This window comes from Coregonus clupeaformis, chromosome 35 (assembly GCF_020615455.1).
Source record: "Coregonus clupeaformis isolate EN_2021a chromosome 35, ASM2061545v1, whole genome shotgun sequence".
In the NCBI taxonomy this organism is placed as follows: domain Eukaryota; kingdom Metazoa; phylum Chordata; class Actinopteri; order Salmoniformes; family Salmonidae; genus Coregonus; species Coregonus clupeaformis.
This window is the reverse complement of record NC_059226.1, coordinates 24,356,144-24,414,707: the sequence shown is the minus strand read 5'-3', so window position 1 is coordinate 24,414,707 and position 58,564 is coordinate 24,356,144. Positions and strand designations below refer to the sequence as shown.

The 58,564-nt window shown below is 41.2% G+C and overlaps 5 protein-coding genes and 1 non-coding gene across 7 annotated transcripts; 4 read left to right on the top strand and 2 right to left on the bottom strand.

Annotated features, from left to right (window-relative positions):
• Window positions 1-580: 580 nt before the first annotated feature.
• LOC121551759 (interferon-induced very large GTPase 1-like) lies at window positions 581-2,688 on the top strand. The gene is given in 3 exon segments (XM_041864491.1): window positions 581-1,919; window positions 1,922-2,228; window positions 2,682-2,688. Coding segments are annotated over 3 exon segments (1,653 nt in total).
• Window positions 2,689-4,491: 1,803 nt separating this feature from the next.
• LOC121550929 (galectin-2-like) lies at window positions 4,492-11,637 on the bottom strand. The gene is made up of 6 exons (XM_041863380.1): window positions 11,461-11,637; window positions 11,175-11,272; window positions 5,870-5,965; window positions 5,445-5,524; window positions 5,042-5,213; window positions 4,492-4,757 (listed from the first exon to the last, which is right to left on the bottom strand). Exons 3-6 carry the CDS (start codon window positions 5,882-5,884, stop codon window positions 4,611-4,613), a joined length of 414 nt encoding a protein of 137 aa, XP_041719314.1. The 5' UTR covers window positions 5,885-5,965; window positions 11,175-11,272; window positions 11,461-11,637; the 3' UTR covers window positions 4,492-4,610.
• Window positions 8,352-18,806, top strand: LOC121550928 (PRKCA-binding protein-like). Of its 2 annotated transcripts, none has more exons than XM_041863379.1 (13): window positions 8,352-8,518; window positions 9,070-9,135; window positions 10,849-10,960; window positions 11,197-11,325; window positions 12,321-12,387; window positions 14,660-14,749; window positions 15,241-15,294; window positions 15,435-15,497; window positions 15,684-15,817; window positions 16,030-16,122; window positions 16,250-16,300; window positions 16,429-16,573; window positions 17,173-18,806. In XM_041863379.1, the coding sequence occupies exons 2-13, from the start codon at window positions 9,095-9,097 to the stop codon at window positions 17,445-17,447; spliced, it is 1,254 nt and encodes a 417-aa protein (XP_041719313.1). In that variant the 5' UTR covers window positions 8,352-8,518; window positions 9,070-9,094; the 3' UTR covers window positions 17,448-18,806. The 2 variants fall into 2 exon arrangements, with proteins under 2 accessions (XP_041719313.1, XP_041719312.1); XM_041863378.1 differs by having other exon boundaries at window positions 9,066-9,135.
• Window positions 18,807-28,067: 9,261 nt separating this feature from the next.
• Window positions 28,068-28,140, top strand: trnar-ccu. The gene has a single exon. It is a non-coding gene; the product is annotated as a tRNA-Arg (tRNA).
• A 3,004-nt stretch (window positions 28,141-31,144) lies between these two features.
• On the top strand, window positions 31,145-36,253 carry LOC121550927 (phospholipase B-like 1). Its single transcript, XM_041863377.2, has 11 exons — window positions 31,145-31,367; window positions 32,776-32,998; window positions 33,081-33,164; window positions 33,281-33,422; window positions 33,527-33,667; window positions 33,858-34,002; window positions 34,237-34,437; window positions 34,571-34,711; window positions 34,829-35,014; window positions 35,164-35,270; window positions 35,393-36,253. Exons 1-11 carry the CDS (start codon window positions 31,307-31,309, stop codon window positions 35,627-35,629), a joined length of 1,668 nt encoding a protein of 555 aa, XP_041719311.2. The 5' UTR covers window positions 31,145-31,306; the 3' UTR covers window positions 35,630-36,253.
• A 3,654-nt stretch (window positions 36,254-39,907) lies between these two features.
• On the bottom strand, window positions 39,908-53,543 carry LOC121550926 (heat-stable enterotoxin receptor). Its single transcript, XM_041863376.2, has 27 exons — window positions 52,778-53,543; window positions 52,491-52,603; window positions 50,785-50,852; window positions 50,297-50,515; window positions 49,970-50,088; window positions 49,682-49,778; window positions 49,480-49,585; window positions 49,117-49,273; window positions 48,400-48,485; window positions 48,166-48,283; window positions 47,295-47,376; window positions 46,805-46,907; window positions 46,476-46,538; window positions 45,177-45,248; window positions 44,495-44,599; window positions 44,155-44,241; window positions 43,728-43,860; window positions 43,457-43,594; window positions 43,082-43,170; window positions 42,901-42,992; window positions 42,071-42,229; window positions 41,601-41,793; window positions 41,245-41,419; window positions 40,968-41,066; window positions 40,710-40,804; window positions 40,541-40,617; window positions 39,908-40,433 (listed from the first exon to the last, which is right to left on the bottom strand). The coding sequence occupies exons 1-27, from the start codon at window positions 52,986-52,988 to the stop codon at window positions 40,229-40,231; spliced, it is 3,261 nt and encodes a 1,086-aa protein (XP_041719310.2). The 5' UTR covers window positions 52,989-53,543; the 3' UTR covers window positions 39,908-40,228.
• Between the last annotated feature and the right edge of the window lie 5,021 nt (window positions 53,544-58,564).

Sequence of the window (58,564 nt, the reverse complement as noted above, 5' to 3'; positions counted from 1 at the left end):
AAAGTACAAAATGGGTTTAAGAGACAGAAATCAGTCAGATGTGTCCGAGGACCTAAAAGGGATCATTAGAAATAATTTGTCAAGACCATGTCGCTCCTTCAAACTTGAGGACATGGCAGAGTACCCAGGGGTTAGGGTAGATGAGGATGATGAAGATTGCCAGGTAGGGAAGACTAATGCTCTGCAGATAAAGGATCTGCTTAAGAAAATGGAACTGTCCAATATCAAATAAACATTTCTTCCATGTCAAGGAAGGCTGTGGCATGACTGGTGTCAAAATAATAAAGACCTTTATCGTCTTCAAGGGAACCTAGAGATGGAAAGAAGTAAAATACAATGTGAAATGATGTAAATTCGACAGCATCAACAACAAGTTGCCTTTACTGAATTCATGCAGATGTTCATCACAAATCTACAATCTCTAGGAGAAAAAGAAAAATAATATTTCCTCAAGTGGGTAGTGATACTACTGGATGACCTGTCCTCGGATGAGCTCTCAGACCTTCATCACAAATATGATGAAAAGTGGTCCGAGGTCCTGGCTTTGAAAAAGAAGCATGATAAATCAGAGCAACTGAAAATGAGACAAATGGAGCTGGAAAAAATATCAGAAAAGCTGCAAGCAGCAACCTTTGGATTTGAGCACATCCTGAGGGAAATGGGACAGATCTATGAAGCCCATGCATCTCTGGCCAGGGAAAGTAAAGGAGAAAGTGAGGTGACCTTGTCTAACCTTCCAGAGCTCGTGGCAGAACATATGATATCGGGACACCCAATGGAACTAATGGATGGTGATGCAGCTCATGTGCCACTGATGTGGATTAATGGGGTTTTAGATGAAGTTATCAAGAAACTAGAAGATCAGAGAGTCTTTGTTTTGTCCATTTTGGGAATCCAGAGCACTGGGAAATCTACAATGCTGAATGCAATGTTTGGACTGCAATTCGCAGTGAGTGCTGGAAGGTGTACCAGAGGCGCTTTCATGCAGCTGGTGAAAGTGACCGAGGAGAATAAAGGTTACATTAGGTTTGACTACGTTCTCGTTGTTGACACTGAGGGACGTCGAGCTTTATAGTTGCCAGGAAAGGCAACAGTGCACCATGACAATGAACTTGCAACTTTTGTCATTGGCCTTGGAAACATGACTTTGATCAACATATTTGGAGAGAATCCTGCTGAGATGCAGGACATCATTCAGATAGCTGTTCAGGCCTTCGTGAGGATGAAGACAGTTAATCTGTCTCCAAGTTGTGTGTTTGTGCACCAGAATGTTGGAGACATCATGGCTGGAGAGAAAAACATGGAGGGAAAGAGGCGCTTACATGACAAACTAGACGAGATTACCCAGTTAGCTGCCAAAGAAGAGGACAGTAATGCAGAGTGTTTCAGCGATGTCATTGCATTTGACATACAAAGAGATGTGAAATACTTTTCCCAGCTGTGGGAGGGAAGCCCACCCATGGCCCCACCAAACTCATGCTACAGTGAGAATGTCCAGGAGCTAAAGAAAACGATCCTCTCTAAAACATCAAAGTCTTTTGGCATGACAGTATCACAGTTCAAAAGCAGTATCCAAGACCTTTTGAATGCACTGCTGAATGAAAACGTTGTGTTCAGCTTCAAAAACACACTTGAAATTGCAGTTTACAGAAAACTTGAGATTCAGTATGGAAAATGGATCTGGGCTCTCAGGAGTGCCATGCTAACCATTGAAAATCAACTACAAAATCGAATCGAAAATGGAAAACTTCACAAGGTTGAGAAACATTACCTTGTTGAAGAAATGAGAAAGACTCGTGAAGAAGTGGACAAATCAATGGAGATGTACTTTGATGAAGACAGAGATAAAGAAATGTTGATTCAGTGGCGAGGGAGATTTCAAACTAAAATTTGTCAGCTTCTTGATGAACTTGTGAAGGGAGCAAAAACAAGTTAGAGGAGGTTATTCAGCAGAGGGATGCACGCAAAACGCTGGATGACAAAAAGACACAGTATGAAAACAAGCTCTTCCAAAAGAGCAAAGAACTTGCCTCAAAACTGAAGGACAAGGCAAAGGATAAAGAAGAACTTGAGAATGAATGTAATACTCTTTGGGGAGTGTGGGTTGTTGAGTTGAAAGAAGATACACCTTCCATTAAGGACATAAACATATCAGATGATGTGACTTGTATCCTTGGAGAGATCGGTAATGAATTGTCTCTTGTACATGATCGGAAAAGTTGCAGAATGTACCCAAAGATTTGTACCTTGGGGAGTTATTTGAACTATGTAATTGAATCTAAGCACCAAGATCTTTATAACAAAGATCAACACTCAAAAGATGCTCAAAGGAAGCCAAACAATTACAAATTGCAGAAAAATTATGTGTGGGGTGCTATTAAGTTTTTTTTGGGGGTTGAAGTCTCAAGAGAACATGACAATTGACCACATTGGTCCAAGCAACATTCTAACATACACAGATCAGGAATTGATAAGAGCTTTCACCAATGATGTTGTCAAACATAGCCAGAAGATAATCGAGACAAAGCCCATAGAAAAGATGGGATACAATGACAGTTACATGCAAGAAATAGCAGCTCATGTCAAAGAAAGCGTGAAGGAATTTGAATCAAAGATAAGAAAATATGCATTCAAAAAGGAGTTTACAGTGGATCTTTCACTTCATGTGTGTGAGCTTGCAGGAAGTAAGTTAGCAGATTCCCATAGCAAATTCAGAAGCAACAATGATGCCCTTACTTACCTGGAGCAGAAGAGACCACAATACAACAACATTTTCAAGAGCTACTGCAGCTGTGCTTGGTGAGTTAATTTGCAACACACTGAAAGATTCGATTGGACAAGCGGCCTATGACCTGACGGTCATTGACTTGGCTGGAGAAATGCAATTAAGTCACCCACCATTCAGTGGAAATAGGTCTAACATGGAAAAACACATCCTGACATCACTGGTGGAGGAGGAGAACTTTGACAAGTTCATGACCTACGTTCACAACCCAAGGAAACACTTTGAGAGATTTATTAGAGAGGATGTAGAGAAATATATCCTCACAGAAAAAAGGGAATGATTGAAGGGAACATAAAAGGTAAAGAGCAGCGTGTGAGACATGCAGTGCATACATTTTTACATTTTAGTCATTTAGCAGACACTCTTATCCAGAGCGACTTACAGTTAGTGAGGGCATACATTTTTCATACATGAACAAAGACGGTCAAAAACAGGAATGGAGACACCAACATGTGGCTTAGAGAGCTTTCCGGTGCTCTGAAAGATGAGCTGAAATTTGCTGAAAAGCATTTCAGTGATTTCTGTGACATAATCAACTTTGACTTTCTTGAAGAAGTGGTAAGGGAAGGTCTTGCCAAAAGAATCATGGAGATCAACAGAAGCCTCAGCAATGTGTCACTTCTGCACATGAAGCAGTTCAGGGAGAGGCCAGATGAGATTCTGATCAAACACTTTTGTGATTGCTGCTGGGTACAGTGTCCCTTCTGTAAAGTAATCTGCACAAACACCATGGAGGGGCACAAACCTAAGGATCACAATGTTCCTTTTCATCGCCCTAAAGGAATCAATGGATGGCACAAGAGAGGCACAGTAGAATTTTGCATTGAGTTATGTACAACTTCAGTAACAAGTAATGGCCAGTTTTACCCATCCCATGAATCAGATAATAAATATATTTTGAAAGAATACAGAAAAGCTGGCCCAAGATTTGCTGATTGGAGCATCACGCCAGACCTCTCTGAACTTCCATACTGGAAGTGGTTTGTTTGTCGATTTCAAAAAGAGCTGGAAAGGTTTTATGACAAAAAATTTCAGGGCAGAGGTGAAATTCCAATTGAATGGAGGATGTTCACAAAACAGCAAGCTATTGAAAGCTTAAAGAAAATCTAAGGGGACCTCAAATAGTAAAAACATACAGACATGACGGCACAAGCATGATATTGTAAACATTAACATAGTCAGAAACTGAAAAACCTCTTGGCAGTGTGCCCTTGAGCAATGTACAATAATGCACCGCTTGTATTATTCTAATCAGCTAGGCCTGTTACACATCTTATTTTGATACAATCATTTAACTCAATCTGATAGACTAACAGGAAAAAGCCTAGTTATTGGCCTCATTTTGGGATCAAAAATGTATATGCAGATGTTTTGAGTGTGAACTATTTATCACATTTCCTGTCAAGTGATAAAGCCTTTGTACTATTTGTATTGTATTACCGTAAGCAAATACTCAACAAATGCTATGAAATTATGACTTAAACATATTGTTTGCTCTTTCTCACCAATATAATTAAATATTGACTCCAATATTTCACCTGGCCAAGATGTAGTAAAGGAATCAAAGTGATTGACAAATGGTACTATAAACTCATCCTCATTTTACCCTTGTGCTTACTGTACGTGCGATTGCGAATATTATTGCAACAAATATACCATACCATGTGGAAAAAAGATAAACAATGACAGACTGTGGTCAACCCAGATACATATTTAATATGTCCAACAGTTCGCTAATACATATATTAGAACAATGATTTGATAAATGTCATTGATCCTGTCCTAACCCATTGATCAAACTAATTCACCCCCCATATATTGGGGTCTAGTAGATTTTGAAAGAAGTAAGTTTGAGGTCTCCTTTGATACGAATGTAGGTAATGACGTCTAGGCCTTCACGATTGGGGAACTGGATCTCCTGTCCATCAGGCATCTCCACTTCAAACATGTCGTCCGTCAGCTTCAGCACAATCTTGCGAGGGAACGAACAGAAACAACATTTGTTTACATCATTAGTGTTGTAGCACATTCACCCTTACACCCACATGGCCAATTGCAACGAACAAGCTGGACTTGCACTGTGCAGTGTATTAGCGCTGGTTTCCTTAAAATTATACTAGCGGGAGATTACATGCACATAGGCCCTAATTGTTTCTGTTATATTGAACACCTGAAACACTATGCCGAAAAATTCTCCATTTGTCTAGTCAGGACCTAACCCCCCTCCCTCCATCTTTCCAACCTCCATTTTCACACCTTGAATGTAGAACCCCTTTGGAGTGGATTGTGGATCTCTCTCTTCTCATCACCCCAGCAGCCGGCAATCTTTGAGTTGCATACAAGCACAGTACCATCAGTGTCATCGTTGAAGCGTGGGTTAAAGTGCAGTGCCAGGTCGTCTTCATCACAGCCCAGGTCGATCTGGAACCTGGAAATGGGAAATAGGAAATCACATCATTCCAGAATCCCTAATACATGTCTGTCTAACATTAATTGATTTCACACATACAGTATACCAAAACTAAACCATTCTCTGGTCAGTCCTCTCCTCTTCTGAGCAATAATTAGTGAAACTGGTAGTAAAAAAAAAAAATGTGTGCACAAATTAATCTTATGGGTCCCTCTGTGTGATATAAACACAAAAAACAGTTAAATGTACCTCTCAGCCTCATCCATAATCCTTCCTTGCACTTTGAACTGGTCTCCAGCTCTCAGCTCCACATGCTTCAGCTCAAGTTCCTATTAAGAACCATATAATTAAATGGAGTGTTTTTTAACATAAGGTAAAAGGGATTTTGTCTTTTAATATTTCATGTTGGGTTATAAAATATTTAATGACTGGCTTTTCATAATCATTGGAATCATTATGTACAGTGCATGCATAGATTACTTTTTCAACAATGACCATGTTATCAAAACATAATCAAGACTCTAGGGCTTGACCGTTCAAACTAATTCACTCAGCAACACATATCTGAGTGCAGTAAGGATGTAGGCTTTGGGCTGATAAGATTTGGGCTGTGTAAGTAAGTAACTGTGTGGAATAAAAGTATCAGCACAAGCATGAAAGTTAATGAGACTTACCATTGGCATTGCCATGTTTTCACTGGTGGTGAAAGCGGCCCTGAATGTGGTTTGAGTTGCAAGACGGACTGGGATCGGACAAGATAACCTTATTTCCTGAGATACAGAGAGTAAAAGGTTAGTTGCAAGTTTGAACTATCCTTTTATGTGCGCAACCCTCCTCACACAGGTCACTCACTGATTAACATGTTAATATGAGACATGCTTAATGATTATTAACTAAATAAATAAATAATTATCTCACTCACACCCTGATATTAGGTTATGACAAGAAGCTTGGTGGCAGACTGGCAGTGAAGATAGTTGCTTACTAAACTGATGCTTTTACTCACACTGAAAGCCTGATCTTTGATCAAAGTCACTCTGATCAGTAATCAACTATGTAGTGCTGCACTGTATATTATAATGAGTGAGATAATCTCTTCGTCACACACTAAACTACAATAGGCTACTGTATCTACCTATAGGCTACTGTTTAAAGTAACTGACTGTCCAGTGAAAAATCTCACTTTTAAAAGCTCATGTTGTGTTAACTCATACACATATAATGTTATCAACTCATCCTTTACTCATATTTTGTGGCCAAAGCATAAATTTGAGAGAAAAAAACACACTTCAAACCCCACCTTAAACTTGTATCTCAAACAGACCGTTTCAAAAATGCTTGCTATTTCTTCATATAACGTGATGGGACGATTTTGGCCGAGACGTCTCATTGGCTCATTGGCTGAGCTGGCCATTAAGTTGTTTACTTGTCATTAATATTTTGAATGACCGGTATACGCCCACAGCATTCTGTTGTTGGGGTACGCCCACACCATTCAAACACAGAAAAGCTGCTTTTTAACATAACATAAAAAATGGAAGGAAAAAACTATTTCTCTACTATTGTAATTAATTATAGATAATATTTCATAGAAATCTGGAAACACTGGACATTTACTTTAAAGTGCATGATCTGCCCTTGACGAATACAACAATGAATAGATTTTATGAATCAACAGTATATTCAGATATATATACTCTGGGAAAGTGTGACGATTTCCATAGCCTATCGATCTTTTTAGTCTTTGAATGGTCTTCCAAGCGCAAAACACACAAAAGCGCTATTGAAAATCTTCATAAAAGGCATTGGGTAGAATAAGTAGATGAATCCACAAATACAATTATATACATATCTTAAATGACAGCGTTTTCATGAATTTGATTATATTATATTGAAATCCAGTCAAAAGCAGTATGGTCCTTGCAATCCGGAATCCTTTGGACGTCCCTACCCCATTGAAGTAGAAATGTTAAATGGTTAAGGTAAGGATTATGGTTAGGGTACGGGTTAAGAGTAAAAGGGCGGCAGGTAGCTTAGTGGGTAAGAGCGTTGTGCCAGTAACCGAAAGGTCGCTGGTTCTAATCCCCGAGCCGACTAGGTGAAAAATCTGTCGATGTGCCCTTGAGCAAGGCACTTAACCCTAATTGCTCCTGTAAGTCGCTCTGGATAAGAGCGTCTGCTAGATGACTAAAATGTAAAAAAGTTAGGGTGGGGACGTCCCAAGGATCCCAGATAGCACTGACCATCTCTATGGGGGAAAGGTTAAATAATCATTGACCGTTTCCGCTTGGCCATTGCAGTATGGTCCTCCACCCAGCCTTGCAGTGGGTGGAGAAAGTTAAGCCAGACAGAGTAGTTATTTGCTCTGATTCATGTGCAGTGTTAATGAGTCTCCAGACCTACTTTATGAGGTGCTACAAACCCATGGCAGGATTAAACAGATGGGTATTCAGATAAGATTTACTTGGGTCCCAGCCCATGTGAGGGTGGAGGGGAATGAGGCAGTAGATGAACAGGCTAAACAAGCACTTAGTAGTGGGGATGTTGATGTTGAAGTGTCAATGAGCAAGGCAGAGGCAAAAATAATGATATATACAGTGATGGTGCAGAGATGGCAGGAGCAGTGGAATAGAGATAATAAGGGAAGGCATTTATTTCAAGTACAGAGGAAAGTCGGGGAGGGGAGGACGGCAGGAAGGGACAGAAGAGAGGAGGCTATTTTTACAAGATTAAGGGTGGGACACAGCCAGTTGAATAAGACATTACATGTGATAGGAAAGCATCCATCAGGAAAGTGTGATTATTGTCAGGAAATAGAGACTGTGGAGCATGTATTGCTACAGCGTGGGCAGTACCAGAGGGAAAGAGAGAGGATGAGATCTAGTATGAGGGAGAGGGGGATACAGGAAATTAGTTTAAATAGTATATTGAGTAGAACGTCATTAGATATAGTCTCAAATATTTTGTTATATTTTTTTAAAGAAACGGGGTTGGCAGGTAGGATTTAGTTTCTCCCTGTCTCTGGCCCACACTCCAGTACAGTAGGTGGCGGTAATGCACCATAACGTTGGATGCCAGCCGCCGATAAACCACACTGAAGAAGAAGAAGAAGAAGAAGAAGAAGAAGTTTCCGCCAAATTCCCGGATGTGACGAGGACAGGTAAACAGAATCATATTTTTGACAGATGATTAACCAGTGAAGTGGTCCGAAGAAATACAAAATATTCTGAAATAAAATGTACATTTAAAGAAACATTCCCCAGAGGCATGAGATAAACGTTTGTGTGAAGATAACAACGCGCGTGTTATCAACTGTGTCAGAGGTAAATAGCTGGCCAATGGCCACCTTTCTTTTTTATCATGCACATTTGCAATGCACCTGCTGCTGACAGAGCTGCCAACGTTAGGTAGCCTAGCTAGCAAGTAAGCTAAGCATTATTTAGGGAGATAGCTTGCTACTAACGTTGCCAGTTTTGTTGATGTTGCTTTCATTACAAAAGTACATGTTGACATTTGTGACAACATAGTCTAGCTAGTCTTGAACCAGTACCTACTAGCTGGGCTTGAGGAGACAACGATCTCGTCATATTCGTAATCTACTCAAGCCCAGGTACTGGTTCAAGCTAGGCTCAGCTATCTACCAGTTGTGTTGGCTTCGTCATTAACTGACAGCAGCTAGCTAAGTCACATTTATTGCCAGCAAATAAAGGAACGTTTTCTAGTTATATATGTTGCCCCCACAATCTGTTACAGGTACTGTGTCAGCATTGGCAAATTTATCCTGTGATGGCATTTTGTGTGAGGTAACTAGTTAACTTTTTTAAAAATGTCTTTATAGATTAATCAATGCCATTCTTTTTTTCCTCTTAGCCAGATTATACAGGATAAACAGTCCTGGAATGTTCACAGACATGGACTATGAGTTAGAGGAGGACAAACTGTAAGTAAAAATTTTTAGGATTTGCATCCTTTTCTTGTTCTACACGTACAGTGCATTCTGAAAGTATTCAGACTCCTTCCCTTTTTCCAGATTTTGTTACGTTACAGCCTTATTCTAAAATTGATTAAATAAAATGTTTTCCTCAATCTACACACAATACCCAATAATGACAAAGCGAAAACAGGTTTTATAAATGTTTGCAAATTTATACAAAACAGAAATACCTTATTTACATAAGTATTCAGACCCTTTGCTATGAGACTCGAAATTGAGCTCCGGTGCATTCTGTTTCCATTATTCATCCTTGAGATGTTTCTACAACTTGATTGGAGTCCACCTGTGGTAAATTCAATTGATTGGACATTATTTGGAAAGGCACACACCTATCTATATAAGGTCCCACAATTGACAGTGCATGTCAGAGCAAAAACCAAGCCGTGAGGTCGAAGGAATTGTCCGTAGAGCTCAGAGACAGGATTCTGCAGCATTGAAGGCCCCCAAGAACACAGTGGCCTCCATCATTCTTAAATGGAAGAAGTTTGGAACCACCAAGACTCTTCCTAGAGCTGGCCACCTGGCCAAACTGAGCAATCCGGGGAGAAGGGCCTTGGTCAGGGAGGTGACCAAGAACCCGATGGTCACTCAGACAGAGCTCTAGAGTTCCTCTGTGGAGATGGGAGAACCTTCCAGAAGGACAACCATCTCTGCAGCACTACACCAATCAGGCTTTTATGGTGGCCTGACTGAAGCCCCTCCTCCTGTGAAAGGCACATGACAGCCCGCTTGGAGTTTGCCAAAAGGCACCTAAAGGACTCTCAGACCATGAGAAATAAGATTCTCTGGTCTGATGAAACCAAGATTGCTCTTTGGCCTGAATGCCAAGCATCACATCTGGAGGAAACCAGGCACCGTTCATCACCTGGCCAATACCATCCCTACGGTGAAGAATGGTGGTGGCAGCATCATGCTGTGGGGATGTTTTTCAGTAGCAGGGACTGGGAGACTAGTCAGGATCGAGGGAAAGATGAACGGAGCAAAGTACAGAGAGATCCTTGATGAAAACCTGCTCTAGAGCGCTCAGGACATCAGACTGGGGCGAAGGTTCACCTTCCAACAGGACATTAACCCTAAGCACACAGCCAAGACAACACAGGAGTGGCTTCGGGACAAGTCTCTGAATGTCCTTGAGTGGCCCAGCCAGAGCCCGGACTTGAACACAATCGAACATCTCTTGAGAAACCTGAAAATAGCTGTGCAGGGACGCTCCCCATCCAACCTGACAGAGCTTAAGAGGATCTGCAGAGAAGAATGGGAGAAACTCCCCAAATACAGGTGTGACAAGCTTGTAGCGTCATACCCAAGAAGACTCGAGGCTGTAATCGCTGCCAAAGGTGCAACAAAGTACTGAGCAAAGGTTCTGAATACTTATGTAAATGTGATATTTCCAGGGGGGTTTTATTATAAATGTGCTAAAATTTCTAAAAACCTGTTTTTGCTTTGTCATTATGGAGTATTGTGTTTAGATTGATGAGGGGAAAAAACAATTTAATCAATTTTAGAAGAAGGATGTGGAAAAAGTGAAGGGGTCTGAATACTTTCCAAATGCAGTGTACATCTCATCTAATTGGCTTTGACAGCGTTTGCTTTCCCAAATCATATTGTAAACACTAGACAGACAATGTATTAAAAGGATCTCTGATTATTCTTCAACAGGGGGATCCCTACAGTCCCTGGGACTGTATCCCTGAAGAAGGATGCTCAGAACCTGATAGGGATCAGCATCGGGGGTGGGGCGCAGTACTGTCCCTGTCTCTACATTGTGCAGGTATTATGTACCTCTATACTGTACCTCAGTCCATTAGAGCTGTTGTGTTTGTTCTTGATTCAGTAGCTATGTATCCAGAGTGTTAACTAAGTCAGAAACATTAGATTATGGATGCATTGTATAACCCATTATCTTGAACTTTCTTAAAGCATTTTGTTTTAAGGCTCTGAGCTCTTATGGCTTGGTTTTTGTCATTATTGGATATATTCTTTACCTGTAACTGGGATCTCTGTCAGGTCTTTGACAACACCCCTGCTGCTCTGGAGGGGACTCTGGCGGCTGGCGACGAGATCACAGGAGTGAACGGCAAACCTGTGAAGGGCAAGACAAAGGTGGAGGTGGCAAAGATGATTCAGGCTGTCCAGGTACAATAAGAGGGCTTGGAGTCAACTTTTCAATGCTCAAAATGCTACAAACCAGTTATAGTTTTTTTTTTGATAGCCACACAACCCAAACCATAAGGCAAACCATATACCAACACTGACAAGACTAACACTTACCAGTAGATACAAATCAAAAGTCCAAAGCCACTGTATTTTATCCTGGATTCTGTGTTTTTTACCAGTAAATGACCAGTCAAGTCTGAAAAGGGCTGCGGTCACTATTAGACGTTGAATAAGAGGGACACCTCAGATCGCTCAGCGCATTTAGTGAGAACAGGACAATAGCCAGGAGTTTGGGCCCTCACGTCACCAGTGTGGAGTGGCAATGTTGTTTTTGAATCCATTGTGACGACACAGGAAGCTATGTGAGTTCAATGACTACCCCACCGTGGTCTGGTGCTCAGGATTAGAGAGATGGGGAGAGATGCTCCACTGTCTGTATTAAAGGATTAGAATGTGCCATTGTTTCCCTTAGGCTTCGCTGACTCTTTCATTTTTTTGCATGCTATGCCCACTGAGTTAATCGTCACAGTGGTATTTATTGATATTACTTGCAAACTTTGTGCAGTTTTATCAGAGGATCTGTAATTCTTATGTTTCTACACTTGCAGAAGCACCTTTGTTTGGCATAAATAACTGCTATATTGCGAAGTCTTGTCCTTCATGATTTTCAATTGAAATTAGTTGCAGACACACTTAGTACACATGGATGGTTTGGCAATATCTGGTTGACCCATGACCTGCCTGTCACTCGAGTCCCCAGACTAACCAGGGGAGGGAGCCAATGTCAGGTTAGGTAGATCAATCAATACTGTATTGTCTGGGGGAACCCCGTAGGCTATATATTTTAGTTTGAGTAATATGACCCCTGGGGGAAGTATCTATGTGGATTTGCATCATGGTTTTTTATTATATTGAGGTGGTGTTTGAGTTACTGACTTCCTTATCTCTTCCATGCATTCCTCTTGTCTTTGCAGGGAGAAGCAACGATCCACTACAACAAGCTGCAGGCTGACCCCAAACAAGGGAAGTCACTGGACATAGGTAACAGTCGCAGAATACATATAGTGGGGGAAAAAAGTATTTAGTCAGCCACCAATTGTGCAAGTTCTCCCACTTAAAAAGATGAGAGGCCTGTAATTTTCATCATAGGTACACGTCAACTATGACAGACAAATGAGAAAAAAATCCAGAAAATCACATTGTAGGATTTTTTATGAATTTATTTGCAAATTATGGTGGAAAATAAGTATTTGGTCAATAACAAAAGTTTCTCAATACTTTGTTATATACCCTTTGTTGGCAATGACACAGGTCAAACGTTTTCTGTAAGTCTTCACAAGGTTTCACACACTGTTGCTGGTATTTTGGCCCATTCCTCCATGCAGATCTCCTCTAGAGCAGTGATGTTTTGGGGCTGTCGCTGGGCAACACAGACTTTCAACTCCCTCCAAAGATTTTCTATGGGGTTGAGATCTGTAGACTGGCTAGGCCACTCCAGGACCTTGAAATGCTTCTTACGAAGCCACTCCTCCGTTGCCCGGGCGGTGTGTTTGGGATCATTGTCATGCTGAAAGACCCAGCCATGTTTCATCTTCAATGCCCTTGCTGATGGAAGGAGGTTTTCACTCAAAATCTCACGATACATGGCCCCATTCATTCTTTCCTTTACACGGATCAGTCGTCCTGGTCCCTTTGCAGAAAAACAGCCCAAAGCATGATGTTTCCACCCCCATGCTTCACAGTAGGTATGGTGTTCTTTGGGTGCAACTCAGCATTCTTTGTCCTCCAAACACGACGAGTTGAGTTTTTACCAAAAAGTTCTATTTTGGTTTCATCTGACCATATGACATTCTCCCAATCCTCTTCTGGATCATCCAAATGCACTCTAGCAAACTTCAGACGGGCCTGGACATGTACTGGCTTAAGCAGGGGGACACGTCTGGCACTGCAGGATTTGAGTCCCTGGCGGCGTAGTGTGTTACTGATGGTAGGCTTTGTTACTTTGGTCCCAGCTCTCTGCAGGTCATTCACTAGGTCCCCCTGTGTGGTTCTGGGATTTTTGCTCACCGTTCTTGTGATCATTTTGACCCCGCACGGGGTGAGATCTTGCGTGGAGCCCCTGATCGAGGGGAGATTATCAGTGGTCTTGTATGTCTTCCATTTCCTAATAATTGCTCCCACAGTTGATTTCTTCAAACCAAGCTGCTTACCTATTGCAGATTCAGTCTTCCCAGCCTGGTGCAGGTCTACAATTTTGTTTCTGGTGTCCTTTGACAGCTCTTTGGTCTTGGCCATAGTGGAGTTTGGAGTGTGACTGTTTGAGGTTGTGGACAGGTGTCTTTTATACTGATAACAAGTTCAAACAGGTGCCATTAATACAGGTAACGAGTGGAGGACAGAGGAGCCTCTTAAAGAAGAAGTTACAGGTCTGTGAGAGCCAGAAATCTTGCTTGTTTGTAGGTGACCAAATACTTATTTTCCACCATAATTTGCAAATAAATTCATAAAAAATCCTACAATGTGATTTTCTGGATTGTTTTTTCTCAATTTGTCTGTCATAGTTAACGTGTACCTATGAATAAAATTACAGGCCTCTCTCATCTTTTTAAGTGGGAGCACAATTGGTGGCTGACTAAATACTTTTTCCCCCCACTTTATCTCTAAAATATACAGGTAATTGACAAAATAAGGGAAATACCAACATAGTGTCTTAATAGGGCGTTGGGCCACCACGTGCCGCCAGAACAGCTTCAATGCGCCTTGGCATAGATTCTACAAGTGTCTGGAACTCTATTGGATGGATGCGACACCATTCTTCCACAAGAAATTCCATAATTTTGTGTTTTGTTGATGGTGATGGAAAACGCTGTCTCAGGCGCCGCTCCAGAATCTCTAAGTGTTCAATTGGGTTGAGATCGGGTGACTGACATGGCCATGGCATATCGTCAAACATCAGCCAATTGAGCAGTCTTCGTCACTGAAGCGCTTGCCAAACGTGCCCCAACAATCACCCCTCTTTCAAAGTCACTAAGATCTCTTCTTCTAGCCATGGTAGCCAAAATAATGGGCAACTGGGCCTGCCCAGCATTTGTATACATGATGCTAAGCATGACAGGATGTTAATTCCACACCTGTGTGGAAGCACCTGCTTTCATTATACAGTACATTGTATCCCTCATTTACTGAAGTGTTTCCTTTATGTTGGCAGTTACCTGTATATGGATAGAGTACTGTCCTTACTCACCAGACATACAGATGCGACCCATCATTGTATGTTTTTACATTGTGTTGTGTGTTATCTGGTGCGTTTTAGTGCTGAAGAAGGTGAAGCACCGGCTGGTGGAGAACATGAGCTCTGGTACAGCCGATGCTCTGGGGCTCAGCAGAGCCATACTCTGCAATGGTGAGACTGGGACAAAACACGCTGTCCATGTTATAGATTTCTCTTCTATATTTTCAACTTTTCTTTCCTCGTTCCATACATTGAAAACAGTTAATTGAAGCCAATTCTGTTGACATCACCCCTAAGACACTGACCGTGTCTGAATACCCATACTAGCGTACTACATACCTAAACTGCATACTAATTTCGCCGTTTGATCTAGTAGAATTCACTTGTCTTTTCTGACTCATGTGTTTGATAACAGCTGATAATCAGATAAATTGACGCGCTGTAACAAAATGAATGAATGGCAGGAGTCAACGCAATCACGCATTAGATGACTCATTCTGAGTACTATTTTTAAAATGTCACATACTATAAAATGTATGGGAATTTGGCCACGGCCACTGTATAAGCTCTGTGCCATCTCATGATGACTGATATCTTCTGGACGAGAGGGGCACCAAGCCACTACTGTAAGTGTCCTTATACTAGGTCCTTTTCTTTTTCAGATGGGCTGGTGAAGAGACTGGAGGAGTTGGAGAAAACCGCAGAGCTGTACAAAGGTATATTTTGTCATACAAGTGTCATACAAGTGTCATACAAGTTCACACGAACATTTGACCTCGATTGTAATGTTATGTGTGACATTCTCCATGCTCTCCCCCCTCTTCATGCACCACTGTCCTTGTTTGACTCCTTACAGGCCTGATGGAGCACACAAAAAGACTGCTCAGAGCCTTCTTTGAACTCTCTCAGACTCACAGAGGTGAGTTACCATGCCTTGAAACTACACAAACGTTATATTAAACTACAGATATAGACACAGTGATCATACTCAAGCTCCCTCACACTGAAAGTGAACAGGTTTGTATTTACAGTAATGAGTTGCATGCTATGAGACTAGATGATGTTTGATTGTTCCACTCTCTCCCTCTGCCTGGATGACCTTCAGCTTTTGGGGATGTGTTCTCTGTGATCGGGGTACGGGAGCCTCAGGCTGCAGCAAGTGAGGCCTTTGTGAAGTTTGCTGAGGCCCATCGCAACATGGAGAAGTATGGCATCCAGCTGCTAAAGACTATCAAGCCAGTGAGTAGTAGAAGACATTAACAAACAGTCAAATCAATACACAAACCATTAACAGGATTTATATGTGAACACTCCAACAAGCTTGCATTCACTCCTGCATATACCTAGATTAGATAACGTACATCCCCACACATCCATACATGTGTATATATAGTGAATCAACTCCTACATGTGGACTAATCATGTTCCTCTCTCTGTCTCCTGTTTTGTAGATGCTCCATGACCTGAACACCTACCTTCATAAGGCTATACCAGACACCAAGCTCACCATCCGCAAATACCTGGATGTCAAATTTGAGTACTTGGTGAGAGCAGACCCCTTATTCAAAATGTCAACATTGATCAACTAAAAGCAGGGTCTAAACTGTAGCGAAGCATTTCTTTCTAATGTGTTAGTCATTGGAGTAAAAGTGAATCCATTTTGTGTTCCAGTCTTACTGTCTGAAAGTGAAGGAGATGGACGATGAAGAGTACAGCTGCATTGTGAGTACCTTACCTAACTACTTATGCCTGTAGTCCATACATAAACACTGAGATCATTGAGTAACAAAGTGGATCTCTGTAGCGTGTTTGTGATTTTGTTTTTTTTATATACCTGTGTGTTTCCATAGGCGATGGGAGAGCCCATGTATCGCGTCGGCACCGGTAACTATGAGTACCGGCTTGTGCTGCGGTGTCGACAGGAGGCCCGTGCTCGGTTCGCCAAGATGAGGAAGGATGTGCTAGAGAAGATTGAGCTACTGGACCAGAAACATGGTTTGTTCTCTCTCTGTGTCTGTCTACCTATGAGAATCATCCTCTCCATTAACGCTCTGTCCGGCTACCTGTAATAAGTGGACAGAGTATCTCTCCAAACAGTCTCTCTCTGTTTGCCCATTACTAATAGATCTAAAAGCCTTCCCACTGGGCAAAAGCTGGTTGAATCAACGTTGTTTCCACGTCATTTCAACAAAAAAATTCAATGTAAGGACATTGAATCAATGTGGAAAAATTATTGGATTTGCAAAATCCTCAACGTAAGGGAATTTTGTCTTTTTTATTTCACCCAAATTTGTATTATAATTCTTTTTTATTTTACGTTGAATTCAAGTTAGTTGACAACTCAACCAAATGTAAATCAAAACTAGACTGACGTCTGTGCCCAGTGGGTTACTTTTATCCAATGTACAATCAGTCCCTCTCTCTCTGCTTCACGTTCTACTAATGTATCAGACTGAGCGTTTCTCTACTAATTGTAGACAGTCTTTTACCTCTGCACTGCTAGGAAATACCAGATCAGTTTTTCTGTCAATCTAAAGTGTGGTATAAAGGTAGGGTGTGTGTTAACATCCGTCTCCATCCCTGCTTCCCTTCAGTCCAGGACATCGTGTTCCAGCTGCAGCGTTTTGTGTCGGGCATGTCGCGCTACTACGACGAGTGCTACGCCGTGCTGAAGGAGGCTGACGTCTTCCCCATCGAGGTGGACCTCTCCCGCACAATGATGAACTACGGCAGCCAGTCACACTCCTTCACAGAAGAGGAGGAGGAGGAGGAGGAGGAGGAGGGAGGAGGAGGAGGAAGTGAAGAACAGGATGGGGGTGCTGGCAAGCAGGCTGAGAATGGTGCTGAAAAACTGATTGATGATTATTGAGAGTTTATGTGATTGTTTTCTGGAGCATCAGTCCACCTTCTACATCTACCAACTGCCACTCACTCTGCATTTATTTAGCAATGATTAGTTAGATATGTTTAAATGGTCAGCAAATTCATCACACTGGAAAATACTACTGTGAATTGCTGATTTTCGACTGTATTGGAACTAACTATTGCAACCTACTGTAACTATTGCCATTTCCACAACTGACAGCTATCACTGTAACTAACTTTGTGGGGCTTGAATCGATTGTCAACGGTTTTTTTCTGGTTCAGTTTATTCTGCAAGTTTATTTCTAGTCCCTACCAAACACACATACCAGATTAGTGGATGATATTTCCCCCCAAAAAGTAGATTGTTGCAAAATGAGTGCAGCATAGTATGTTACAGAAGGAATGGGCAAAGTGTATTTTTATCGAAAGGTTGTAGGAGGTGCTGATGCTTCAGTTTAAGAGAGTATATATGAATCGGGTGCCTTCAGTCTCATTTGAATCATATGTGGACAGAGGAGGCTATTCTCAACAAGTGGCCAGTCCTGGGTCTTGATGACAGGGGTTAAATGCTTTTTCCCAATAAAATGATTTAATAATTTTGGGAGAGTACATGGTTAAGAGAGATCATTAACCAGGCCTGGCCATAGACCAAAATAGGACTAATTTTCCATTGACACAAGCCCTGATGTTACAAGTTTAACATTCCCACACAATATTTTGCATTCTATCTGCACTAAGCCACATTACATTTTTAATGGGGTAGCTGAACATAGTAGTGATGTACAAATCACTTGTAAAGAATGAGTGTATCATGGCTAGGTTCGGACCAACCAGCATTTAAAACTGTATGACCATTTTGAAGGAACCTCTGTCAAATGAAATGTTATAATTGCACAGTGTGTTTGTTACACTTGTCTTTTTCCGTCATTGTTAAGCATTTCTATGTCTCGCTGCTGCACCCGAGACTAGATTCTCAGCCCCACTACAGTACAATAAGCATAAAACAAGTGCAGTAGAGGGATGTGTTCTTTCAAACTGGAATGTATTTAATCAAAGGGACCTTTGTTATCTTATTTATTATGTTTTGATTTGTCAAAAACTGAACTTTATTGATTTTGTGGTGAAGCTTTAATCTGGTTACATTGCTACTCTTGCTCAGTTCCACAAACGAAGTGAACCTTGAAGAACATACCAATTTGATATTTTTGTGTAAATAGTTTTTCTTTTGCGCTATGCTTAATGTATTATTCATATACAGTATGTATCCATTGTGAAAACCATGGGCTCATAAGGGATTTACAATATAAAGATTATACCGGAATTTACATTGCTGGAGCTTCCAGAATGACTTATTTTATGAAGATACTGAATCTTTTTATTTATTTCTAATGGGGGTTTTAATCTTGTTTTAATCTTGTGTTGGGCTCTTCTGTGTTTGTCTTTGTCTATGTTGTCTATATTCGTGTAGATAAAAGGATACATTAATTATTCAGATGTAACTTTTAAAAAGTTGGTAGTCATTCTGTGTGTTATCAAGATACAAAATATAACTAGATTGTTTGGATCACGTTTACACCGAGGTAAAGACAGTTTCGGGTTGGATATTCGCCAGATATTTGCGCTTTCAAACCTAAAATAGCTTTCAAACTACTTGAGCCACAGACTCCAAATAAGTGTCATGATGTTTGGAAAATTTCACACAACATTGCACGGGTCTTATTTTCACGATTTTGACATTAATTTGCTTTCCAAAGCTAATAAACATGTGGCAATGTGAGCAGCATTCCGTATTCCTAGTTGAGTTAGTTCGGGAGCATAAACAAAGTACAAACGTGTTTTACATAGCTCCTCCTACTGACCTCAACCAAGGTTCAGAATGTCCACTGATTACCCTTCTATATTGCACATGTGGTACCTAAATAATGATGCTAATTATGCTGTGAGGACAAGGAATCCGCTGACACTGTCCTCGATTATATAATAGTTTATTTACATTGAAGATTTCAGCGCCAATTTACATACTTCTGCAGACATCTGGAGAACAACTGTCCCAATCTCTAATATGTTGTTACTCCCCGTCCTTTGTCCCAACCATAGTATTTATAATCTGTAACATGATATGGGTGGTTTCCCCTACAGACCAATCCCAGGACGCCACATAACAGACTTCCTCTGTTTTAGGGTGCCCCTATAGTAATGCTCTCCAGATGCTTCCTCAAGCTGAGTCAACTTCCTCTAACACACTATTTGCAAACATCAGCAAAGTCATAAACTGTTTAGACACTACACACACCCTTTTGTTTGTCCCTTTTCATCTCAGGTGATTTTACATACATTTGCCAATATTTTTTATTTCAATAGCTCCTTGGTCATTTGACCTAGTGACGTCAAACAAGGTTCAGAATGTACACTCAGTGGGCCTACACATTGCACACCCTTAGTTTGTCCATTTCCATCTCACATGTTTTTACATTAATTTTTCAAACTTTCTAATTTCAATAGCTCCTTGGTCATGTGACCTACTAGACTCAAACAAGGTTCAGAATGTACACTGACTACCCTTCTATATTGCACACGCTTTAGTTTGTCCATTGTCATCTCACACGATTTTACATGAATTTCTCAAACTTTCTAATTTCAATAGCTCCTTGGCTTTGGCGTTCACTTGTACACAGAAGAGGGTTTGAAGATGAACATCTGAGAAAGCGCAGTCCAGTGACTCTTCATCTTGATGCCACTGGTGGGGTTGTGTCTAAGATTAGCAATCAAAGTAAAAGAGTTCTGTACTATGCTCTGGTTCTGCCCGGAATGGGCAAGGATAAACCACCCCTCCCCGTATCCGAGATGATTAGTGTTCAGCACTCCATCCCAACAATAACCTTTTGGTTAATGGAGACAGTACGCAAGGTCTCACAAATGACAAGCTGCAAGGTGAGACAGGTGGAGGCTGATTTCAGCTGGGTGCTGTTTGGTAGTGTATTGGTCTCATTTAACAAAGAGAGCATCACTTCTTATCTAAACAGAGTCCACAACATAGTTTCCTTGGAGGAAACAGAAGATTGCGAAGACTTCACAGTGCTCCATCTGTGCTCTGCCCACATCCTTAAGGCTGTCGCCCAGGGATTTGGGAAGAAAACAAATGACACTGGGCTCAAAGAGTATGCAACTTTTTGCTTTGCCTTGTTGCTCAACAGCACCTCTTTCTTCGAGCCACTCGATGTCTTTAGACACGTGTGCTTTTCAAATCACAACATAAAAGTCATCTTGTGGATGAATCAGAAAAGCATTTAGATGAGAGTATTATGAAGTCAGAGAAGGTGAAAGTGGAGGACATGATGAGAGATGACAGTTATGAGAAATTGCAATGTCAGCAAAAAACAAAACAATATGTGGACAATCTCCCTTCACACGTGAATTCATGTCTGTTCTTAAACATTCGCAGAGTCTTCTGGAGGAGACACAGACAGGGCCTGAAAATACGTTTTTCTGCCCTGGGATAATCAATGTTTTAATGGACACTTACATGGCCATTTTCCCGCTATGGAGTGGGATACTGCTGGGTGACCTTACAAGATATTGTAATGTGACCAACACAACATTGCAATCAGTGAAATCACGGGACACCAACTGCTACATGGAACAGTGGTTCTGGATCCTGAAGCATTCAATTTTGCAAAAGAAGAAAAATAAGAAAGGATTGTGATAGATTGTTTTCAGTTCATGTTTAAGTGGACAATATCTCTTCTGAATGTGTTTCATTTGCGTATTGCAGGTCACAGCTCTGTGGCGGAGAAAGAATTGCGAGGTGGTGGTTGCTGTTGTGAGGTCTACAGACAAAACGTCCTCTTTCCTTCTCCATCATTCAGAGTTTAAAACTCTGCAACCCCACAAATGGCTTGTGGGTAAGGTAATAAATACTAGTCAAACATGACAATAAGCATTTTTTCAATCACAATGCTAAACAAATCATGGACAAATTAATTTCATACAGTATGAAGGATGAACATAGAAGTACTTTAGATGTGCACCTAACCAAGTCTAAGGACATGTAATATCATTATGTAGTTAACTGGAATTGGAGTTAAATGTTTCTGATGACATACAGTGAGGGAAAAAAGTATTTGATCCCCTGCTGATTTTGTACGTTTGCCCACTGACAAAGAAATGATCAGTCTATAATTTTAATGGTAGGTTTACTTGAACAGTGAGAGACAGAATAACAATAACAAAAATCCAGAAAAACGCATGTCAAAAATGTTATAAATTGATTTGCATTTCAATGAGGGAAATAAGTATTTGACCCCCTCTCAATCAGAAAGATTTCTGGCTCCCAGGTGTCTTTTATACAGTTAACGAGCTGAGATTAGGAGCACACTCTTAAAGGGAGTGCTCCTAATCTCAGTTTGTTACCTGTATAAAAGACACCTGTCCACAAAAGCAATCAATCAATCAAAATCTAAACTCTCCACCATGGCCAAGACCAAAGTGCTCTCCAAGGATGTCAGGGACAAGATTGTAGACCTACACAAGGCTGGAATGGGCTACAAGACCATCGCCAAGCAGCTTGGTGAGAAGGTGACAACAGTTGGTGCGATTATTCGCAAATGGAAGAAACACAAAATAACTGTCAATCTCCCTCGGCCTGGGGCTCCATGCAAGATCTCACCTCGTGGAGTTGCAATGATCATGGGAATGGTGAGGAATCAGCACAGAACTACACGGGAGGATCTTGTCAATGATCTCAAGGCAGCTGGGACCATAGTCACCAAGAAAACAATTGGTAACACACTACGCCATGAAGGAGTGAAATCCTGCAGCGCCAGCAAGGTCCCCGTGCTCAAGAAAGCACATATACAGGCCCGTCTGAAGTTTGCCAATGAACATCTGAATGATTCAGAGGAGAACTGGGTGAAAGGGTTGTGGTCAGATGAGACCAAAATCGAGCTCTTTGGCATCAACTCAACTCGCCGTGTTTGGAGGAGGAGGAATGCTGCCTATGACCCCAAGAACATCATCCCCACCGTCAAACATGGGGATGGAAACATTATGCTTTGGGGGTGTTTTTCTGCTAAGGGGACAGGACAACTTCACCGCATCAAAGGGACGATGGACGGGGCCATGTACCGTCAAATCTTGGGTGAGAACCTCCTTCCCTCAGCCAGGGCATTGAAAATTGGTCGTGGATGGGTATTCCAGCATGACAATGACCCAAAACTCACAGCCAAGGCAACAAAGGAGTGGCTCAAGAAGAAGCACATTAAGGTCCTGGAGTGGCCTAGCCAGACCTTAATCCCATAGAAAATCTGTGGAGGGAGCTGAAGGTTTGAGTTGCCAAACGTCAGCCTCGAAACCTTAATGACTTGGAGAAGATCTGCAAAGAGGAGTGGGACAAAATCCCTCCTGAGATGTCTGCAAACCTGGTGGCCAACTACAAGAAACGTCTGACCTCTGTGATTGCCAACAAGGGTTTTGCCACCAAGTACTAAGTCATGTTTTGCAGAGGGGTCAAATACTTATTTCCCTCATTAAAATGCAAATCAATTCATAACATTTTTAACATGCGTTTTTCTGGATTTTTTTGTTGTTATGCTGTCTCTCACTGTTCATATAAAATTACCATTAAATTTATAGACTGATCATGTCTTTGTCAGTGGGCAAACGTACAAAATCAGCAGGGGATCAAATACTTTTTTCCCTCACTGTATTAGGTCCTGTGCTGGCCCCATTGTCATATCCGTTCTGGATTCTGAGTGGTAAAAACGTAGCTGAAAAGTGCCTCTTTGTATGTGTATACTGTATGTGGGAATGTCTTATGTCCATCCTACATGTAGTGTTGGTACATGGAATATTCATCAACTGCATATTTTATAAATTGCTATGACAAATTTAAGTATTATGTTCAACAACTGACATTTTCAGATTTTATTTTGACAAAACACACTTTAAATATGTGCTTACAATTAATTATCTATTGTCATAGACTTGGTGGGCACTGTCATCTGTGATCTTTGTGATATGACTTTCTTTAAGCACGTTCTGATGAAACTGTCAATATTTTTTTATTTAAGTCTACAAACGCTCTACATTTATTCACTCTGTGATAGGGTTGGATCCTATATGCTACTTTTATTATTCTCCTGTAAATGGTTCAGTGCCTATAATTTAGGCTGTGTGTAGAATGAGGCATAAAGGAAATTACCTCTACTAGATTATGCTGATAAGGAAAACAGCATACAGTTTTGGCTTGTGTATTCATTTGCCTATAACTAATCAGAATTCCATTATGTTCACATAATAAAGAGAATACTTCAAAATGAGAAGATCCCGCCATGGAAAAGACGACTGGGTGGACATAAAGTGGAAAGGAGGGGAAATAACTCACACCATGCAGCAGGACACCTTCAGCTGCGGGGTCTTTGTAATGCAGGTTTGATAGTTATATTTTCAATAATGAATGGTTAGCTGTTATGTGACAATTAGGTCAAAAACTCTATTTTCTTTTTTGGTGTAGATCGCCAAGGAAGTTGCACGAACTTCCCCAATATCCCCTCCAAAATTGATATAGAACCTTCACAAAAACATATGGGGCAACTGTGAAAAGAAATGGCTGAGGATATACTAAAAATGTCTGGTATATAATGACATTTTATTCAAAGTAAATGTCAATTCTTTATTTTTATGTAGTTGTGTGGGACAACCATATATTCAGTTCATGCCTATAATTTCAGAGTTCAACAAAGCCAACAACTGCTTAATGTGTGCCACTGATAAAGAACCTGGATGTGGCCCAAAGACTGGCTGGATTAGTAACTTTATTTAACATGTTTATAATCTTTTGACAGTGACGGCATGTAAGACAATTTATGATATAACACAATGGATGGCTAATTTGTCATACTGCATTGATATTTGATATTATTTATAACGTGTTACGCTTTGTTCTGTTTTAGATTCAATGTTTTGCATGCCAACGGTGGTCCATGTGCTGTGCCTAGGGATGAATACAAAAGAGTTCAACAGAGTGAAGAACACAAACTGGAAGTGCTGTCTTTGTTGTTGAAAATGTATGCTATACCCCATCCACACTGAAGAGGCTCTGAAATGTACATCAACCAGGGATAAAGAGAAAGTTAACACTGTGAAATGTTTTGTACTTATTTTAAGTAAAGTGTCTGTTGACATGTTGGAAAAGATTAAAGGTCTACAATTTCTGTGTAATTTGTCAATATAAAATTTGAATTCATTGATTATCTGGCCACCATTATTGTGGTTACATGTTCAGTATACAGTGGGGGAAAAAAGTATTTAGTCAGCCACCAATTGTGCAAGTTCTCCCACTTAAAAAGATGAGAGAGGCCTGTAATTTTCATCATAGGTACACGTCAACTATGACAGACAAAATGAGAAAAAAAAATCCAGAAAATCACATTGTAGGATTTGTAATGAATTTATTTGCAAATTATGGTGGACAATAAGTATTTGGTCAATAACAAAAGTTTCTCAATACTTTGTTATATACCCTTTGTTGGCAATGACACAGGTCAAACGTTTTCTTTAAGTCTTCACAAGGTTTTCACACACTGTTGCTGGTATTTTGACCCATTCCTCCATGCAGATCTCCTCTAGAGCAGTGATGTTTTGGGGCTGTCGCTGGGCAACACGGACTTTTAACTCCCTCCAAAGTTTTTCTATGGGGTTGAGATCTGGAGACTGGCTAGGCCACTCCAGGACCTTGAAATGCTTCTTACGAAACCACTCCGTCGTTGCCCGGGTGGTGTGTTTGGGATCATTGTCATGCTGAAAGACCCAGCCACGTTTCATCTTCAATGCCCTTGCTGATGGAAGGAGGTTTTCACTCAAAATCTCACGATACATGGCCCCATTCATTCTTTCCTTTACACGGATCAGTCGTCCTGGTCCCTTTGCAGAAAAACAGCCCCAAAGCATGATGTTTCCACCCCCATGCTTCACAGTAGGTATGGTGTTCTTTGGATGCAACTCAGCATTCTTTGTCCTCCAAACACGACGAGTTGAGTTTTTACCAAAAAGTTCTATTTTGGTTTCATCTGACCATATGACATTCTCCCAATCCTCTTCTGGATCATCCAAATGCACTCTAGCAAACTTCAGACGGGCCTGGACATGTACTGGCTTAAGCAGGGGGACACGTCTGGCACTGCAGGATTTAAGTCCCTGGCGGCGTAGTGTGTTACTGATGGTAGGCTTTGTTACTTTGGTCCCAGCTCTCTGCAGGTCATTCACTAGGTCCCCCCGTGTGGTTCTGGGATTTTTGCTCACCGTTCTTGTGATCATTTTGACCCCACGGGGTGAGATCTTGCATGGAGCCCCAGATCGAGGGAGATTATCAGTGGTCTTGTATGTCTTCCATTTCCTAATAATTGCTCCCACAGTTGATTTCTTCAAACCAAGCTGCTTACCTATTGCATATTCAGTCTTCCCAGCCTGGTGCAGGTCTACAATTTTGTTTCTGGTGTCCTTTGACGGCTCTTTGGTCTTGGCCATAGTGGAGTTTGGAGTGTGACTGTTTGAGGTTGTGGACAGGTGTCTTTTATACTGATAACAAGTTCAAACAGGTGCCATTAATACAGGTAACGAGTGGAGGACAGAGGAGCCTCTTAAAGAAGAAGTTACAGGTCTGTGAGAGCCAGAAATCTTGCTTGTTTGTAGGTGACCAAATACTTATTTTCCACCATAATTTGCAAATAAATTCATTAAAAATCCTACAATGTGATTTTCTGGAGAAAAAAAATCTCAATTTGCATGTCATAGTTGACGTGTACCTATGATGAAAATTACAGGCCTCTCTCATCTTTTTAAGTGGGAGAACTTGCACAATTGGTGGCTGACTAAATACTTTTTTCCCCCACTGTATGTATTGACCAGCAAACCCACTGCAGCCTACCTTACTGGCCATGCAGCTCACTCTCCAACCCTGCTTTAGACAATTAATAACATGACTCTCGTACTTTGCCCTTTTCCTTTATGGTTGATATTAACGATGAAAGGAGATATTCTCTTTCTCTCTCCTATTGTGTACCGCTATTAAATACTGTGACAAAATAAAGGCTTAAGAAAATAAGTAGTCAGAACTACCAATTATTATAGATAAACATTAAAGAAAAGGGTAAAGAAAACTGGACTGAACCCCCTAATTGTCAAACTAATATTATGTACAACAATATAGAAGATACATAACTAGAGGATATGCAATATGGGTATATATTACATTTACATTTACATTTACGTCATTTAGCAGACGCTCTTATCCAGAGCGACTTACAAATTGGTGCATTCACCCTATAGCCAGTGGGATAACCACTTCACACATTTTTTTTTTTTTTTTTTTCTTCTTAGGTGTGTAATTGACATGACCAAGGAGCTATTGAAATCCAAAACTATGAACAATTTACGTAACACCACGTGAGATTACAGTACACAAACAAGCGTGTGCAATATATAAAGCTAGTCCGTGGACATTCTGGAGTTTGTTTGAGGTCAGTAGGTCACATGACCAAGGAGCTATTGAAATTATAAAGTTAGAAAAATTCACGTAAAATCGCATGAGATGAAAATGGACAAACAAAAGGGTGTGCAATATAAAAGGGTAGTCAGTGGACATTCTGAACCTTGTTTGAGTCCAGTCGGTCACATGACCAAGGAGCTATTGAAATTCTAAAGTTTGAAAAATGTAAAAATGTGTGAGATGACAATGGACAAACTAAAGGGTGTGCAAAATAGAAGGGTAGTCAGTGGACATTCTGAACCTTGTTTGTGGTCAGTAGGTCACATGACCAGAGAGGTATTGAAATTCTAAACAATGAAAAACATAGAAAAATTCATGTAAAATTACCTGAGATTAAAATGGATGAATGAAAGGGTGTGCAATATATAAGGCTAGTCAGTGGATGTTCTGAAAGTAGTTTGAGGGTTGTAGGTTACATGACCAAGGAGCTATTGAAATTAGAAACATTGAAAAACATTTAAAATACATGTAAAATCGCATGAGATGAAAATGGACAAACAAAAGGTTGTGCAATATATAAGGCTAGTCAGTGGATATTCTGAAAGTAGTTTGATGGTTGTAGGTCACATGATCAAGGAGCTATTGAAATGTGAATGTTTTAAAAATGTATGTAAAATCGTGTTAGATTAAAATGGACAAACAAAAGGGTGTGTAATATATAAGGTTTGTCAATGGATATTCTGACAGGCGTTTGAGGGTTGTAGGTCACATGACCAAGGAGCTATTGAAATTAGGAATTAAAATAAATAATTTAAAATAGTACGAGATGTAAATCCACAAGAAAGTGTGTGCAATATGTGTCTCTGCCATCGGGTTAGCTAGAACCAGTTTTGAAAGTTTTAGGAGTAATGGTTAAAGAGCTATTGAAATTTAAAAAATTAGATTTGTCACTATGTTGGCGGTCCCTAACTGCTGTTGGTGGACGTGAGGAAAACTACAGGCGAATATCCAACCTCAATCTGTCTTTACCTCGGTCATGTTTACATGTGATTTATGCTATGTTGTACATGTCAGGGGAATGAGCAGAAACGCATTACTCCCAATTTAAAATGACACCCTGCCCTCATTGTGCTCGCATGCGCCCCAGTGGCCTAATGGATAAGGCACTGGCCTCCTAAGCCAGGGATTGTGGGTTCGAGTCCCATCTGGGGTGGACTAATTTTTTCGTCAAATTTCCTTTTAATTCATTGGAGTTATGATTGGATCATTAATCGTATTCTGGGTTATGTATTTGGTAATGTATGCAAATATTGTGTAATGACTTTAGTAGGGTATTGTTGTTTCACTTTGTAGGCTGATACAAGGGGATCTTTCTTCTGGTGAGAAATCCAGACAGAGGTTAACTAATCGAGATCAATTCACGTGTGTGTCATGAACAACATTCGCAAGAGCAACAATAGTGGAATCGGCAGGTTCACCTTCGAAATAAAAGTCACCCATTGAAACGGATGCAAACGGATAAAAATAGTGAAAACATGCCACATTTGGACTAGATAATGCTAAACAACGTTGGAATGTTGTTATATAAATTCAACAAAATACAATTATTAGTTAATTTGAAGAAGAATGTGGTATCTGAACAATTTATGACTTTGCTAATGGTTGCAAATGGTCTTAGAGGATGTTGACTCAGCTTAAGGGAGCATCTGGAGAGTAGTTCTATAGGGGCACCCTAAAGCCGAGGAAGTCTGTTAGGTGGAGTCCTGGGATTGGTCTGTAGGGGAAAACACCCATATTATGTTACATAGGGCATAGGATATAAATACCACGGTTAAAACAGAGGACGGGGAGAATAACATATTACAGATTGGAGCCGGTTATTCTCCAGATATTGGCAGATGTCTGTAAATTGACGCTGGAATCCTTTGATATAATAAACCTTTATAATCAAAGTACAGTGTCAGCGGATTTCCTTGTTCTCACAGCATAATTAGCATCGTTTTCTCGACACCACAAGAACAAATAAAAAATCAGTTGAAATCGCACTGTGGATGTATTTGAATTCAGAATTGCATTGGGAGCATACTTATATGCTATGAATTGTGCACCCATGAAATGGAGTATCAACCTACTCAGTGACACTCACAGAACACAACTGTGAAGAGTTTACACACAAAAAATATTCACAGTAGGCTGAATAGCGAGGTGAATTCCCACAGTCAAAGTCCTGCAATAAGAGCTAAAACGCTAGTATTTGTGCAAACTCTACATAGTTGTGTTCTGTGAGTGTCACTGAGTAGGCTGATACCCCATTTCATGGGTGCACAATTCATAGGTTAGGCTGTAGAGTGCATATAAGTATGCCCCCAATGCACTTCTGAATTCAAATACATCCACAGCAGTGGAAGAGCACAGCTTTGGGAATAGCTACAACAAAAGCAGCCATTGTGTGCCAAGCAGTGGAGGCTCCTCAGAGGAGGAAGGGGAGGACCATCCTCCTCAGTGAATTTAATAAAAATAAAAATAGTAAAACATTAAAAAAGTTATCCCTTTTAGATAAAACTATACTAAATATATTCACGTCACCAAATAATTGACTAAAACACACTGTTTTGCAATGAAGGTCGACAGTAGCCTCAACAGCACTCTGTAGGGTAGCACAATGGTGTAGCCGGAGGACAGCTAGCTTGCGTCCTCCTCTGGGTACGTTGACTTCAATACCAAACCTAGGAGGCTCTCACCCCTTTCCATTGGGGGTGAGAGCCATAGACTTACACAGTAATTATGACAATTTCCGGAGGACGTCCTCCAACCTATCAGAGCTCTTGCAGCATGAACTGACATGTTGTCCACCCAATCAGGATCAGAGAATGAATCTAGTGCTGAAAGCATAAGCTACAGCTAGCTAGCACTGCAGTACATAAAATGTGGTGAGTAGTTGACTCAAAGAGAGAGAAAGACAATAGTTGAACAGATTTGAACAAATTAATTTCTTCAAAAATGAAGGAGAAGCAAGCTATATTTCGTCATTTTTGTCATTTTTTTTTCACTTTCACTTACTTAGCTAACAAATGCAGCTGGCTACCTAGTTTAGCACACTCAAACACTCAGCTCAAACACAGGGATGCTATGTTAGCTAGCTGACCATGACTATCCAACACAACACTGGATCTCTTCCAAGTCAAGGTAAGCTTTTGGTTTGACTTATTTATTGCCACCGGGACCCGCCGGTGTAACTGCTAAATTGAACTGCTTACTGACTGTACACTGTAGTGTCACTGCATGATTGTAACGGGTTTACAAACGCATTAGTTCTATTGGCTATATTGACTATGAAGTTACTTTAGCTAATATGGTGACAATGATGTAGGCTGTGTGTAGTGGTTATGATATGGTTTGGCTTGGAAAGGTTTTTTCGTCTGGTCACATACAGCTGATGTGTTGTTCATTGAAGTCCACAAGCGAAGGAAAAAGGTGAGAGGAGGAGAGTACATAGAGGCGAGAAGGAATACAAAGTGGCTGCTATGAAAGTGAACTGTTTACGTGTGATCAGGGGTGTATTCATTTAGCAGATTCTGTTGTTAAACGTTTCTTAAACAGAAGCAAACAGAACGAAACGGGGATAAACATACCTGGATTTGTCCAATAGAAACTCTTGTTTGCAAGTGTTGGACTAATGATTACACCCTAAATCAGCTAGGTGCAGGCAAGAGTGTGCAAGGCGGTATTGAATGTGTCACTGTCTGTCCATGTGTCACTGTCTGCCACCTCACATTTTTCTTTCGACCTGTGTGCACCTATGTTGTAAACTTTCATTCATAGGCTAGGTTGTAGCAACCTCATGATGGGTATAAAAAATCGAGTATCATGTAGTAGCCTAAACCTATTGATGTTACATTGAACTGGGTGAATGGAATATGAATGAGTCATCCAATATGCTGTAATAGAAATAAGGCTGTGCTCATGAAAAAAAAAAAAAAACGTCCTCTTAAACGGTACCGACCACCCCCGATCCACAGTGCAATTTCAACTGATCTTTTTTTGTCAATTTAGCGAATAATTGTCTTTTGTTGAATTTATATAACAACAATCCAACCGTGTTTAGCATTATTTATTCCAATTGTGGTATGATTCCACTATTTGTATCCGTTTGCATCAGTTTCAATGGGGAGTTTTATTTTGAAGGCGAAACGCCGATTCCACTACACTGGTGATAAATTCCGCACCGGCTCCACCAATAAGGAAATTGTAAACTTGATCCAGACTCTCAGTTCTTCCCAGTTTTTCTTTTGTGAATAGTGTGACTTATTCAGGTAGCATTCCCTTAATTGTCCTATCTGTAAATCACGCATCAAGAGCTTTATGTACATCGAACAGAAATGAAGAGGCTGTATCTTTTAGTTTTTTTCAATGTTGTTGCGACCTTCGCCAGTGCTGACAGTAAGTGAAACATTGTACCCGAAGTTATTTCGTGAACTGCATTTGTATACAGAGACGACCATGGATTCACGTGCCTGCAAAATATACTGAACAAAAGTATGAACGTAACATGCAACTATTTCAACGATTGTACTGAGTTACAGTTCATATAAGGAAATCAGTCAATTGAAATAAATTCATTAGGCCCTAATCTATGGATTTCACATGACTGGGCATAGGCCCACCCACTTTGGAGCCAGTCCCAGCCAATCAGAATTAGTTTTTCCCCACAAAAGGCCTTTATTACAGACAGAAATACTCCTCAGTTTCATCAGCTGTCCGGGTGGCTGGTCTCGCAGGTGAAGAAGCCAGATGTGGAGGTCCTGGGCTGGCGTGGTTACACGTGGTCTGCGGTTGTGAGGCCCGTTAGACATACTGCCAAATTCTCTAAAACGATATTGGAGGCAGCTTATGGTAGAGAAATTAAACATTTATTCTCTGGCAACAGCTCTGGTGGACATTCCTGTAGTCAGCATGTCAATTGCATGCTCCCTCAAAACTTGAGACATCTGTGGCATTGTGTGACAAAACTGCACATTTTAGAGTGGCCTTTTATTGTCCCCAGCACAAGGTGCACCTGTGTAATGATCATGCTGTTTAATCAGCTTCTTGATATGCCACACCTGTCAGGTGGATGGATTATCAAGGCAAAGGAGAAACGCTCACTAGTAGGGATGTAAACAAATTTGTGCACAGCATTTGAGAGAGAGAAGCTTTATGTGCGTATGGAACATTCCTGGGATCTTTTATTTCAGTTCATAAAACATGGGACCAACACTTTACATGTTGCATTTATATTTTTGTTCAATGTAGTATCCTTTTGCCATTAGGTTATTCTGAGGTTTTCTGTAGGCGTCTATGCAGATATTTCTATTAGATTACCTTTTACAACCTTTACTACAATTTTTTCTCACAGAGAAAGAGACTCTTTGACTGCTCGTTTTTATTCTTAGCAACTAAGTCTATGAGAATTTCCCTTACACACACAAACACACACAGTAGGCTGACTGACATCTCAGATAGTGAAACTCACAGTGAAACTTACAGGGTTGTACTGTGGTCGAGACAATTTGTTCCATTAAATGCAGAAATGAATCCATTTAAACCAATGATAAACCAGGAAATTCTAAAGCTTAGTTGTGTTTTTCCCCCAATGAGTTTGTTTTTGTTCTGATATTTATTAATTTAATGTTTTTTTTTAAACTTTTGGCTATACTGCGCTAATGGAGCCAGAAACATAAGCGTTTCGCTGCACCTGCCATACCATCTGCAAGTCTGTGTACACAACCAATACATTTTGATTTGATCATGTCAATAGAAAAAATAAGCACTGTAATGTTTATGTTGAAAGTTGACAACTGCTTTACAGAGATGAAAGCAGCCACAGTGTACTGGGATGCTACACATAAGACTGTCCTACTGAAAGAAGGAGTGATGGAAAAAGAGGGGGATGCATATGGATACCTCAATGACAGCCTCTCTCAAACGGGCTGGAGTGTACTGGAGATCCGTGCAGGGTATGGGGAGACCCTTGAGCATGACGAGGTCACCTACTTCCTTGCGGGATACCTAGAGGGCTTCCTCACTGCGCCGTAAGTGCCTCGGCCATTGTTGCATGTCAATTCAATTTCTGATCGACATTGTCATGTTTAATCTTATTTTGTTCTCCATCAGGCAAATGATTAGTCACTACGCCAACATGTATCCCCAGCTGATCAAGGACCCCAAAGTGTTAGGTCCGGTGGAGCACTTCATGGCGTGAGTGTTTTTTCTCCTCAGGCATGATAGCCAATAACCATAGTGAAAAGCCAGGTCAGATCCACATCCTGTCCTTTAAGAGTTTTGAAATGTGCTCTGCTCTGTGGCTCTATCAGGAAGCAGGACTCCTGGACCAGGGAGCAAGTGAAACTGAACAGGAGCACTGATCCTCTGTGGCACCACACCGGCTTCATAGTGGCCCAGATGGACGGACTTCAGGCAGGGGTTGCACACTGGGCCAAAAAACAAGGGAAAGAGGTGTGCTGATATGTCTAGGCATGGATAAATAGATTCATGGATCATCATTCAGTGGCACAATGTGATCTCTAACCTCTTTCTGCATGGTGTCTCCCCCACCTTAGCCTTTGTCCCTGTTTGCTGTCCAGTTCCTGAATGCGGTGGGAGATCTGCTGGACCTGATTCCAGCCCTGGTTCCTGGCACTGAGCCTCCTCTCAGACATTTTAAATTACCGGGAATGGGCCACTGCTCTGCCCTCATTAAGGTTAGAGGTCATTCTGCTCTTGCTGTTGAGAGATTTCTTCTGGACAGATCATTAGTTATATCTAATAGTGTGGATCTGTTAGTTCTTGACTTACATCAGTCTTGTGTAGAACTCAATATGGTTTTCCCTCTATCCATTACAATCAATGTTTCTATAGTACTCAACACCAGTCTCTCTCTCCCCCATCTAGATGCTCCCTGGGTTTGAGAACCTGCTGTTTGCCCACTCTAGCTGGTACACATACGCTGCCACCATGCGTATCTACAAGCACTGGGACTTCTACCTCAGTGAACCCCACACTGCCACGGGCAAGCTGTCCTTCAGCAGCTACCCAGGTAGGTACAGCACCGAATAATGGCCATTGTGACAGTATAAGCACTGCCTGTGGCTGAAGAGATACTTCAATATTTTGGAAGCGCTAGGTGTAGCCCCTCTACATTTTCATATAAATGTGTATCTTTCTGTTTCTTTCCAGCCTGTATGAAAACTGTCAATGTTATTAACAAGCTTCAGAATTAATCAGTACAGAAACACACACTGTGAACCCTGCCCCTCCCCCCTCTACACAGGCTTCCTGGTGTCTCTGGATGACTTCTACCTCCTGGGCAGTGGCCTGATGATGACCCAGACCACCAACAACGTCTTCAACACGTCCCTCTTCTCCCAGGTCACGCCCCACAGCCTGCTGGCCTGGCAGAGGGTGCGTCTGGCCCACGCCCTGTCACACACTGGGGAGCAGTGGGCCAAGACCTTCTCCAGATACAACTCTGGTGAGGGAAGGAGGGAGGTGGATGACACATTCAATCTTATCCTGATTTATCCCTCTGATAATGGTCTACAGTTGTTGTACATCTTTCCAATGCATTTTTTTCACACATTTGTTCACTCTCCCTCCCTCTCTAGGCACCTATAACAACCAGTACATGATAGTGGACATGAGAAAAGTGACCCTGGGCCACAGTATAGAGGACGGGGCTCTGATAGTGGTGGAGCAGATTCCTGGCCTGGTGGAGTTCTCTGACCAAACTCAGGCCCTGCGCAGGGGTGAGTCACACGGATATGGATATAGTACTGCCAATAGATGCACATCTTAACCATAAACTTAGCAGAGATAAAATCCCTTGAGGAGATAGTAATTGAGCAAGATTTTCCTCCCCCCAGGTTACTGGCCCTCCTATAATGTGCCTTTCCACCCAAAGATCTACACCCTGAGTGGCTATGGGAAGATGTGGGAGGAGTACGGGGAGGACTTCTCCTATGACCTCTGCCCCCGGGCAAAGATCTTTCGCCGGGACCAGGCTGAGGTTAAGGACCTAGACTCCCTCAAACACATCATGAGATACAACGGTGCGCCATACGTTCCTTACTGTTGTCCTTACCTGTGGCCATTTGTTTTGACTTTTGTTAGCTTTTAGTTAGTTCCTTTAGTTAATTTCCTCCCCATGTTGTCTCAGCTCTCACTTTGAGTAGCTGTTAAGTGTTCCTTTCTCTTTCAGACTACAAAAATGACCCCTACTCCAAGGGTGACCCATGCAAGTCCATCTGTTGCCGTAATGACCTGAGGGAGAAAGACCCCAGACCAGGAGGATGTTATGACACCAAGGCAGAACCTTTACTAGCGTTCATTCAGTTCAATCTCTAAATATTTTAAGATCATGTAATATATAAACATCTCTTCTCTCTCTCTCTCTCTCCCCCTCTCCCTCCCTCCCTCCCTCCCTGTAGGTGACTGATTTCCACATGGCGCAGGAGTTCAGAGCGGAGGCTGTGAACGGGCCCACGACGCAGGGCGACCTCCCTCCCTTCTCCTGGGAGGACTTTAACAGTACGGCTCACCAGGGTCTGCCAGACCACTACGACTTCCCCTTCATCAGCGTGCAGCCTGCACTCTTCATGCCCTGTGAGAGGTGCCATAGGGGAGGAGGGAAAAGGTTGGAAGAGTTGCCTATGGGGTTAGGGTAATGGAGGAGGGAGGTTAATGCAGATAGACTTTAACACCATCTTTATTTACAGTCCAATATAGTAAATCAGCCTCAGGGGGGAAATACTGCAATAATGATCAAGCTTCAAGGAATTCTTATTTTATGTTTGTTTTGTCAATAGCCTACCTGCTTTTTTCTTCATGCACTCAGTTTACCTATGTCTTGGACATTGACTACGAGTTGCTGCTGTACTGCCGTCATTTAGACATCTTTTGAAACACGCTGAATCAATGTAGAAAATGACTGATGCCTAGTTTGTTCGGTGCCAAATACTATCTTTTTAAATTCAGGTCAATTACCTAAACCTAGATAAAAATTCAGTACCTTTTGTATTATAATCAAATCCTGACTGTGAAACTAATTACAATCATGTTGTCATATGTTGAATTCACTAAATTATAATATCAATGCAATTCTCAGGGCTCATAATCTCATGTTTCATGTTTGTTGCATGGCCTGCTGCTACGGTGGGTGTTTCTGTTTTTATACATGGAAAAATATATTTGAACTTTATACTTGTTTTCATGTGTGATGTCTCGCAAAGCTGCACTTCAGAAATGTATTTTCTATGATCATTGTTAATAAATTAGAACAGTGCCCCTAACTTTCATATCTTTATTCACTTTTATGTGCACCCTCAGATGAACACATCTTATCCAGTCAAATATTACTTTTTCTGGTTTAAGTTTGATCTCTTTCTCTGTCTCTCTCTATTTCTCTCTCTCTCTCTCTCTCTCTCTCTCTGGGGACACATTTGGTGATTCATCCTTTCCTACAAAAGGAAGAACTGAAACGTCTGTTGAGGGACTCCTCCCCTCTGTTGCCCTTTCTTTCCCCCCGTCTCTTTCTGTCTGGTCCAAATGGTTTCACTGAATGTTATTCTCTGGCTCACACACACACACCGCTCCATGAGGACAGAGTGAGACAGCAGGTTTCTCTAGTGTGGGCATTAATTACATGACCAGGCATCGCCATGGCAAAGAAGACCTGTAATCCGGGCACAAAGTGGGACAAACTGCTCATCACCTGTGTCCCCTGGCCAAGGCCTCAGCCAAAGCCAGCCACAGGTGAGTTTCAGTGCTCTGGTTTGCCTAAGGACTCTATTCAATCCGTATCGCGGAAATTCAACATTACAACATGATTGGAATTGAAAGGCAATGTTCCCACGTTAGCAGAGACTGCATTCACGGTAAACGCTGCAGATGTCGGCGCAATAGGAAATTACCTTTACATTTCTAAAGCGATACAGATTGAATAGAGCGCTAATCTTTGTTATCCTCACTTATTGTCTGCAAGTGCTTCTTTTGGAAAAATATGAATTTCACTGGCTTCTCTATGGTATGGCATTGATATGGAGCTAAAGTGTATATCCTCCCCATTGGCTATGCAATGGATGCAGCATAGACATTGATAAGCGACATTGATACAGTATTATGGGGACTTTGTTGTCATCTCTTTCCACCAGAATCCCCACCTGTAAAATGGAGTAGCGATGCTCCTCCCCAGTACGACCCGGCAGTGAGTCCAGCTGTGTGGACATCAGTGGTAGTCGCAGTGAACGGCTCCATCCTGGCACTGTTTCTATGGTTCATCATATACAAAATACAGGCAAGGCGCAATCACACTGCAGGTAAGGAATGCCATTGAGGCTAATGGAGAATGTATTTTTATCTGTGTCTCACAGCAAGTGTCTTGTTCAGTGCTTTCATTTGAGTGAAGTGGGGTTGAAGACAAATGAAGCATGAAGCTCCTCTAGTTTCATTTCCCCTCTCTGATAGGCTCTCTGGGGACTACCCTACTCTTTATTTTACTCTTAACACACATCCGTTGGTTTTTGAGGACAAAAAATGTATTCTTCACACCCAATGACCTCACACACTCATACTTACACACACACACACACACACAAATAAAACACCCAAATGGCAACAGTTGCTACTACATGTGAGTAAAAAAAAAATACACCACTGAACGGTAATGAGATTACTAGGTTTGCTCCATTACATACTGAATACCAGCCCTCATTTACACCCCTCCTGCTCACAGTTCACTCTGTGTTGAGCTAGCTAGAAGACATAGAACAACCATTTAACTTAACAATGTTTGGAATTGGGTGATGGGTAGAGGGCCGGCATTGTTGTATACATATTTCTTGATTTTGCTTTTCCGAGAGAACATTCTTCTTAACTCTATCCAATTGCTGCCAATTATTCAATGATTCAGATTTGAGGTATAGGTCTTCTTTATCATGTTGATGTAGATTTCTCTTTAGGAGGAATAATGCTGGGTAATGCTTGTTTCTGCTCCAGGTGAACCAGAGGCAGGACTTAACCCTCCAGCTAAAGCCCTGCCGCCTGTGGAGAGAGACTGTACAGCAGCCGTGGTAGAGAGAGAAGAGGAGGTACCTACAACCTGTCCCCAGCTGAACGGTGGGCCCCAAACATGCTTCAGGCAGGAGGCGTCCACCTACAGCGGGCCTCTGGGTGTGGCGCTCTTGGGGAGGTCGCTGGCGTGTTCATGTGCAACGGTCTGAGGGAGCATTGGATCCCACTTCCTGCCACTGAGCTGGGGGATGCTGCTTTGGTGACCACCAAGACTGTGCAATGCTCCGACTGAGAGGACATCGTTTTGACATATAAAACCACATGGCCATTGTCAAGCAAAAGGACTTGTTCTTTGCAGTATTGTTGGTACAATATAGTCATTTAGATGTACTTTTTTAAATTTTTAAAGGTGTGATTATGTAGGCATAATGACAAACCTGTAAGCCTATACTGTGGGAGGCGACTATGTACTTGTGTTTCTATACTTAAATATTGTCTAAGACAAATCTGAGTAGATTGGGTTAACTCCAATAATAACATGGCTGTTATAGGATATTTATATTTTAACTCTTGTGTAGACTTTGCTGGTAGTTTTAGAATGAAGGTATTATTATTATCTGGCCAATTTTATGGCTATTTATTGTGCTGTACATTTGTGTATGATGTGGAAAAACATTGACATGGAATTCATAAAATGCAGCAAAATTATGCAATTTGGCGATATATGTCAATGTTAAACCAGTTGTAAATGTTACTTTAAAATGAGCAAAAATGAGGAATAACATTTACATTAACTTTATAACTCACTTCTAGATACTGTAGAAGTAAAGGTGACAACTGCTATTAACTTGGGGATATATTTGACACATCACAGTCAACAAAAACAAACTTATTATGTGGAAATGTTACCCCCACTCATATACAATATAGTACATTTTGATAAGAAAGAGGTTCTCTGACCTCAGAGATGTAGAGGCAGGTTTTTGGTTAAACAAAAGTATACTCATGTATTTACAGAAAGTTATTTTGTTTCAATTCAGGGCACACACTTTACTAATAAAGGTTGGAAACCCTATAAAGATAGTGGGGCTTTAAAATTAAGACGTATTAGCATTTCAGACTCTATCAAATTTGAGGATTAAAACACATTGCATACTATAACCCAATAAAATGCGCTGAGATTACAGTGAGAAACTATAACCCAATAAAATGCACTGAGATTACAATGAGAAACTATAACCCAATAAAATGCGCTGAGATTACAATGAGTAACTATGAACCAATAAAATGCGCTGAGATTACAATGAGAAACTATAACCCAATAAAATGCACTGAGATTACAGTGAGAAACTATGACCCAATAAAATGCACTGAGATTACAATGAGAAACTATGAACCAATAAAATGCACTGAGATTACAGTGAGAAACTATGACCCAATAAAATGCACTGAGATTACAATGAGAAACTATGAACCAATAAAATGCACTGAGATTACAATGAGAAACTATGACCCAATAAAATGCACTGAGATTACAATGAGAAACTATGAACCAATAAAATGCACTGAGATTACAATGAGAAACTATGACCCAACACTGTGTGTATACATCATTTATAAGATGTAATCATCATGTTATTGATGCCAATATTAAGCTTTAGTATTATTATTATTATTATTGCGCTTCAGTGATAATCAGTGATATTGTTTTGAACAATTGTTCATTGTTGATTGCAGAGAAAATGCAGCAACACTCATATTTGTATTTTCTTCAGGGGCTTCTTAAAATAGAGGAGTACCATCCTGTTCCTTGGTTTACTGGTTTTGGTTTTGCCTAAAGCATCTCCATTACAAACTATTTGGGTCCTCTGTAGCTCAGCTGGTAGAGCACGGCGCTTGTAACGCCAAGGTAGTGGGTTCGATCCCCAGGACCACCCATACACAAAAAAATAAAATAAATGTACGCACGCATGACGGTAAGTCGCTTTGGATAAAAGCGTCTGCTCAATATCATATTATATTTATGGAACGTCACCAATAATTCTGCTCATGTGACCCAAAATAACCTTTAGCTCAAACCAGAAAGCCACGTCTTTTACCCAGAAATTCATTCGGAAATAGTCAGGTTTCCTATGTAGAAGGCTATACTGTAGCTATTGTATCAGGTGAATTTAAGGCTACTTGACTCCACTGTCACCGTTTGACAGAGTGTAGTAGCCCTGTATCTCCACAGGAGGCAGTCTGGTCCTGGGTGACTACAGGTAGGTGCTGGGAATGTCTGTGATGGCCAGGTGCAGGTACTCTGGCAGGCCGTCCTCCCGGCTCCCGTTGGTCTCCCTCCTCCTGTTTCTGGTGGAGAGGGTCTTCCTCTTCTCCATGCCGTTGGTCCCCGGCCCTCTGTTCTCCAGGCTGGACACAATCATTTCAGACAGGTCCTGCTGTAGCCTTTGGAAGTTCTCCCTGAGGAGACAACCAGGGACAATATGTTTGGATTGTTTGACATACATAATGCTATAGATATGGGTGATAGATACCGTGTAAGTTCAGGATGGGTGGTTTCTACTCACGCTGTCGGGGGCGTTGGCAGGTTGTATTCTGTCCCTGTCATCCCTGTTAACCAGTATGTCATCTCATTGCCTTTACCCTGTAACACATACACAAACACACACACATTGTTGGCATGATCTGAACTCTATACTCACAAAACCTTCTCATAGCTTTATGAACCCAGCTTACCTTCAGGAAGGTCTCTCCTCTCTGCTCATACTCAAACTTGCAGTCTGTCCGTTGGAGGATGTTTATGGTGGGCTGGCTGACATGGATTCTTAGTGCTGGAGAGGAAGCATGAGAGGTGTCATCCTATGGCGAACTATGCTGAATATACACTGCTAGAATGGAGTTGTGCCTGTGATTGCTGAGGAGAATGTATGTATGTAAGTGTTCATCCCAGTGGTTATGTTTGATGTGTCGGTGTCTGTGTGTGCTGTCTCTTACGCAGGCCTGTGGACTCCATGCGTGAGGCAGTGTTGACTGTGTCTCCAAACAGACAGTAACGTGGCATCTTGTTCCCCACCACACCCGCCGCACACGGCCCTGTAAACACACCAGACACAGTGACACAGCTAAACACACTGCAGGCAGTGAAAGTGTTGCTAACAGGACTGTATTGGCCCAATATTATGTACTTAAAATAAAACTAAATTGTGGGAAAAGTTCAGCTCTATACAAACTACTGTGTTTGGGCCAGTTGTACTGTGCTGAGATGGGGTACCTGAGTGCACCCCGATGCGGATCCACAGGGGTATGCCCGGTAGGTGTTGGAGCTGGAAGGTCCCTACGAAAGCCAGGATGTCCAGGGCCATGTGGGCGATGTCCACTGCGTGCCGGTTGCCATTCCGCCGCGGCAACCCCGACGCCACCATGTACGCATCACCGATCGTCTCCACCTGGCAGAGAGAGCGGAAGAGACGATGACCCTCTGAAATGTTTTCTGAATACAATAGTAACGTTCATATTTCATATGAAAACTGTTGTCCCCACTCAACTCTCTCATTCTATTAACATTCTATTCCAGTACTATTGATTCTGTTTTAGTATGTGAACATGTCAAGCCTCAGTCCCAACTACCTTGTATACATCATGGTGGTCGAGGATCCTGTCAAAGTTCTTGTAGATGTCGTTGAGCATGTCCACCACCTCCATGGGCGTGCTGTACTGGCACAGGGTGGTGAAGCCCACAATGTCGCTGAAGTAGACCGTCACCTCATCAAACAGCTCTGGCTCCACACTGCCCGTCTCCTTCAGGGAACGCACCACTGGGCTGAGGAGAGAAGCAGGGGTACGGGAGGTTAAGCTGAGCGATTCCTTATCGTTCTGTTGGCTTCCAAAGGCTAAATAGGCTGGCAGGTGTGTTAGGGTTCAGCATTAAGGCTAGGATTAGGGTTGTTAGGGTTGTTAGGGTTGAACCAGGATGTGGACATAAAGCTCAGGTTAGGGTTAAGGTTAGGGTTGTAGCTAGGGTTAGGGTTGAGCCAGGATGTGGACATGAAGCTTGTGTTAGAGTTAGGGTTAAGGTTGAGCTGGGATGCATGACATACGCTGGCAGGAGCAGGAAGTTGAGTCTGTCAGCCCTGTCCCTCTCAGCCTTGTACAGATAGGTCCTCTCCTCCACTAGGTGCTCCAGGTTCCTGGAGTACATCTGCAGCCGGCGGATCAGGTTATCCATGTAGCTCTCATTAGCCTGGTTGTGCAGGTTGCTGAACGATTGTGGAACATGGAAACAAATAACCATATCTCTATGATGCTAAATTGTATAAAACGTTGCATAGTACATACCACTTTTGGATGATAAAAGGGCCCAATAGCTCAGAACATTTATTTAACCAGGGAAAAATCCAAATTGGAGATTGCTTATCACTCCAACTTTTGTATGAATAAAGAATTGATAGAACTCTAAAATTCTAAAACGTTTGTATGTTGAACACAAAGCAGCTGTCAACATACCATGGCTTTTGGTATGTAAGAAGGGTTTTGATTGACTGAATGTACACTGAGTGTACAAAACATTAATAACACCTGCTCTTTCCATGACATAGACTGAACAAGTGAATCCAGGTGAAAGCTATGATCCCTTATTGATGTCACTTGTTAAATCCACTTAAATCAGTGTAGATGAAGGGGAGGAGACCGGTTAAAGAATGATTTTTAAGCCTTGAGACAATTGAGATGGATTGTGTATGTGTGCCATTCAGAGGGTGAATGGGTAAGACAAAATCAATATTAGGAAGGTTCTTAATGTTTTGTACACTCAGTGTAGATGTGGAATATCAGGCATTTCACAAGACTACTAATTTTGTACACACACACACACAAACTCACACATAGTGCACACACTCTCTCACTCACTCTCATACAGTACTGGGCTTACCTGAATATCTTACCCAGAGATCCCTCTATCTTCTTGAAGTCTGGCCTCCTCTCCGGGTCCTCTTCCCAGCAGTTCTTTATCAGCATGTAAAGCTGCAGTAGACACGTACAATGACAACCATACATACAAACTAACACAGATATGCATGCGTACGTGAGGAATGCTATGAGGGGCCTTGTACCTCTGCCTCGTTTTCTGCTGCTGTCTCAAAGTTTAGATCTGGCCTGAAGAAGCCAGTGCCACTTGGGTACTGCAACATGTACAGCTTCTCTGGGGGAGGAAGGAAAGGGGAATTCAATTGACAAATCTCATCACAGCCATGCCCTCATTTACAGTAAAATAATAAGAATTTCACTCTCCTTTTGCAAAATCCCTAGAATAGTAATTGATGACAGTGATCCCTAGTGAGCAGACGTTGTATTTACATGCAATGGCCAGCAGGAGCCACTGTTAAATTACCAGTGTGAGATGCATAGACATAAAAAACTTGATAACTTTTACCATGGCTAAAAAGTGTTCTGCATGACTCTGACTCTAGCCACCAGACCGTTGTTACCTGCATTGTCGGAGCAGGCCTGGGTGAAGAAGGGGTTCTTCCTCAGTATGATCTCCTGAGCGATGATGGCAAAGCTGTAGACGTCCCCCTTCTGGGAGATCCCCTGCTTCCGGAGGTGTTCTGGAGCCGTCCACAAGTCTGACAGAAAGGAGAGGGACCAGAGTGGGATATCAAATTACTCCCCTGGTTGGGTTTTTTACTAACTTCATGGCATAATACTTTCAGGTTGAATCATTTGCTTGTAAGGGAAAAAATGGGCAGCGGGCTTCACCTTTGCAGGGGCTGAGGATGGTGTTGCAGCCAAAGTCTGTGATTTTGACCACCATGCGGTTGTCCACCACACAGTTAGAGGACTTCAGTCGGCCATGGACCTCAATGTTGCTGGAGTGGAGGTAGGACATGCCCTGAAACCGCCACCAGGGCGAGCCACACACAGCTACAGTATGCTACACCAGTGGTTCCCAACCAGGGGTACTAGGACCCCTGGGAGTACTTGGCCTATCCACAGGGGGTACTTGAGAAGACTCATGAGACCATAGGTTTACTGGTAAAATGCACAGGGATACTCTGGGCAGAGCAAAATTCAGTTGGTGGTACAGTAAGCGATAAAGTTTGGATCCACTGGACTACACCATATTACAATTTGAGTGCATTTGCCCACAGTAAACACATAGTCCAACCAAACTACATAAACTTACCTTAGCTATGTCATACATAACTGATATCTTGAATTCCAAGTCCATGAAGGTGTTTTCAGGATAGGAGATTGTGTCATTAAGGACATACTGTAAAGACAGTGAATGACAGAGTTTACTGCAGTTCCGTTTATGCTTGAGTGTTTTTGTTTCTTCCTGGTAGGGTATTTGAAATCTGAGTGAATGTAACTGTGATTGTGACCCAAGCCCTGTCTGTAAAGGAGTCCTGTAAACAATATGTGTGTAAATGTCAATGGCTTATCATTGCACAATAAAGATATGTGGGTGGAAAGCAGGCCACTGATTCCCACCATAAAGTAATGCTCTCAGCCAATCCTCTTACCCTCAGGGATCCCCTCTCACAGAATTCAAACACTCCAAACAGGCCATACTCAAACTTCACCGTGCCATAGAACTTGGTCAGGTTGTAGTAGTCAATACACAGGAGCTGAGAGAAGCAGAAAGAGAGAGAGAGAGAGAGAGAGAGAGAGAGAGAGAGAGAGAGAGAGAGAGAGAGAGAGAGAGAGAGAGAGAGAGAGAGAGAGAGAGGGAGAGAGAGAGAGGGAGAGAGAGAGAGAGAGAGAGAGAGAGAGAGAGAGGGAGAGAGAGAGAGAGAGAGAGAGAGAGAGAGAGAGAGAGAGAGAGAGAGAGAGAAAGAAGGTGTCACTGTGAAAGACATCATATCATGGGTGATCTCGACTTCCTCACACTCATTTACACACTCTACTTTTATCACCTAGTTGCCCACATAAGGTCACATAGGCTATCTCCTCTGATTGACAAGTAGATAAAATATTCCTCCATAGGGCCACAAAGCCATAAAACACACATACATGAATCTGCAAACCTCTGTTGTTCACACCACATCAAGATAAGCAAATATATGGTTGACCCTGAGTTTGGCCATATAGACACTCAAAATGGACACTAGATCAGTGGACAGCTGACTGGACTAATGTTTGAATCGGCAGGTTAGGAGGAACTACGAGGGGGAGAGGAAGTGACATCACTAGCAAGAACCTTACAGTGTTGAGCTCGATCCTCTGGATCTCACTGAAGTTGCCGTCTGTGTGTTGCAGCTCCTTCAGGATCACGGGCTGAAAATAATAGATAGATAATAATAGAGTAGAAGTTATGCCCATATCAGCCTTTGAGAGTAGTTACTGGTTAGTCGTTCCACCAATTCGGTGCCTTTCAAGAAGTTTAACTTGGTAAAAAATACAATGATTTCACCTCATTTTAACGTTCTGTCACAAAGAGCACATATTCAACTTCATGAAAAACACTTTCCCCCATCTCAAGAGATTAAATATAAATATTACTATAGTAAGTGCCAAATAAAGTAACAGGGTTGACGATTTAATCTTAAATCAGCCATAATCCCGTTGTGACAGGGGAAAAGGAAGCTTGTTGTGTGCAACAGGGGGTTGCAATTGAATGCAATTGATCACAATATTTTTTTACAGGGGGTTGCAATTGAATGCAATTGATCACAATATTTTTTTAATTGTTCAAATATTTCTAGCCTGTCTATCTATGGGTAACAGGGTAATGCTCGACCCGCTCAGTTTTCCACCACAAAACCAGAAAATTGCCAAAAAGTGTAGAACCAGCTCACCTGCTTTAACACTATGATTTGACTATTAAGGGAAAATGGATATCTAGTCAGTTGCACATCTGAATGCATTCAACTGAAATTTTGTCTTCCACATTTAACCCAACCCCTCTGAATCAATGATGTTTCTTTTCAAAAATATATTGAAAAAGGAATAGTTATACCATATTAACGAGAGTTCAGTTCAAGTAACAGGGTTGACTTTAAAATGAGGGACAGATGTTCAATGAATCTCTAATCACATGAAATAAATAATAATCTTCAGAAATGACTTTGTCAAAGCAGCAAAATAACTAGGGCTTTACAATAATAGTGAAAACATGGAGAAATGTGGGGTTAAGTGGGTTAAAATCTTCCTAGAAGTCACAGAGGGTGCACGAAATGACATATCAAAATGCTGAATTTTTGCACAAGTCTTTATTCATTTATTGAATTCTCTATGTGGTCTATATTAAAGGGCACTTAATTTAATTTTTCAGGTTTTTTAAATTCAATTTTGGTGCACAATTTCTACTTAAAATGTCAAAGGGACGCAAAAGGCAATCTTTTCGTGGAACGACCCTGATATGACAACTCACACCATGTGTTTAAGTCAGTTTATGGACCAAAGAGTGTAATTTACATTTTTACATTTTAGTCATTTAGCAGACGCTCTTATCCAGAGCGACTTACATTTTTTAGTGAGTGCATACATTTTTCGTAATGGCACCTTTTTGTCATAGCGACCCCTGCGAATCTGGTAACAGCTGTCCTTCCTGTTGTCTTCATCAATCTGATATATAGAAAGAAAAAGGGATAAATAATGTGGAATAAACTGTCAACAATAATAAAATATCACAAGACTATAGGCATCCAATTAGATCCCTGGGTATTAATGAAAACAGGGAGTATCAGAGTGTAAATGAAATAACTTAAACCAACATCAGCGTAACACCAGCTTGTATTGACCATGCATTATGGAAGTTTAAAAGATGACATACTATAAATAGAAACAGACAGGCAAAAACATAATGACAAGAAGGAGGTGAAGGAGCTCACCTTCAGTGAGACCAGGCTTAACTCTTTCCCATCCAGCGGATCAATCAGGTCTGGGCTGATGTGGGACCACCTCTTTTGGTTCTGACGTTCCTTCATGTTCTGCCTATTGGCCATAAATCAAATCAAATCAGAGTTTATTTGTCACGTGCACAGGATACAGCAAGTGTAAAAAGTGCAGTGAAACGCTTGCTTGCAAGCTCTTCCTCAACAATGCAGTAATATTAAGTCATATACTCTTGAGAATAAGAGAAATTCACACAAAAAGATACACTATATACAAGGTCAATATCAGTACCAATCAATGTCAGGGATACTGGTGACAGTTGTGTAATCAGGTTTAAAGTGACTGAACTGAAGGGTAAATATAATAATAATAATAATAATTATAATAATAAATAGACAAAGACAGAGGTGAGTGAGACATGTTGTCAAGTAACAATGTGATTGGACAGAAGTGAGAAGACAGAGGTTGGTGTGGTGCATATTTTACCTGTAGAAGATCAGAGCGATGGCAGTCACCACCGCAACACTGACACTCAGGACGATCACAATGATATCCTTTATCGGCAGACCTGGAATCACAAACATAAAATAAGTATTCCCCCCACCAATACTGTATCTTCGTATCAAGACATCAAACTTCAAAAGAGCTTGTGTCCTAGAATAAACTTTGTACTGTTACTAGTAGCACTAGTGTTTATAAATAAAATAAAATGGTATTTGTCACATGCGCCAAATACAACAAATGTAGACCTTACCATGAAATGCTTACTTAAGAGCCCTTAAACAACAATGCAGAGTTTTTAAAAAGTAAGTAAGATTTTTTTTGTATAAACTAAAGGAAAAATAGTAACATCATAAAATAACAATAAATAGGCTATATACAAGGGTAAACGGTACCGAATCAATGTACAGGGGTACGGGTTAGTCGAGGTAATTGAGGTAATATGTACATGTAGGTAGGGGTAAAGTGACTATGCATAGATAATAAACAGAGAGTAGCAGCAGCGTATGTGAGGAGTGTGAAGGAATGTGTGTGTGGGGGTTTGTGTGTGTGTGTGTGTCTGGCATCAATAGGCATGTGTGTGTGTGTGTTTTGTGTGTGTGTGTGTGTGTGTGTGTGTGTGTGTGTGTGTGTGTGTTGGAGTTTCAGTGTAGTATGTGTGAGTGTGTGGTTAGAGTCCAGTGAGTGTACATCGACCCTGTGCAAGAGAGTCAGTGCAAAAATAAGAACAAATAAGAATAGAATAAGGGGGTCAATGCAAATACTCCGGGTAGCCATTTGATTAACTGTTTAGCAGTCTTATGGCTTGGGGGTAGAAGCTGCTACTGGCCTGTTACTAGAGCGTAGATGTCATTACCGTTAGGATTGATTGGCTTGTCATCTGGCAGTTGGGACCCAGGCCAGGGCAGTGAGGGGGTGCTGTCCTCCACTCTGGTCTCATTTATGGACGTATCAAACACAAACAGGGTTTTGTACTGGAGGAGAGGTGCAATGACAGCGTTATTAAGTGATCATTAAACGATGTCCTGCTACTGTTTAATAGGGGACTGAGATGGTGACCATTCCAACAGTTACATTGGATGAATAGTACCTGTTTATCGATAGTGGAGGTGTATATCACAGAGAAGTTCACGTCCCTGTCCCCATTCTCATCCAGCACGTAGTGTCCCCCCATACCTGCACACAGACACACACTATTATCTCTAACCCTTTAAGAGTATCACCATTTATCCTCCTGAGCAGAAAACTCTTGACCGGAACATCTGCCCTTAACAACCATTTGCTCCCTCATTATAGCATCAATAATCACACCACTGTGAGTAACAATTCCAAAGAAATTGAGGCTACGACCTAGTGCTATATTCAAGGTTCAGGTTAGGAAATGTTATCTAATACAAGAAGTTGTGGAAGACATATAACCACCTGAATTACTATGGTCCTCAGCTGTAAATGGACTAAATTTGAAACATTGCCCATAAAAGTCAGCCAAGAGAGAACACACTAATTAGCCATGTACTGAACTGTAAAATAAATCAAAGTGAATGGGTTCCTGCATAATGTGTGGCCTTTCATTCCTGTGTGGAGAATGACGATGGTGTGACAAAAACAAAACATTTACTGTTCTGGTTTGCGCAAGTTCCCGTTGGACGAGAGTCAAAGATCAGATGCTAAAGGTTGCCGCCGAGCAGCTTTGCCAAGTCCAACAAGTATAGGTTCTCACCATTGCCTGACTTAAATTGTTATGGTGTTTAAATGGAGGACTGAGGACAGGATGGACCATGGCTCTGGTCATTAGGCCCTCCTATACCTTGAAAGGAGACATTCCTGAAGGGGTTTACATCGGGAAGATCCGTGGCAGGGGGCTGTGTCGCTCTGCCTCTCAGCTCACTGGTCAACCTCTGCCTCAGCACATGGCCAAAGAGCAACACACTGTCATGGTACCCTGCCACATAGTCATTTAACTCCTGCAACAGGAGAGGGGGAGCAGTCAGGAAGACAGAGAGAGAGAGAGAGAGAGAGAGAGAGAGAGAGAGAGAGAGAGAGAGAGAGAGAGAGAGAGAGAGAGAGAGAGAGAGAGAGAGAGAGAGAGAGAGAGATGGTATCTCTGTTTAGACATTAGGAAGTCAGAAGAACTGAGGAATGAAGACAGATGAGTGGAGCAGGGACTAACCGTGCTGTTGTAAACTATTGTGTTGTTGTATTGTCTCTCAGGCAAGGTGAGCACCAGAACATTGTCCATGCTTGGGCTGGCAGTCATGTTAGTGTGATACCCGTGGCTAGGAGATAGAAAAGTTACATGGTTTCAACTTTCAATCATGGTCCCCTAAAAAACAATGCAATGCAGTGTAACAAACTACCAAAACCAGTCTCACTTATAGATATCGATGAGGATGAAGACAATTTCTGGGGGAATCGTTGTATCGTTCTTTATAGTGGTGATGTCATCTGGGGTTCCACAGAGAATGAATACTGAAAAACATTGTGCAGGGGTGATAAAGCTGTGTGATGAAATAACACCTAAAAGCATGTAGATAGGTTACAAAAGTTTTGTTTTAAGTAACCATTGATTTACTTCCTATTCGGGGTGGAACCAGTGGCTGGTGTGTAAAGCATGGATAAGACTTGAGAAGGTATTGAAGAAGACAGAGAGAGGCACACACCGTTGCTGTGTCTGTTTTCAGACTGAAGAGCTTTCTTTAGCTCTGTCTTGCTGCGTAGCATCTCTCTTGAGATTGACATAGCAAACTGGACCGAGGGTGCCTCCAGAGCATTGATGTACCTATGAAGATGGCAAAAGGGAAGTGATGTAACGGTGCACCATGGAGTACCCAACAATAAACGCTTCTCTCCCTGGCATCAAACTTACTCTAGATATGTATGTTACAGTGTTACAGTCTACCATACACATGCAATGAGCATCTCTGTACTGTCTGTATGTGTGTACATGGCGGAAATTCCATTTCAAATGCACAGGTGTTCCCTCTCACCAAAAACAATCTTCAGTTTGGTCTGCCTTCTTGTAGACATAAGCCCTCTCCCAGAGTGTCTTCAGACCATGTCTGGTGAAGTTCCAGAAGTGGACAAAGAAGTTGGAGATCTTGCGTGCCGGGGGCAGCAGGCGGGTCAGGTTGGCCTTGTAGTCACAGGACAGACCGAAGCTCCCAGCAGAGATGATGGGGATAGTCAAGGTCAGGCCTATCTCCACACTGAGACACACACAGACCAGGGGTCACACAGTTCTCCAAATAGAGGGATCATGACCTGCAGGTCAATCTGTCCTTATCTTACGGGACAGGATATTATAAACCAGCATAACAATGAACGCTATTATCATAATCACCTAGTGGGTCATTTACCACACGTACACATCATCAACTACTAATAATCAGGCAAAACAAATACTTTTTCAATGGGGATGACAGAGACAGGGATCATTAACATGCGTGTGTGCGTACAAGACAGAGAGAGAACTTACTCCACCATAAAGAAAGTGGCAAATGTACAGGAAGGTCCCAGCATGGCACATCCCACCTCACCTTTAGCCTGGAGCACAAACAAATCTGTACATAAACATAGGCACTCATGTTGTTGAGTAATGGGGAAGGGCTCGTCCCTGTCTAATTTCTCTTTCTAAAATAATGTAATCTTTATTAATCTTATAGGCCCTCCTGATCTGCCCAATGGACTGAAATTACTGTTTAGTTTCAGTATAGTCATTGACAGTATACAGTACCAGTCAAAAGTTTGGACACACCTACTCATTCAAGGCTTTTTCTTTATTTGTACTATTTTCTACATTGTAGAATAATAGTGAAAACATCAAAACTATGAAATAACACATATGGAATCATGTAGTAACCCAAAAAGTGTTAAACAAATCAAAATATATTTCATATTTGAGATTCTTCAAAGTAGCCACCCTTTGCCTTGATGACAGCTTTGCATACTCTTGGCATTCTCTCAACCAGCTTCATGAGGTAGTCACCTGGAATGCATTTCAATTAACAGGTGTGCCTTTTCATTTGTGGAATTTCTCGTTTGAGCCAATCAGTTGTGTTGTGACAAGGTAGGGGTGGTATACAGAAGATAGCCCTATTTGGTGAAAGACCAAGTCCATATTATGGCAAGAACAGCTCAAATACGCAAACAGAAATGACAGTCCATCATTACTTTAAGACATGAAGGTCAGTCAATACGGAAAATGTCAAGAACTTTGAAAGTTTCTTCAAGTGCAGTCGCAAAAACCATCAAGCGCTATGATGAAACTGGCTCTCATGAGGACCGCCACAGGAAAGGAAGACCCAGAGTTACCTCTGCTGCAGAGGATAAGTTCATTAGAGTTAACTGCACCTCAGATTGCAGCCTAAATAAATGCTTCACAGACTTCAAGTAAAAGACACATCTCAACATCAACTGTTCAGAGGAGACTGCATGAATCAGGCCTTCATGGTCGAATTGCTGCAAAGAAATCACTACTAAAGGACACCAATAATAAGAAGAGACTTGCTTGGGCCAAGAAACACGAGCAATGGACATTAAACCGGTGGAAATCTTCTCCTTTGGTCTGATGAGTCCAAATTTGAGATTTTTGGTTCCAACCACCGTGTCTTTGTGAGACACAGAGTAGGTGAACGGATGATCTCTGCATGTGTGGTTCCCACCGTGAACTCCTTCAAGACTGTTGAAAAAGCATTCCTCATGAAGCTGGTTGAGAGAATGCCAAGTGTGCTAAGCTGTCATCAAGGCAAAGGGTGGCTACTTTGAAGAATCTAAAATATATTTTGATTTGTTTAACACTTTTTTGGTTACTACATGATTCCATATGTGTTATTTCATAGTTTTGATGTCTTCACTATTATTCTACAATGTAGAAAATAGTAAAAATAAAGAAAACCCCTTGAATGAGTAGGTGTGTCCAAACTTTTGACTGGTACTGTATGTCCGTAAAAACGGGAACTTCTCCACCTGATGTCTTAGAACAGTTTTAGTAGCCAAGCGGATGCAAATTATACGCCTAAAGTGAATGGTTGAAATTACACTTCAATGGCAATTATTCTTCTCATCTGCACATCTAAATCAGTCTGTCAGTCAACATATAATATCTTCAAGTAGCAATGGTCTCCTGGAAGAGATGGTATCAAGATGGGAATGGACATTACAGTCTAAAAAAGACTGGCTCACATGCAGGGACTTGAGTATCTCCACTCCCTCACAGGTGCTGCTCCCACAGCCCCTGCGTTTGTACAGCGTGGTGTTGAACCCTCTGAAATTAGCCGTTAATGTGATGTTCAAACCTTGGCAAGGGAGAGAGTGTTGTAGGAGGATGAGATAATTGTTATCAAGCATAATGAAATGTCCAATAGGATTGTGTGATAGGTTACAGCTGAATTATGTTTATCACTGACACATTCGTTTAATGTTGAAATTAAAGTAAGTTCAAATTAAAAAATAAATACATGTTTCTGTACCTGCTGCAATGTTCAGTTGCCTGTCCGCTTTAATTGCTTGCACCACTGCATCCCTTACAAACACTAGGCTCCAGTCTGAGGTTTCATCCTCCAAAAGTACAACGTTCATGGTGTATTTGGGTTTTGATTTCATGCATTTGTCCAGCATTCGGCTCTCAACAAGTGCCACAAATAAGACTCCAACGCACAGAAAACAATGTGAATGCAGCATTTTGATGCTGTATAGAACAGGACTGTAAAAAAGACTGTAAAAAAGACTGTAAAAAAGACTCCACTATCTAAATCCAGATGTAGAAATTATTAACATCTTTGAAGACACCCCCTTAAGGGCTGCAGGCCACTCCAAACCAAAAAGGTAAAAAAGTTAGAACTAGTAAAAAGAGAAAAGATTGTTAAAAAATCGGAATGTAATTATGATTTTATTTTTTATGAGTAACTTACTTCAATTCTTAGATAGGCTAAATATAAAATGAAAAACAATGGTTAGACCTTCAAAAACGAAAAACAAATGAACACTCACAGGAGACACTCCTACCAGAGCTGAGGTAAAACAAGAAAAAACAGGATAAAAATAACGTTGAAAAAAAAAAGGTTAAAAGAGGTGAAGTTGTTTATGTCAGCTCAACCAACTCTGTGGATTAAATTAAGGGTAAATTAACAAAAAGTAGACAACCCTCTGATATTAGTAGAAAGGTAGAAAGGTTTGAAGCAGTAGCGAAGGCAATAGATCCACCATTGAGCGCTCCAATGTCAGTGAGATAGCACGTCAGCCACTCTGTCCCACGCGTTAATGAACAACCACCAGGTGACCGATTGTGCACACAGAAGAGGGTGGGCAGCTATGCCTGACACCTACAGTTCGTTTATTTATATATCTCTATATGAAACTGAATGATTTAATCATGTTTATAAACATGCTATTTGTTCACCCTGTCAACTTATGGGAAGAATCCTGTAGTATGCAGAACACCCTATAGAAACATTGTAATTGCCCTTATTAGCTTCTTGTAGGCCCTGCAATAATCTCTTGCCTCTAAGAGTTGATCTCTTTAAGCATGGCCTTCATTGAGTCTCTATTGTTTCCTTGTATAGGACACAGGTGAGTAGGCCTATGTCCAACTTTCAACTGACTAGTAGAAGGAATTGGAGGAAACAATGTGTTTCTCCTAATGAAAATTAATAGAAACGAAAATTCAAGAGATGAAAACAAAGACAAAGGAATGTTGACCAGTTTACAAAGAGGCATGTGAAAATCAAACAGGTAGATGTGAAATCGTATTGAGGACAAACAGTGATGTGAAATCAATGGAAATCATATAATTATTACACAGTAACACAGTCTAGAATGTCCCAGAAACTCCATGTTCAGTAGAAGGGAGAGCTTTTGCCGGGAGAGGGGCGAAGGTCACAAAGGCCATAAAACTGATGCCTTGTGTGTTGCTGATAAATTTGTCGGTTATAAAAGCAGGTAGTTTGCAAGCCTATAAAACTGTTTTCTAGCCATTTAAAGGGGCAATCCGCAGTTCAAACAATAACAATGAAAACACTGTTTCGGTAAAAAGCTGAGTAATGGGGCTGGAGAAATGTAACCACTCTCAAATTCATAGATAGAGCTATGGCTGCAAGGTCTGACCATCCATTATATCAAAACGATAGCGTTAACCATGTTTTGAGGCTATGCAATTTTTGTTTACATTTACACTGTTTAGAAACATTGGAGTAAAACAAGCATATATTTTATGGTTCTGATGGGGTACGACAGTTGAACTAAGCTCATGAGATATTTATTTGTTATATTCTTCAAGAATCAATGGGTACATATCACTCATTTATAAGTCCAAAAATGGATGTTGTAACTGCGGATTGCACCTTTAAAGCATACACACTACAACATTTTGTGAAATATACACATTTTGGAGACACATTTCATATATTCATAGGCTATTACCCAGTTTTAATTTCAGTTATCCAAAAGATGTATAGTTCATGTAAAATCATGAGAGCAGGTTGCAGAAACACATATGCCTTCTCTGTGGCAGAACCTGTATGTAGTCTAGACTATAATACATTTTACAGGCTGGCATTTGTGTTTAAGTTGTTATATTCCTATCCTCCTCACTTCCCTCCTCCTCTTGCAGTGTGTGTTTATTGCTTGGGTTGCCATTACGCAAATCAACACCTTTGTGTATTTACTCTGAGTGTGCATCTCTTTCTGGCATAAAAACATCTTCGCCCCAATACCTTGAACACTGACAGTATATCCATCTTGTTCTGAGGCAATAGGCTGTTAGTTCTGTTTACTCAAGTCAAATACTCTGCACACACTCTTACGATGTGTTCAGGAAGGAGAACTGGGCACCGGGGCTGTAAAAACTTATATAAACAGTACATTGAATGTGTCTGAGTGTAATGACTGGGTTGGTTTGGGACACCCAGTCATTTTGCCACATTAACACACACACACAGAGAGAGCTGAGAATGCTTCCGTCTTCAAACACCCCAGTTGATTAGCAAATGGAGTAATAATGTGTTAAAGGAACAAGATTGTTTTTATAGTGACTGTAAAGCTCTCTGATTGCCACTGGACAGAGTGGCATGACGCGTGCCTGTTATGGGTGATGTTTTTGTTTCCTTCAGAAATATGGACTTTACTGAACACTTCAGTGCATCTATAAAAATATAGGAAGGCTATGTCTATGTAAATGCTTCCTCACATACACACACACTCACACACAAACACAGACAAAACTTGTAGGCATACTATAGATAAGACATTTAATTTTGAATATACAGTTGAAGTCGACAGTTTACATACGCCTTAGCCAAATACATTTAATCTCAGTTTTTCACAATTCCTGACATTTAATCCTAGTAAAAATGCCCTGTCTTAGGTCAATTAGGATCACCACTTTATTTTAAGAATGTGAAATGTCAGAATAATAGTAGAGAGAATGATTTATTTCAGCTTTTATTTCTTCCATCACATTCCCAGTGGGTCAGAAGTTTACATACACTCAATTAGTATATGGTAGCATTGCCTTTAAATTGTTTAACTTGAGTCAAACGTTTCGGGTAGCCTTCCACAAGCATCCCACAATAAGTTGGGTGAATTTTGGCCCATTCCTCCTGACAGTGCTGGTGCAACTGAGTCAGGTTTGTAGGCCTCCTTGATCGCACACACTTTTGTCAGTTCTGCCCACACATTTTCTATAGGATTGAGGTCAGGGCTTTGTGATGGCCACTCCAATACCTTGACTTGTTGTCCTTAAGCCATTTTGCCACAACTTTGGAAGTATGCTTGGGGGTCATTGTCCATTTGGAAGAACCATTTGCGACCAAGCTTTACCTTCCTTACTGATGTCTTGAGATGTTGCTTCAATATATCCACATAATTTTCCTTCCTGATGATGCCATCTATTTTGTGAAGTGCACCAGTCCCTCCTGCAGCAAAGCACCCCCACAGCATGATGCTGCCCCCTTGCTTCTTCCTTGCTGAACGGCCTTTCAGGTTATGTCGATATAGGACTCGTTTTACTGTAGATATTGATACTTTTGTACCTGTTTCCTCCAGCATCTTCACAAGGTCCTTTGCTGTTGTTCTGGGATTGATTTGCACTTTTCACACCAAAGTACATTAATCTCTAGGAGACAGAACGCGTCTCCTTCCTGAGCGGTATGACGGCTGCTTGGTCCCATGGTGTTTATACTTGCGTACTATTATTTGTACAGATGAACGTGGTACCTTCAGGCGTTTGGAAATTGCTCCCAAGGATGAACCAGACTTGTGGAGGTCTACAATTTTTTTTCTGAGGTCTTGGCTGATTTCTTTTGATTTTCCCATGATGTCAAGCAAAGAGGCACTGAGTTTGAAGGTAGGCCTTGAAATACATCCACAGGTACACCTCCAATTGACTCAAATTATGTCAATTAGCCTATCAGAAGCTTCTAAAGCCATGACATCATTTTCTGGAATTTTCCAAGCTGTTTAAAGGCACAGTCAACTTAGTGTATGTAAACTTCTGACCCACTGGAATTGTGATACAGTGAATTATAAGTGAAATAATCTGTCTGTAAACAATTGTTGGAAAAATTACTTGTGTCATGCACAAAGTAGATGTCCTAACCGACTTGCCAAATCTATAGTTTGTTATCAAGACATTTGTGGAGTGGTTGAAAAACAAGTTTTAATGACTCCAACCTAAGTGTATGTAAACTTCCGACTTCAACTGTAAGTACTACTACTTAAAACATGCACACATTTTCACATACAAATCATAAAGACATTGTGTAATAAGTTAAATCTTGCCTATTGCATAGAGTGATTTATTGTGTATCACACAGTGTTTATGAGCAATAAACGCCCACACGTCCGAGCAGAGTATTTCCTGTTCGCTGTAGGGTCTCAGTGTTTTTTCTCAGTGACTGAGGCTCATAATGGGATCCCCATGGCCTGAGTGACCGTCTGTCTCCTTTAGCCAGCCCTATTTATCTCTGTCTGTCCTGTAAATAAAATGATTAGCAAAAACACAGATAATACAAAGCTCTGGATACTGCAGAAGCAGGCTGACACCCCGACTAGGACCCTGACTCATTTTTAATGAAGGGGAAAGTGAGAGTTGAGTAATGGTAAACTCATTGAGGCATGTTGTAAGTTGTGTGTTGTGACTTGTGACTGTGAGTAATCCTGTCTCTGCTTCATAGCATCTGCTCTGTTATCTCCTTCCTTATAGGGCTGCCCCTTATCTATTCATGGATTTGGTATTAATGGGGCCTTTTAAAATACAGACTAAGTGACTGGCCTCAACATTCATCATGCCAACTGAAGCGTGTCTTTATATTCAAACATACATGTCTTATATTCCCTATACGTATATATACGCACAGAAAGACTATCTTGTTACATATTAAGGACACTAATAGATTCCAGGCCAAATCAATGATGTGATGTATTGCTGTTGTGAAATGTGAGAGGTATATTGGTCATTAATGGTAGCTATGCAAAGCCATTCATCACCTGCTGCAATTCAGTTTTGACAATGGCAATCCAAAGGTATGGTCTGCATTTCTGCCCTCGGTACATTGTCCATTAATCACATTACAACAATCTTTTTGACTAAAAAAGCCAACAGAAGTTCAAAGTCTACCTAACCTAGTCTTAAATGTTGCTCAATGGACAACCCTTTGTGAATTGACCAGATGGCCCTTATACCTAGTATCTCCTTAGCATAGTCTAGTGATAGGCCTATTAATAATAATAAAAACAATCCCAACAGATGCTGTTAGTCTTATTGTACTCATGACTATGTAGCCATTCTCCTGAGAGTGGTGAATGAGGTTATAGACAACCATCGAATTCTATCAAATTTGCTCCTCTGATATTGATTCCTAGATTAAGGTGCATTGTGTGTATCAGCTAAATATAGAGCAAGGGTATACCAAGATAACTGTTAGCAGGATAAAAGACACACAGTAGGAGCTTTAATCAATTTAATTTCAAGTTGTATTAGTTGTATGTACAGGATAGACATGGTCCAACGAAATGCTTACTTGCAGGTTCCTTCTCAACAGTGCAACAATAAGAAATATATTTTCTTAATATATTTGAAATGCGTGGTTTTCATGTCCATTCATGATGTTCGAATATTAAAATATGGACTATTTACTAAGGAGTGATGCAAAACAAATGGACAAGAGGCTTCTAAACAGCTCCTACCCCCAAGCCATAAGACTCCTGAACATCTAATCAACCTCGCTATTGTTATTTTACTGCTGCTCTTTAATTTAATT

Coding starts and splice junctions, on each gene's coding strand:
- LOC121550929 (XM_041863380.1), bottom strand. Junction 5,214..5,444: donor ATTATGGATGAGGCTGAGAG/GTACATTTAACT, acceptor TCCCATTTCCAG/GTTCCAGATCGACCTGGGCT. Junction 4,758..5,041: donor AAAGGGGTTCTACATTCAAG/GTGTGAAAATGG, acceptor TTCCCTCGCAAG/ATTGTGCTGAAGCTGACGGA.
- LOC121550928 (XM_041863379.1), top strand. CDS start 9,095: ATGTTCACAGACATGGACTATGAGTTAGAGGAGGACAAACT. Junction 14,750..15,240: donor CAGAGCCATACTCTGCAATG/GTGAGACTGGGA, acceptor TTTCTTTTTCAG/ATGGGCTGGTGAAGAGACTG. Junction 16,574..17,172: donor GCTACTGGACCAGAAACATG/GTTTGTTCTCTC, acceptor GCTTCCCTTCAG/TCCAGGACATCGTGTTCCAG.
- LOC121550927 (XM_041863377.2), top strand. CDS start 31,307: ATGAAGAGGCTGTATCTTTTAGTTTTTTTCAATGTTGTTGCGACCTTC. Junction 33,165..33,280: donor CCGGTGGAGCACTTCATGGC/GTGAGTGTTTTT, acceptor TGGCTCTATCAG/GAAGCAGGACTCCTGGACCA. Junction 33,423..33,526: donor CCAAAAAACAAGGGAAAGAG/GTGTGCTGATAT, acceptor CCCCCACCTTAG/CCTTTGTCCCTGTTTGCTGT.
- LOC121550926 (XM_041863376.2), bottom strand. CDS start 52,988: ATGCTGCATTCACATTGTTTTCTGTGCGTTGGAGTCTTATTTGTGGCA. Junction 43,595..43,727: donor CATCCTCAGCCCCTGCAAAG/GTGAAGCCCGCT, acceptor CCTTTCTGTCAG/ACTTGTGGACGGCTCCAGAA. Junction 41,794..42,070: donor AACTTCCTGCTCCTGCCAGC/GTATGTCATGCA, acceptor TTCTCTCCTCAG/CCCAGTGGTGCGTTCCCTGA.